The sequence below is a fragment of the Cucumis melo genome, chromosome 2 (genome assembly GCF_025177605.1).
Source record: "Cucumis melo cultivar AY chromosome 2, USDA_Cmelo_AY_1.0, whole genome shotgun sequence".
Classification (NCBI taxonomy): Eukaryota; Viridiplantae; Streptophyta; class Magnoliopsida; order Cucurbitales; family Cucurbitaceae; genus Cucumis; species Cucumis melo.
In genome coordinates this window covers 15,721,363-15,782,310 of record NC_066858.1, presented here as the reverse complement: position 1 = coordinate 15,782,310, position 60,948 = coordinate 15,721,363, and the positions used below count along the sequence as shown (strand labels likewise).

The window sequence follows — 60,948 nt, the reverse complement described above, 5'->3', positions numbered from 1 at the left end:
AACTTGAGTTGCCAATAGAACTTGCTCGAATACGTAATGTTTTTCATGTATCCATGTTAAGGAAATATATACCAGACCCATCACATGTGTTGCGAGAGCCACCAGTTAAATTGAAAAAAGATTTAAGTTATGATGAAGAACCAGTTCAGATTCTCGACAGAAAGGAACAAGTTTTGAGAAACAAGATGATTCCGCTCATCAAGGTTTTGTTGAGACATCACGGAGTTGAGGAGGCAACTTGGGAATCGAAAGAATAAATGAAGAAGTGATACCCAATACTTTTTAGTTAAGGACATCTAAATTTCGAGGACGAAATTTTCTAAGGGGAAGGTAAGTTGTAAATCCGATATTTTCTTGGTCTATTTTATTTTATTTTATTTTATTTTATTGTGAAATGAATAAAAGAAAAATCAAAATTAAGTGTATATATATATATATATATATATATATATATATATATATATATATATATATATATATATATATATATACACATATTATATATATATTTAATGGTTTTTATTAAGTAAAATAAACATAAAAGAAAATAAAGGATAAAAAGGAAGAAACAAGAAGAAGAAAAATTCCATTTTTCTTTTCTTCTTCTCTTTCCCTCCACTACCAAATTTCCCTCATCCATTTCCACCTCTTTCTTCACCATTTCTGCACCAAATTTCATAGGGACTTCAAAGGGAAGAAGGCTGGGAAAGAAAGAAGAAGAAGTTCAACAAGTGTTTGTCGAAGAAGACAAGGATTTTTGCAAGATCAACTTCTCTATAGTTCACTAAGCACATCTCTGGTTTTTTATTGATTCCGAGCTACACAAATAGAATCAAGAGGTAAGGTTTAAATTTACTGAAAGCTAATTCATTTTCTAATAAATTTTATGAAGAACGTTTGAGTAAATTCTAATGTTCATTAGGTGAATTTTGACAAAAAAAACAGGGCAGATTATTTTCACGCGAAATCAGAAGATCCCTGAGTTTTTTAGTATTTCATAGTGTACTGGTGGAGTTAGGATCTCTATTTGGTATGGTTGGAAAGCATATTCAATTTTCTACAACTTTTATGAATAAATTATGAAACAAAATCGACTAAAAGTAAGTTAAATTGTAGGGACAAGTTAAAGGGGTCGTGGTGTACATAATTGTGGAGTGGTTCTATTTCGAGGGATATCTAAGATTATACACAGGGAATCAGAATTTCATGTCTTCCGGTAAGTTTTAGAAAACCTCAAAAGGAAGATTTTGACATAAATAAATCTCATTTAGGATAATTATTGGAAGAGTTATGTTCATTTGAATGTTATGTTGCGGATCTAAAAAATTCTGAGAAATGTGTGGAATATGGTTTATTGTTTTTAAAGATAGACTTCTTTAGTATTATCCTCAGTGAGCCATGTCAAGCATAACATTTGAAGATCATAATATTTAGGTTTCTAATACTCGGTTTTGGTTGTTTGACAGGTCAAGAGGAAATAGGTCAGATTTACACATCGGCAAACTAGTCTTAGACTGTGAGTGACCAAAACCAGTTTTGAAAATATTTTTTTTCCTCCTAATTATTAATTATGATTAACTGATCTACACGTTTATTTACAAAGCTTTGAAAATCATTTAAATTCCATGATTATTTTCAAGTATCAGTTTCAAGACTAGATTTCTGAATGAAAATTTATGCTAGCACGTAATCATCAAATGTCTGGAAAGTATTTGAACCACTGTGTTTCAAACAAAGCATGAGTTACCAAGTTTTGTTTTAAGAACTATCGTTTTTCACGAACAATCTAAGTAAGCTTGAGCTTTACGAAAGATTAAGATATAGGCATGTTTTAATGTTTTCGAGCGATTTTTCTGATGTTTCCATTATCTACATGACTTAGGTGTTGAGCCCGAGGCTATATGGTACCGTGTGCACACAGGTTAGATTCCGTTGTTGACGATGAGTGTACTCCATAATAACGATGTTGTTGTGAGTGCTGGAAGGGTCCCACTACCACAAAGACGATGGGAGTGTTGGGCAGGCCTCACTACATCGTAGAGCTTGTAAACGTTTGTTGTACTGGGTGTGCCCTACACAACGTAGATTTGTCATGTTAGTTAAAATATTTTAATATACTTGATATGCCTTGCTAGATTTCAATGATGTATATACTGAGTATTTAAGGAAGCTATACTTACTATTATATGTATATGTTTACGACTTTTATAAACAGATTTATATGTGTAAGCTTTCACGTGCCCTTACCTTTATATTTTCTAGTTTTAAACTGAGTCACTCACTGAACTTTATAGCTTACCCTTCCAAAATGTTTTACCCACTTTCCAGGTAGAGGTCGAGTTCTCGGTGCCTGATAGACTGCCTTAGTCTAGTGAAGTTTCAATATCGATTGCTAGTACGTGGTTAGAGTTGTGCATAAAGTCTGTTGTGTTATGATGTATATATCTTTGTATGATATAGATACTCCACCAGTTTGTGTAAGCTTTAGGAGTTGTGGTTGTATAAACCTTCGTTGGTTATGTTTTAGTTAAGGTGTCTCAAGGTTTATTCGTGAAATCAGTTATTTTTGGGCTACACTTCATGTATGTATATAATTAGTCTGGGATCCGTTGTGTTATGTTGCATGTACAATAAATTATATACTAGATTAAAAAGTTGACCATGTTAAAGATTTCAGCAGAGTCGGCAGATACAGGTAGAGAAAAGCGTTGTCAGTCGGCTTCACGTCGTCTTCTGGTCTAAGCTAGCAGGTAGTCTAGGAGGGGGTATGACAGTTTGTCGACCTATCATTTGTGTAAATGTCTAACAGACCATGTTGAGAATGTAGACTAAAGTCTTTGGAGTTTAAATCCCTAAGCTGGAAATGCTTATGATAAAGACAAAATAAAGAAACTGTTGACATACCACTTTTGACCCCTAGGAAAAAAAATAAGTCCTGGGCATTTTCGTTGGCCTTTTTTTGGGACGAACACCAAGTGTTCCTCCACTTGGCCCATTTTCTTTGCTGGAAATGCATTTCAAATTGTTTTTTCATGCTCGACAGACTTTCACCACTTTTTGGAAACATTGTTCATCATTTCAACTATTTTCGGACGCACCTAAATTCTCCCTCCAACGACCACGTTTCCTGACCTCTAATTTGTGTAAATGTCTAACGGATCATGTCAGGAATGTAGACTAAAGTCCTTGAAGTTTAAATCCTTAGGCTCGATATGCTTATGACGAAGACAAAACAAAGAAATTGTTAACGGACCACTTTTGACTGCAAAAAAAAAACTGAGTCTTGGGCATTGTCTTTGGCCTTTTTTTTCGGACGAACACCAGGAGTTTATCCCCTTGGCCCATTTTTTTTTCTAGAAATGCTTTTGCAATAGTTTTTTCATGCTCGACAGACTTTCGCCACTTTTTGGAAGCATCGTCCATCTTTTCGACCATTTTCGGATGCACCTAAATCCTCCCTCCAACGACCGCGTTTCCCGACCTATAATTTCTTTAAATGTCTAACAGATCATGTTAGGAATGTAGACTAAAGTCCTTGGAGTTTAAATTCTTAGGCTCGATATGCTTATAACGAAGACAAAACAAAGAAACCATTGATGGACCAGTTTTGACCCCAAGAAAAAAATTGAGTCCTGGGCATTGTCTTTGGCCTTCTTTTGGGATGAACACAAGAAGTTCATCTACTTGGCCCATTTTCTTTGTTGTAAATGAATTTCCAATAATTTTTTCATGCTCGACAGACTTTCACCACTTTTTGGAAACATCGTCCATCTTTTCGACCGTTTTCAGATGCACCTAAATCCTCCCTCCATCGACCGTGTTTCCTGACCTATAATTTGTGTAAATGTCTTACGGATCATGTCAGGAATGTAGACTAAAGTCTTTGGAGTTCAAATTCGTAGGCTCGATATGCTTATGACGAAGACAAAAAAAAGAAACCGATGACTGACTACTTTTAACCACAAGAAACAAAACTGAGTCCTGGGCATTATCGTTGGTTTGTCTTCGAACGAACACTAAGAGTTAATCCCCTTGGCCCATTTTCTTTGCTGGAAATGCATTTCCAATAGTTTTTTCATGCTTGACAAACTTTCGCCACTTTTTGGAAACATCATCCATCTTTCCGACCATTATCGGATGCACCTAAATCCTCCCTCCAACAACCGCGTTTTCCAACCTATAATTTGTGTAAATATCTAACGAATCATGTCGGGAATGTAGACTAAAGTCCTTCGAGTTTAAATCCTTAGGCTCGAAATGCTTATGACGAAGACAAAAAAAAAAAGAAACCGTTGACGGACCATTTTTGACCCCAAGAAAAAAAAACTGAGTCCTGGGCATTGTCGTTGCCCTTTTTTTCGGATGAACACCAAGATTTCATCCACTTGGCCCATTTTCTTTGTTGGAAATTCATTTCCAATAGTTTTTTCATGCTCGACAGACTTTCGCCACTTTTTGGAAACATCGTCCATCTTTTCGACCGTTTTCAGATGCACCAAAATACTCCCTCCAACGACCGCGTTTCCCGACCAATAATTTGTGTAAATGCCTAACGGATCATATTGGAAATGTAGATTAAAGTCCTTGGAGTTTAAATTCTTAGGCTCGATATGCTTATGACGAAGACAAAACAAAAAAAACCGTTGACGGACCACTTTTGACACCAAAGAAAAAACTGAGTCCCGTGAATTGTTGTTGGTGTTTTTTTCTGACAAACACTAGGAGTTCATCCACTTGGCCCATTTTCTTTTCTCGACATGCATCTCCAATAGTTTTTTCATGCTCGACAGACTTTCACCAGTTTTTGGAAACATCGTCCATCTTTTCGACCCTTTTCGGATGTACCAAAATCCTCCCTCCAACGATTGCGTTTCCCGACCTATAATTTGTGTAAATGTCTAACGGATCATGTCGGAAATGTAGATTAAAGTCCTTGGAGTTTAAATTCTTAGGCTCAATATGCTTATGATGAAGACAAATAAAAGAAACCGCTAACGGACCACTTTTGACCGCAAAAAAAAAAACTGAGTCCTGGGCATTATAGTTGGCCTTTTTTGGGACGAACACCAGGATTTCATCCACTTGGCCTATTTTCTTTGCTGGATATGCATTTCAATTAGTTATTCATGCTCGAAAGACTTTCCACTTTTTGGAAACCACCTCCATCTTTTCGACCGTTTTCGGATGCACCTAAATCCACCCTCCATCGACCGTGTTTCCCGACCTATAATTTGTGGAAATATCAAACAGATCATGTGGGAAATGTGGACTAAAGTCCTTGGAGTTTAAATCCTTAAGCACGAAATGCTTATAACGAAGATAAAACAAAGAAACAATTGAGAGACCACTTTTAACTCCAAGAAAAAACTGAGTTTTGGGCATTGTCGTTGGCCTCTTTTTGGGACAAGCACCAGGAGTTTATCCAATTGGCCCATTTTCTTTGCTGTAAATGCATTTCCAATAGTTTTTTCATGCTCGACAGACTTTCGCCACTTTTTGGAAACATTGTCCATCTTTTCAACTGTTTTTGGATCCACCTAAATCCTCCCTCCAACGACCGTGTTTTCCGACCTATAATTTATTTAAATGTCTATTGGACCATGTCGGAAATGTAGACTAGAGTCCTTGGAGTTTAAATCCCTAAGGTGGAAATGCCTATGATGAAGACAAAACAAAGAAACCATTCAAGGATAACTTTTTACCCCAAGAAAAAACTGAGTCCTTAGCGTTGTCGTTTGCATTTTTATGGGACAAACACCAGGAGTTTATCCACTTGGCCCATTTTCTTTGCTGGAAATGCATTTTCAATAGTTTTTTCATCCTCGACAGACTTTCGACACTTTTTGGAAACATCGTCCATCTTTTCGATCGTTTTCAGATGGTTAGTGGGTTATGTGTTGTTGGCTTATGTGTGTGCATGCTTATGCAACCTTGCATGTGAATTCTAAATAAAATGGGCTATTGGGGCCTTAAGAAAAAGGCTTAGCATTTTTTCTAAAAAAAATTGGGATGCCCTTTTTCTGTTTGGTTTTATTAAAAATCAAAAATTAAATCTCAACCCTTTTTTCCATCTTATTTCTCTCTCCCGGTTTTCTTCCTCTAACGGGTCCCACAACCCGATTCTGAGTCCGGAGGATAGTAGGTCAACCCTATTGGTGGTTCAAGCTTCAATCGGAGCTTCGAACGTAAGTTTTTCTTAAAAACCCTATATTTAATCTTATTTCGGTTTAGGGTTTTTTTGTTAATTAGTTTCAATTAGGATAAAATTTCGGTCTTTCTTCTGCCCTGCTCGTTTAATCTCTATTATGTGGTATCAGAGCATGCATGTTTTTTACTCAATTGGATATGGTGGGTGTTACAATTTATTTGATAAATATTGAACTAAAATGGTAGTTTTTGGCTTTGGCCCTAAATTAAATGTCTTATTATTTTAATTAAATGTAATTAGCGTTGTTTATGGCTTATTTAATTTTGCAAAGGGTCTATAAATTTATTAGACTTATTAGAGTGGAAATTAGGTTGTAATTGCATCAACCCGGAGAAAGAAAAGCTAAAAAAATTGAAGAAAAGAAAATGACAGACCCAGAAATTTCTTTCAGACCCGAAGACCCACACGTGACCCGGTTTCTTCAGCGCGTGCCACATGTCCCTAAAAATCGACCAGCCTGCATGCGTGCACTCCGACCCGCGTTCAGCCCTCCTCGCGCGAAGACCACTGTCTCGGCCCAGTTTTGCGAATGTCAGGCCCAAGCTCATAGTCCTCGTCCGCTTTTCACGTACTCATGCCCCGACCCATTGTCATTGTCCTTTTTTGGGACGAACACCAGGAGTTCATCCACTTGGCCCATTTTCTTTACTAGAAATGCATTTCCAATAGTTTTTTCATGCTCGACAGACTTTCGCCACTTTTTGGAAACATCGTCCATCTATTTAACCATTTTTGAAAGCACCTAAATCCTCCCTCCAACGACCTCGTTTCCAAACCTATAATTTATGTAAATGTCTAACGGACCATGTCGGGAATGTAGACTAAAGTGCTTGGAGTTTAAATATCTAAGCTGGAAATGCTTATGTCCAAGACAAAACAAAGAAATCGTTCACGGACCACTTTTGACCCCAAGAAAAAAACTCAGTCCTGGGCATTGTCGTTGGCCTTTTTCTGGGACGAACATCAAGAGTTCATCACTTGGCCCATTTTCTTTGCTAGAAATGCATTTCGAATAGTTTTTTCATGCTCGACAAACTTTCTCCACTTTTTGGAAACATCTTCCATCTTTTCGATCGTTTTCGGATGCACCTAAATCCTCCCTCCAACAACCGTATTTTCCGCCCTATAATTTGTGTAAATGTCTAACAGACCATGTAGAAAGTGTAGACTAAAGTCCTTCGAGTTTAAATCCCTAAGCTGAAAATGCTTATGACAAAGACAAAACAAAGAAACCGTTAACGGATCACTTTTGACCCCAAGAAAAAACTGAGTCCTCGGCATTGTCATTGGCCATTTTTTGGGACGAACACCAAGTGTTCCTCCACTTGACCCATCTTCTTTGCTGGAAATTCATTTCCAATAGTTTTTTCATGCTCGACAGACTTTTGCCACTTTATGGAAACATCGCCCATCTTCTCAACCGTTTTCAGATGCACCTAAATCCTCCCTCCAACGACCACATTTCCTGACCTATAATATGTGTAAATGTCTAATTGACCATGGTGGGAATATAGACTAAAGTCCTTGGAGTTTAATTCCCTAAGCTAGAAATGCTTATGACGAAAACAAAACAAAGAAACCGTTGACGGACCACTTTTGACGCCTAGAAAAAAACTAAGTCCTGGGCAATTTCACTGGGTTTTTTGGGGACGAACACCAAGAATTAATGCACTTGGCCCATTTTCTTTGCTGGAAATGAAACTTCAATGCTTTATTCATGCTCGACAAACTTTCGCCACTTTTTGGAAACATCGTCCATCTTTTCGACCATTTTCGGATGTACCTAAATCCTCCCTCCAACAACCACGTTTCCCAACCTATAATTTGTGTAAATATCTAACAGACCATGTCAGAAATATAGACTAAAGTCCTTGGAGTTTAAATCCCTAAGCGGGAAATGCTAATGACGAAGACAAAACAAAGAAACCGTTGACGAACCACTTTTGACGCGTAGAAAAAAACTGAGTCCAAGGCATTGTCATTGGCCTTTTTTGGGACGAACACCAGGAGTTCATCCACTTGGTCCATTTTCTTTGCTGGAAATGCATTTTCAATTTTTTTTTCATGCTCGACAGACTTTCACCACTCTTTGGAAACATCGTCCATCTTTTCGATCGTTTTCGGATTCACCTAAATACTCCCTCCAACGACCGCGTTTCCCGACCTATAATTTATGTAAATGCCTAAGGGACCATGTCGGAAATGTAGACTAAAGTTCTTTGAGTTGAAATCCCTAAGCTTGAAATGCTTATGACAATGTCAAAACAAAGAAATCGTTGACAGACCACTTTTGACCCCAAGAGGTGAAAGTCAAAAATTAGCGAAAGTCTGTCGAGCATGAAAAGCAATTGGAAATTCATTTCCAGCAAAGAAAATTGACCAAGTGGATGAACTCCTGATGTTGGTCCCAAAAAGAGGCCAACGACAATGCCCATGACTTAGTTTTTTTCTAATGGTCAAAATTGCTCCGTCAACGTTTTCTTTGTTTTTTCTTCGTCATAAGCATTTAAAGCTTAGAGATTTAAACTCCAAAGTTTTTAATCTACATTCTCAGCATGGTCTGTTAGACATTTAAATAAATTATAGATCGAGAAATGCGCTAGTTGAAGGGAGGATTAAGGTGCATCCGAAAACGGTCAAAAAGATGGACGATGATTCCAAAAAGTGGCGCAAGTCTGTCGAGCATGAAAAACGATTGGAAACACAATTCCAGCAAAGAAAATGGGTCAACTGGATGAACTCCTGATGTTCATTTGAAAAAAAAAAGGCCAATAACAATACCCAGGACTCAGATTTTTTCTAGAGGTCAAAAGTGGTCCGTCAACGGTTTTTTTTGTTCTATCTTTGACATAAGCATTTTTAGCTTAGGGATTTAAATTCCAAAGACTTTAATCTACATTCCCGACGTGATCCATTAGACATTGACATAAACTATAGGACGGGAAATGCACTCGTTGGAGAGAGGATTAAGGTGCATCCTAAAATGGTCGAAAAGATGGACGATGTTCCCAAAGAGTGGCGAAAGTCTTTCGAGCATGAAAAAACAATTGGAAATGCATTTCCAATAAAGAAAATTGTCCAAGTGGATGAAGTCCTTGCATTCATCCCAAAAAAGGCCCAACGACAATGCCTAGGACTTAGTTTTTTTCTTGAGGTTAAAAGTGCTCCGTCAACGGTTTCTTTATTTTGTCTTCATCATAACCATTTCAAGCTTAGGGATTTAAAGTCCAAAGACTTTAGTCTACATTCTCGACATGGTCAGTTAGACATATACATAAATTATAGGTCGGGAAACGCACTCCTTGGAGGGAGGATTAAGGTGCATCCGAAAACGATCGAAAAGATGGACGATGTTTCCAAAAAGTGGCACGAGTCTGTCGAGCATGAAAAAACAATTGGAAATGCATTTCCAGCAAAGAAAATTGGCCAAGTGGATGAACTCCTGGTGTTCGTCCCAAATAAAGGCCAACGACAATGCCCAAGACTCAGTTTTTTCTAAGGGTCAAAAGTTCTCCATCAATGGTTTCTTTGTTTTGTTTTCGTCATAAGCATTTCAAGCTTAGGGATTTGTACTCCAAAGACTTTAGTCTACATTCTCGGTATGGTCTGTTAGACATTTACATAAATTATAGGTCGAAAAATGCACTTGTTGGAGGGAGGATTAAGGTGCATCCGAAAACGATCAAAATGATGGACGATGTTTCTAAAAGGTGGTGAAAGTCTGTGGAGCATGAAAAAAACAATTGGAAATGCATTTCCAGCAAAGAAAATGCATTAGCGCATTATCTCAATCCTATTCAAATTACCTTAACCTAGTTAATTGTTCAGCTTCAAATTGATTAGGAGTCAACACTGAAGCCACGGGGATTACCTAACCATGAATTGAACTTATCAATAAGTTTTATGGACAAGAACGGGAAAAAGAAAATATAAACAGCAGACGCTTAAATAATTGTTAGCTTCCAACACACGGGGATACAGAATTACATTTTTAATGGTTCACATACTAAAGTACTCGAACATTGAAAAGTTCAATAAACGATGCTAATTAATGAAAAATCCAAGTCAAGTCAAGATTAAATGAATGAGCTATGAAGCACCTTCAAGGGCCATTGTGAGCTAGATTTCCCACCTTCTCTCGATATACAGATACTAGTTCTAATAATGATCGTAAGTTTTAATAATGCAGAAGAAGAAGAAGAAGCAACGATGAAGAGGGGAGAGGGAAGTGAAAAATGATCATAAGTGAAGACAAACAAATTATGTAGGAGATTTGGTAGAAATGGGATGAATTACTAGATCTATTTTTTAGTACTAAAAAGAGTGATGAAGAGTAATCATAATATTGAAGATTTCTCAATCCATTAATACCTTTCAATCATCAGCTCAAAAATGAGAAGAACTTAAAGAGATTTGAGAAAGAAAAAAAACTTAGGAAACATTTTCAGCTTCATTGCCTAACCTCGAATCATTAGGCTATCGTGCACTGATGAAGAGATGAGATGAGATGAAGAAATCGTCGTCGTCGTCAATTGAACGCTGATGAAAAAGACTAACCTAGAAGCGAGCGTCGATGAGGAAAGACTAACCTCGAATTATTAACCTAGAAGCGGCGTCGTTGTCAATTGAACGGAACTCATGAGAGACCAGTCGATGAAGAGATGAGATGAGATGAAGAAATCAACTGAATAATGTGAGAGTTGAAGAAGTCGATTGAACTGTGGGGGCGGCTATCGCACAGAGAAAAGAAAATTGATGTGACGAAAAGAAAAATGTTTTGGGCTCAACGCGCGCGAAGGGTTTTATTAATTAATTAATATTTTTAATTTTATTTTTTTCGTTTCAATAGCTCAATTGAAAATGGGCTATCTCGAAGAACTATTAAAAGTCCAATATGTTTTAGTGGCTCGAAATTGGATTGATGCTATGAATGAAGAGAACCAATCCTTAATGATCAACAAGACAAGGCTACTTGTATCTTTAACCAAGGGTGCTAAAGTTATATCATGTAAATAGATCTACAAAATTAAAGAAAGTGTCCCAGGTACCCAATCTTCAAGATTTAAGGCTAGATTTGTAGTCAAAAGCTTTACACAAAGAGAAAGAATAGACTACATTGAGATTTTCTCCCCTGTAGTAAAATAAACCTCAATTCAAATGCTTTTTCTTTTTCATTGTAGTTTAATATGACATGGAACTAGATCAATGTGATGTAAAAACAATATTCCTACATGGAAACCTTGAAGAAGTTATCTATATGAAATGGGAAAGAAAGGTTGGTATGTCTACTTAAAAAGTTCATCTATAGAGTTAAGGAATCCCAAAGATGTTAGTACAAGTTTAATATCTCTATGACAAGGATTGTTTTCACTAGAAGTTCCTATGACTGTTGTGTTTACATAAAATCAAGATCTTATTCATCCATGTTTTCTTTCTTTTATATGTTGATGACATGCTTTTGAAAGGGAAAAATAAGTCGACTTAAAAGGGGTTAAAGCTTCTCTAAATAAAAGGATTTAATATGAAGGATCTATGAGAGTCTAAGAGGATTTTAGGAATTGAGATCAATTGAGTAAGGAACAAAGGGTCCCTAACTATCAGTCAAAGCAATTATTGCAGCAAAATTCTGAAAAAGTCTAACATGACAGATGCCTAACCAGTCTCAATATTGTAAACCCTAAACTTATTCTTCCTTTGAAATTTCTAAGTTGGAAAGAAAGCCAAGTTTAGTAAGAGTTGTTGTTGTAGTGGTTTCATTCTTACGTTGCTTTGTTAAAGAAGAGTTAAAAAGAAGATTTTGCCTAACTGTTGAGGATTTGAAGGGTAGACGGCCAAGTGAAGGGAAAAAAGGAAAATTAGGTTGATTTTTGGCTAAGTGTTGAAGGCTAGGATTTTTGACATGTCAGGCGACCAAAGGGGTGTCAAAATAACCTTCAAAGTCATGTCCTAAGCAGCTAAGACACACCAAGGCGAGAAGGCCATGGTGGTCAACTTTCTAGGCATTACCGCAAGACAAGTAAGGAGTCGTGCAAGATGGACCATGCGACGAGGGCAAGGCATTCTAGGTGGCGTTGCTTATAAAGGGTTCTTTAGAGCCAAGTTAAAGTGTTATGCAAGCAAGGTGACCCAGGCATTCAAGGAAGTCAGTAAAGTGAGAAACAAGTATCTAAAGCATGCATAGACTTAGAAAATGATAAGCATGAGGTGTCACTCTTAGTCATTTGCAAATATCACTATAAATAGGTCAGTTTGAAACGAAAAGTTCTCTTAAAATAACCATGCGTTTTCTCTCAAATTTGTCTCAAAAGAACCCTAAAGGGGTCTAGTTTAAGAGATAGGGTTGCTAGACAAAAAGTGTGGAAATTTATGTTCTAAAACTCGTAGTTTGTAGTTTAAATTATATTATATTCAATAAAGTGATTATTGAGGACTTAATAGTGAAAATTGAATGTTATAATCTTGAGTCCAATAAACTAAAGTTACAAGGCTATCTAGTATAGATTTGAATATTATGTAGAGACATCATATATCAAGTTCGAGTATATAGCCCAAATGGTTTATAGTGTATGAATAAGGTTGGACGCCTTATTCTGGGGGCACTACTAATTAGTACACTAAAGCTTAAAGTGCTTCTAACTGAGATGACTGAAAACCAAAGATATAGGCTCCTTTTATAGCCTATGACTTTCCTGAGTCTTTCCGGTATAGGACTAGCAGATAATTTTCTTAAATATTTTTAATATAGAACAAATTCATGACTTTCCTCAACGTTTTTATTTTGGACAACTCCACTTTTAATATTTTTCCAAAAAAACACAACACATGCTCCAACCAATTAAAAATATGTTGTCGATTTTAATTAGTGTGTAATTAAATAATCTTTCTTAATAAGGTAATAACATCACATTTGCTTAGTTGGAGGTGATTTGGATATTTATAAATTCATAATTATTTAATTTTTCATCGGTTTTGTCATTTTCACAAAAAAAAAATTGTTTTAATTTTTTAATTTTCTAAATGAAAAGTTAAAATTTGATACTCCTCTACTCAACCTAAAATTAATTAGATGTTCGTCAGAGAAGTTTTTTTAAACCCTATACCATCAATTTGTCTCTAAATAAATAGAAGAAAAGGTGGATGGTTTGGCTTAAACGTTAGGTCAATTCAAAATTTACAAAGTTGAAAGCACTAAGCCTATATTTATGTGATTCGCAATGAAATTTCGTATAATTATAATGAAATTTCATTGATAGATATTATAATAAACCACGCAATTGTAAATGTAAATGAATGACATTTGCTTGTGTTTACCCAAAACTACAGATTTTGTCAATTTTACTGTTACTGAACCTAAACCATAACGTTAACCGTAAATGTGCCGATTCATAACTTTTTCTCTAAATAAGTGTAACAACAATGATAATCATAATGAAAACTCAAACCATAACGGTAACGATAATTATATGGCGTTATTTTTTGATGCAGTCGATTTGACCAGCTTTTGCTGGTCAATAGTATTGCAACTTTTATTTATGGATTTGAATATGAACCTCATGTGTCAATAAAGATGCAGAATGCAAATAAACAATAACAAACATAATGTATGATTCACTATTTAAACTATCATCTATTCATTCATTTTTGTTAGATTTGGATAACATGGTCTATTTTTCAAAATATATTATAACAGTAAGAACAAACATCCCTTAAAACCTAATTGAAAAACTCATGTGGTGGCTTGTGCATTGATGATGTTTGCATAACATTGACTCAACTCAATATAATCTTAAAAGTTAAAACAATTCGTCAAAGTTAAATTACATTACAATCATTCGCTCTCTAGAGGGAAAAACATAAAACTTTTTATACAATAAATTGGAACCTCCAACTTCTAGAAGAGTACAGGTTAAATATCATTGAATTTTATGTATATGATCATAGAAGAATTCATATATGAAGTGGTCCTAGTGTTACTAATTATAATAATATTTTTCTTTTGTCAAATAAACATCTTTATTTCTACAATTTGAGAAATTTGTTATTTATGGGGACAAATTCCTCTTCTTCTTTTTTTTCTCTCTCTCTTTGGCCTATATATATGTCTAAAATGTCACTTTGTTTATCAACTTGCGTGTTTTGGAATTTATAAATCCAAAGTGACCAATTGGAAAGGTAGGTTATAAACAACCAATTATATCCTAGCCATTAAAATTTGTCACACGAAAACATGATTAATATGTTATTTGTCAATATTCTTTAATGCAAACAAATATTTTTAGTGTTGGAGATTGAACCTCTTGGTTTGAGACGAAAAGGTCATATAAATAATACTAAGTTAAACTCATTTTTAACAATTTAATATAAAATCAATATATGCATACATACATAAGAGATGTTTTCAAATATAGTACTAAAATAAACAAAATATTTATAAATATCACATAATTTTATTGTTTATCGGTGACATAGATAATATGTTTCATGTATTATTTAAATATATTTTTGTCGTCATCATTTAAAATAATTTTAGTGTATAACGTGTCTTATGTGACAATATAAATTATATTTACTAGATTAGTTATATGATAAGACTATTTTCTTTTTTTCTTTGAAAGAGGAATTTTATTAAAGATTCATTGACACTATATAACATAAGAAGTCATCTAGTGTTTAGGGTTCATGAAAGACATTTAGAAAATAGGATAATTTATAAAACATTCCAAAATACATCTTGTTTAGACTCACTCAAATCGAAGAACATTTAATTGAATACCAAATTTATCATACATTTAAAAACAAGTATTGTTGGTTCAAATTAATGCCCTCTTGTTCGAATTTAGTTCGAAAAATATTAACTAACACACGTATAATGGTTCCCTAATTAGTATATTAATTTAAACCTTTTTATTTAAATTATATGCATGTACACTCCTTCAAATATCATGTAAATAAAATGGAAGATTTGAATGTATTAATGTATATTTGTAATTAAGAAGATTGAAAATATTATATTATCTTATTTTATTTTGTATTATTTGTTACCTTTTTCTTCCATAGAACCTTGTATTTATACTCTCTTTTTCCTTGATGTAAATACACAAGACAATATTGATCCAAATAAAATCACATGGTATCATAGCCTTTTTAAACTAGGTTACTGTTCAAATCGCCGCCGCCGCAACCCATCTGACGCCCACGTTCGCCGTCGCCGACACCCGTCCTTCGCCCGGTCCTCTGTGTGCCTTCCAGATCTCCGAAGCCGCACCAGTTTGTGTGCGTGCAAGCCGGTCTCCGTGAAACCCCGACGAACCCGAAAGCCGAAACGTCAGTTTGTGTGCGTGCAAGCCGGTCTCCGTGAAACCCAGACGAACCCGAAAGTCGAAACGTCATCTCCGCCAGATCCGACGCCCGCGTTTGCTGCCGTCGACATTCGACGCCCGCGTCTTCTATGTGCCTTCTAGATCTCCGAAGCCGCGCCAGTTTGTGCGCGTGCGAGCCGGTCTCCGTGAAACCCAAACTAACCCGAATACCGAAAACGTCGTCTCCTCCAGATTCGACGTCGTCTCCTCACAGTCCCGACCTGAAACCACGAACTCGACGTTGTCTCTTCACAGATCCGCGCTTTTCCTTCTGACCCAAAGTCGACCCGAAACCATCTTGCCGATCCAAAACCATCTCACCGACCCGAAATTAAAATTAAAAAAAAATCAGCTCCATCTCCGTGAAACCCGACTCGTTTGAACCCGACCCGAATTCCCCTGATTGGATTTTGCCTGAAACTTGACCCGAAATTGCCCCATCTTTATTTAATTATTTATTTTCAATCGCTGACTTATTTTATTCTATTTTTTTGTGAGTAAATGGAGAAAAGTGAAATTGCTCGTCCAATTAGCACAATTCTTGATGGCTCTAATTATATTACATGGGCAAATCAAATGAAAAGCTTCTTAATTGGTCGAAAATTATGGCGCATTGTCACGGGAGATATTACCAAACTAACCAAACAAGACAAGGAAGATGATAGCAAATTTATAGAACGCCTTGAAGAATGGGACAGCAAAAATCATCAGATTATTACCTGGCTTAGTAACACGTCAATTCCTGTTATCCACACACAATTTGATGCTTTTGAAAACGCTAAGGAGTTATGGAATTTTTTGTCCACACGATTCAAGTCCGTTGGATTAACGCATTACTATCAGTTACACAATAGCCTTGTTAATCTTAATCAAGACGCTGGTCAATCAGTTAATGAGTATCTAGTCGTGCTTCAACCTATCTGGACTCAACTTGATCAAGCTACAATCAGTAAAGATCATCTTCGTCTTATTAAAGTCCTTATGGGACTACGTCCAGAATATGAATCTGTTAGAGCTGCCTTATTACACCGCAGCCCCCTGCCCTCATTGGATGCTGCTATCCAAGAAATATTATTTGAAGAAAGACGTCTTGGCATCAATCTCTCCAAACATTCTGATGATGTTCTTGCCAGCACTTATTCACCACCTGGAGCATCAAGCACTTTTTGTGAAAATTGTAAGCTCACTGGTCATAAGTTTATTAATTGTCCTAAAATAGAATGCAGGTACTGCCATAAGCCAGGTCACATCCTAGATAATTGTCCCATAAAACCACCTCGACCTCGAAACTATTCTACAAAAGCAAAGAACTTTACTAAACCCAGTATCTCCTCTGCTGCTGCTGTTGCTCCGGATAATTCCACCTTCGCACTGACAATGCCTTGGAGTATAAAGACTCCACTCTTCTATCTTTTCTCTCCCAACAGAGCACTTTTGTTCAGCGCTTCTGCCCTCACACTTCTCAACAAAATGGACGTGCTGAGCGCAAACATCGCCACATTCTTGACTCAGTTCGTGCCCTTCTTCTTTCTGCCTCATGTCCTCAGAAATTTTGGGGTGAAGCAGCTCTTACATCCGTCTATACTATCAATCGTCTCCCTTCCTCCGTCCTTCAAAACATCTCTCCATTCGAAAGACTATATGGTACTCCTCCTAACTATTCCAACCTTAAAGTCTTTGGTTGTGCTTGTTTTGTTCTCCTGCATCCTCATGAACACACTAAACTTGAACCCCGTGCCCGCCTCTGCTGTTTTCTTGGCTATGGCACAGAACATAAAGGTTTTCGTTGTTGGGATCCCCTTTCTAATAGACTTCGTATATCTTGCCATGTCATTTTTTGGGAGCACACTATGTTCTCTCGTTTATCCTCCTTCCACGCCTCCTTCTCTAGTCCTCCATCTTTCTTCACTGACACATCTATTGATCTTTTTCCTCTCTCTAAGTCCACTCCTGATAGTGAGCTTAATCACTATGTTCTCTCGTTTATCCTCCTTCCACGCCTCCTTCTCTAGTCCTCCATCTTTCTTCACTGACACATCTATTGATCTTTTTCCTCTCTCTGAGTCCACTCCTGATAATGAGCTTGATCAATCTGTACCTACTTCTGCAACCTCGGACCAGTCGTCCATCTCTGATGGGAATCCTGACCCTCCTCCAGACACCCCTCCTCGTCGTTCTACTCGGGTAAGGAAATCTCCTATTCATCTCCAAGATTATCGCTGTTTTTCTACTATTGTTTCCCTTATTGAACCTACCTCTTATCAAGAGGCTAGTACTGACCCTTTATGGCAGAAAGCGATGAATGATGAATTACAGGCTCTTGAAAGGACGCACGCTTGGGACTATGTTAATTTACCTCCTGGTAAAAGACCCATTGGCTGCAAGTGGATCTACAAAATCAAGACTCACTCTGATGGTACTATTGAGCGTTATAAGGCTCGTCTTGTAGCAAAAGGGTATTCCAAAGAATATGGTATTGACTATGAAGAAACATTTGCTCATGTGGCTCGGATGACGTCTGTACGTAGTTTACTGGTTGTTGTTGCTGCCAAGCAGTGGCCTCTTCTTCAAATGGATGTCAAAAATGCTTTCCTCAATGGGACTCTTTTTGAAGAAGTCTATATGAAGCCACCCCCTGGTACTTCTTCTCCTCCTCACAAGGTGTGCCTCTTGCGTCGCGCACTCTATGGTCTCAAACAGGCTCCACGAGCTTGGTTTGCCACGTTTAGCTCTACCATCACTCAACTTGGCTTTACTTCCAGTCCTCATGATACTGCACTCTTTACTCGTCACACACCCCAGGGTATTGTTCTTCTTCTTCTCTATGTTGATGACATGATTATCACTGGTAATGATCCATAGACCATATTCGATCTCCAACACTACCTTGGTCAACATTTTTAAATGAAAGACCTTAGGTCTCTCGGCGCTCGGACGGGTATCTATTGTCCCAAGCTAAATATGCCTCTGATCTCTTAACTCGCTCAGGAATTACTGACTCTAACACAGCTTCAACGTCGTTAAATCCCAATGTTCATTTGACTCCTTATGATGTGTTCCTCTTGAAGATGTCAGTCTGTATCGGCAACTCGCTGGCAGTCTCATCTATCTAACAGTGACTCGCCCAGACATTGCATATGCTGTTCACATTGTTAGCCAATTTATGGCTGCTCCTCGAACCATCCACTTTACTGTCGTACTACGTATCCTTCGCTATGTCAAGGAAACTTTGGGACATGGACTTCAGTTTTCTTCTCAATCCTCTCTTGTATTATCTGGCTATTCTGATGCAGATTGGGCTGGGGATCCCACTGATCGGCGTTCTACAACCGGTTACTGCTTCTACTTAGGCGATTCTCTCATTTCTCGGCGTAGTAAGAAACAAAGTGTTGTCTCTCGTTCTAGTACTGAATCAGAATATCGTGCTCTTGTTGATGCTACTGCTGAACTTCTATGGCTTCGTTGGCTTCTTGCTGATATGGGTGTTCCTCAGCAGGGTCCCACTCTCCTTCATTGTGACAATCGTAGTGCCATCCAAATTGCCCACAATGACGTTTTCCATGAGCGTACAAAGCACATAGAAAATGATTGTCACTTCATCCGTCATCATCTCTTGAGCCACACACTTCTTTTGCAATCTGTCTCCACCACTGAGCAACCAGTCGATATCTTCACCAAAGCCTTACCATCTACTCGCTTCAATCAGATACGTACCAAACTCAAGTTGACAGCTACTCTACCACCTTGAGTTTGAGGGAGGGTATTAATGTATATTTTGTAATTAAGAAGATTGAAGATATTATATTATCTTATTTTATTTTGTATTATTTGTTACCTTTTTCTTCCATAGAACCTTGTATTTATACTCTCTTTTTCCTTGATGTAAATACACAAGACAATATTGATCCAAATAAAATCACATAATGGATATATAAATAATTTTCAAATAACATCTTAATTGTGAATCTAAATTGATCTGCACATTTCATTAAGAGTTTTAATCGATAAAATTACACACCATGGTTATTCATATATCCATTGTGAGTTTTTCACACCATGGTTATTCACACCAAGATTAATAACATCTTAATTGTGAGTCTTTCACACCATGGTTATTCAAATAGAAAATGACTGAGGGTATAAGTTGATATACTTAAATAAAACTATTGTTTCACGGTTTAAATTGATATAACCCCAAAGTTTAATTTAAGGACAGAAATTGATATCTTTCCTCTTTAAAAAACTACTAATTGCTTAAGCCCATAGATGAGTGTGACCTTAAAAAGATTAAAATTACTATTGTGATGTTTAAAACCACATTCAATCATCTAAAATCAATCTAATGTTTAATTTTACACTTATAGGGTAGTTTTTGTTCTATTAAAATCGGTGTTGAATGATTAAATATTTTTGAATTGATTTTAAAAATGACAAAAGTAATTTATTCCAAATAATTAATACTTACATGCAACTATAATTGCACTTTATCTTCCTATATCTTTCTGATTGTAATAAAAGGAAAAAGAAAAAAGAATACATACATACATATATATATATGTATGTATATATATATAGATTTTTAATTACCACGTAACAACTTGACACATAATCTAGACGATCCTTAGATATTTTTCGAGGTGTAATACGGCATAAATATTAAGAAAATTGATTGCATTATCCATAAAGCAATCCAATCCATATGCAAGCAAATGTTTATATTGTTGGCATCCATCCAAACTATTGTTGTTTCCAAATTTATAAGGAAAAAATAAAAGCACTTTGGACCTTAATCCACTCTATTATAAGAATAGTATATATTTTTCTTAATTTTTAAATCCCCATATTCCATTCCATTAATAAAGTTTTGACAAAAACGTTTCCATTTAGAATTGAATATAATATAATTTGCAAACTAGAGGCCAATTAGCATTTAGGCAATGTGATTTTATTCCTTATTGTTGACTTTTATTGTTGGTAAGTCCTCAATTACGGAAACAATTAAAGTTGGCAATTTCCCATTAGAATTTAGAACGGCAAAAAGAGAGAGAAAGAGAAAGAAATCGTAGTGTGCAAAAAGGAAAGGCATTTTAGAAGAATTATCTCGCACGATTCAAAACCCATATTCTTTAGTTTCTTCCTTTCACGCAACGAATAACCCCTTCACTCATCATCCCCATCAAAATCCTAACATTTTGTTTGACAGATCTCCATCATCGTCATCACCCCAAGAAGAAGAAGAAGAATAAGAAGAAAGCAAGCTCGCAGTAAATTGGGAATATTTTGTATTACCCTTTCTTGGTTTCTTGTATTGCACAGGCTGCTCGGTTTTTTCTTCATTCAATACTAGAAATTACAAAACGAAGGAAATTGCATTGTGGGTATTGAAGCTTTAAGTTTAATCGTGGGTTATAGAGAATTTTGAAGCCTTTGTTTTTGTAGAGGGGTTGGAAAACAAAGAACCCCAGGTGGGGTTTGTAGCAAATATTCATTTCGAGGATCTTTGATTCTTTTCAGGGAGATTTACTCGATTGGAATTGGTACTTTTTCCATAGTCTTGTGTCAATCGATTCCTGAGTTCTTTGATTTGAAGTGACAGTTCTTCGGCTTTCAATTTTGGTACATTTGAATCTCGGAGGTCATAGGTAGAGTTAATCCGAGTGGTAATGGTGTAAAGTTATGTGGAGGATTGGAATTTGATCGATTTCGAGTTGGAAAAGCTGTTTTTTTTTTCCTTTTCTCTATGTCTTTTGCTTAGCTTTAATTTGTGTATCACTATGTCTGGGGGAACACCCGTGGCGGGTGGTTATATGAGGCAGAGGCATAGCCAGGGGTATGCTTCTAGTGGTGATGATATTGAGGATGATGCATGTTCGAGATTTCAAACTATGTCGTTTCATACTCCAAAGAGTCGGACGTGGATTGAAGTTGTAGAGAATGTCCTTTGGCTTGCTTCTGCTGCTTTCATTGTATACTATGGCGATAAGCATTCCAATATGATATATCTCTTGTGGCATGATGGCCGAATAAGAAGGTGAGCACTCAACCGTATGCACACTTCTGATTGCTGTTTCATCATTCCACTTAACTATTTCAATAATTTGTCAATGCACTATATCTAATTACTTACATTGCGGGATTGATTGTTGGTTATTTCGTTTACTTCTCAACTGTAACGTTGGTTTTCGATTACACAAAACCCTCTCCCCATGATTTCATAAACATGCACCGGGGAAGAGATGGCTTGGATTGCAAAATGTGAGATTTGTATGGTATAAGTTGATCACTTGACCAATTTGAAATAACATATTGAGAGTTGTTGACTGGACATGCCATAAGCTTAGCATACTTCCAAAACGGAATATAATATGATCTGAGTATAGGGAATCATATTTGGCATCAGGATAAGATTTTAGTTGTCTTGATTCATGTATTCTTGTTCCAAAGGTAGGTGAATGGGTGGTGCCAGATTTTTTTTCTCTAATTATTTATAGTGCTGGAGTGGTTCTAAGCTACGCATTAAATCTCTGGATGCTGTTTAGTGAGGATGCTTTTTGAGGCGTGTGCCTCAAAATCAAGAATTTTGGTTGCTTGCTAATTTTACGCATATTTTTATAAGGTTTTTATAGAAAATCTTCTTATCAATCTTTGGCATATTCATTATCAACGTTCTCAGAATAGTGCATGTTGCTTGATAGGCTCTTGTACAGAACATCTTAATCAGATTGCATTTACTCGGAGTTCTCTGTGTTTAAAGAAAAAAGAGAAAGAAGACACATTAAATAGCTACTATTTAAGACTGGTAATGCCTTCTAGATTGCATCTTTCTCTAGTATTTTTCCTAGAAATCGAGTGATGGTTCATATTGAGACTGCTTTGGTTGATTACAATCCTTAAATTTGGTTTGTAGAGCTTTTTTCAAGTTCTGGTGTGCCAATGTTTTTTACCAGAGACCAATTCTGGTCGCTCTATGTTTGAAGATGTTTTTCTTCACCTCTTTTTTCCAAACAAGGTGAATTTCATTGCCATTTGTGATTCTCGGTAGTTCATAGAATATCTAACTAGAAAGGAATCTGAGGATTTTAAGATGTCAGGGGGGTCTTGAGAGCTTGGAGTTTGGCTTCTAATGCCATTTGCTTGGGCTGTCAGGTCTTGTTTTTTGTTGCAATATTCTTTTATTGATTCTCAATAGTTGGGGTTCCTTCTTATAATGTTTGAATGCCTTCTCCTTGCTTGGGCCTATGTTGTTTATTTGACCCTTTTTTGTAATCTTTCATTATTATTACTGAAATTGGTTTCTTTTCATTAAAGAACATCAGTATTCTTGGATTCACTTACATCACTTGAATCTGATTCTCTTGAGCAGACTTCCATTATACCTCGGAATGGTGGGGATTGGTTTAAACATTGTCATCTTCATTTACACCAGTATGTCAGCCTGGAGCATTAGAAGGTTTGATGAAAAATGGGAATTAGCAAGCTTATCGGTTTTACCAATTGTAACACTTCTTGGGCTAATCTCATTTTGCTTGTAAGATAACCCCCCAACATTTTATGATATTGCAGTCAATTAACACTCATCATTCCTTTCTTCTCTAATATGTAAACTCTTCATTTTTTTCATTTATAGGTTGTCATTTGCTCTTTGGCCAATATGGGGTTTCCTGACTATTCCTCTTCTGGTACTTATCACATGCTTTTGGTTTTGGCATTTATCTATTACTAGACTTACAATATGGCATACAATGACTACTACTCCTATTTGGTGTTGCTGCAGTTCACTATGTTCATGGCATGCATGGTTGTATTTCCCAATATTATGATCGGGAAATTTAGGCCTCAGAGTGATTTTCTCCGTACAGATTAATGACCTTGATCAAATTGATGCATAGATGAAAAGATTGATTTTAAACCACAGATTGTTTGGACTGGCTTGAGATAAAAAGAGAAGGTTCTGATTTGGATTGCATAATTCATCCCTATCATAACTCTCCACAAGCCAATTGCCTTCTCCTTAATCGATTCAAATTCAGACATTGCCAGAATTCTGGCATTCGCTATTTTGGTATGACCACAACCGGAGCACTATTCTTATATCGTTACATCTTCCATTAGCGAAGTACAATTACTTTGTCATGTAGTTTAGCTGCCACATTTTTTTTCCATTGGAAAGTAGGCGTGTGGCGTGCCTTATTATTCTTGTAGGCGATTCATTTTATTTTAGCATCTTCTTTTGTGTTTTGTGCTTGTAAGCTAACATAACTTCACTGGCATTCTTAGCACAAGGAAAGGGAAAAAGTCTCATTAGACAATATGAAGTGGCTGAGTTTGGTAGGACTGTAAAGTTTTGGGAAAATTACTGTTTCAGTGAAGTTAGTTGAATGAATGATCTTTCGAGCATATTTTTTGCTACTTTTTTTTCTTTTTTTTTTTTTTTTTTTTTTTTTTTTTTTGCTTCTGCTATTGCTGATATTCATTTTGGGAGTCATTTGTTCTTTGTTACTCAGAAAACTGAATAAAGATCTTCTTAGTCGTTTTTGGTATTGGCAAAACTTCCATATCCAGCCGTTTCAAAGCATGTCTTTTCCCTTGATTGACATCCATTACTTTTTTGATCTGTATGGGTCACCAAATTTGATCAAATGAGTGTACTAGAAAAGCTAAAGCAAACCCCACTTCTTTCCACTTTTCTTGATCCTTATATGGCCTCAACCATGCGTTGTTCCCCTTGTTGAAAGCTTTATCTTTTAGTATCATACACTCCAAAAGGGAAAAGGCAAAGCAACCTTCATCTCCCATTTACTTCTTGCCTTGAATTTCTACTATTTTATTCGATATGTGAGCGCCCGAGTAGAGTTTCACTCCTTACATCAAGCTTATGATCAATGTTCCTAACCTAGGAAGGCATCACCAACCGCAAGCTAGCTTTTAAACTTTTCAATTCAAAACTTAAACTCGTCACACATCGAAGGATATCTTTGGTCCATGGAGTAGGAAGTTGAGGGAGCGGAGTTGTTAACTCCATTGTTTGTTTAACCCTAGGAGTTCTTAAACCAATTGTGGGCTCCATTACTAAACTACTCTCCAAACTAAACACCTCTACTCTTTGTCCCAAACCCTCCCTAAATGAAGAATATCCTTAAACATGCGACGAACAATCTCTACCCACTCTTAAATTCGAAAAGAATGCAAAACTCATCAATCCTATTTAGATGAGAACAGGAACACGAATATTAATTAAAATAAGAGTGAATTTTTTGTTCGAGAAATTAGGAATGACATGTGCATATTTGAAACAATGTGTTGCTAGAGAAATGACAATGAGAAAGAAGTTGAGAGATTCAATCAACATTTCACCTAATTGTTGTATGGTTTATTGTTTTGATGTAGGATTTTTGACAAGGATGCAGATGACCTTATACGACCTTTGATATTCTCTCTTTGTTTATATATTTGGTAAAGGAATCATGAATAAGTTGGATTACTACCAGACAAAATTACTATAAAAATTTGTAATCTTTTCTAAAAATTTATTTGCTTATAAGCATTGTCTTGAAACCAACCAAAATAAAAAGGTGTATGATCTTACGTTATATGTCATGTTTTTTTTCCCTTCAAGAACATTAAACTTTGCTATGCAGGTCAGTCGAGCAAGCATTTGGTACTCATCGTCACACGGAAGTTTTCTTTAGCATGTTTGGTCTAGTTTCATTTCTTTTTCTTATAAAGATTTTGAGTTGATATTTGGGAAAAATTATTTCATGAATTGTATATGTGTTGAAGAAGTGGAGGATTTTTTTACACTCTGATACCAACCTTTTTAATAATGTTCTTATATGAACCTTTGTAATCCATAACTAGGACATAATAATTTTAAGCTTTGTAATCCATAATAATTTTTAATAATTTTTAATAATTTTAAGCTTATATGAACCTTTGTAATCCATAACTAGGACATAATAATTTTAAGCTTTTTTTTTAAAGCAAATAAATATATAGAATTTATTTGATAAATTCTCCCTTCTTGGTAACATTCTCTATGTTGTATTTCTCATTCTAAGAGAAACAAAGAAGTTATAAGCTAGTTTGCTGGTTTTTTACTAATAAAGCTTTGTTTATTTACCGCTTTTTGTTTTATCAATGATCAATGACTAAGATTTTTTTTTTTTTTTTTAATATTCTTTTAGCTAAGATATCAAAAGGGATTTAAAAATAGGAAACGATCTCTTTTTAAAAAGTATAAATAGAGGGAGGAAAACTTCAAAATTCATGTAAGACATTTCCAAACTAAAGTTTTATATACTCTACTCCAAAATCTTTATACCGAAGAAGAAACTATAAATAACTTTGACCAAAATTTAAGTAGCAATATGATAGGAATGTTCACGAGGTAAGATGAGGACACGGATATGACTTTTCCTTTTTCCACTTAATCTTCATCCCTACAAAGACCTTTCATAATGAGTAATTCTTAATATAAGTTCTCATAATAAAATGTAACAATAGGAAAGGAACGAAAATTTATTAAAGTGGAGATAAGTACAAGGAATGTATTATATCTTACCTCCCATTTAACTAAATGAGAAAAGTGTCCCTACACATTGTTTTCTCATAAGGTAACATAACATCATAGTAAGGTATTGGTGTATTTTTTTTTAAAAAAGTTGTATTTGAATTATCCCTCTAATGTGATGCTTTGATGAAAAAGAGAGATAAAGAATAAGGAGAAAATGGGCAATATGAGTTGGAAGAATTTACAAAAGGAGAGAAGAAGTAAGATGAGATAGGAGAAAAGAAAGAAAAGGAAAGAGGAGGGAAGAATTGAAATGAATTGATGATTGAAAGAGTTATATGAAACACATGGTTTGTTTCAACAACTTTTGTGGGACAATGATCTTCTTTCCACCCTTTCTTTCTACAACAACAAGATCAAGATGTGGACTTTCACCACCCCACAAACAAACTATATGCTAGGGACACTTATTTTTTTTCTTCCCTTGTGCTTTTGAAGTTGACCATCTAACTCTCCCTTTTCCAAATCTTATAAATCTATTCTTAATTTTTCTATATTTTATCCTTTCTTTTGGCGATCAAAATTGCTAATCACATTTTAATCTTAAGGTTTGTTTTCTGATATAGAAAATTGTTGCTAATACTGTCTATTAGTTATAAACACCAATAGACTACTATTATCTATCATGTTGTTATCTATTACTGATAGATAGTAAAATTTTGTTGTATTTGAAAATATTTTCAAACAGTGTAAGTAAAAAAATGTTACCTTTATTCTTATTTCCACTTATTGAAAACAGATTTTAAATAACTTTTGGTAGTAACGTAAAAGGGTAATTTTTTTAATTAAGAATATGAAAAATGCATGAAACTAGAAATGATAAATATTACAATCAACTTTTAAAATATTCAAAAATATCATTATCAAATGGACTTTTAAACAAAAACTATTCCCATATGGACCATGCCACTTTTTTCTTACAACACACCCCAAAAGAAAAACAAAACAAAAGAATGTAGACTTTGAATAGTTTTGTTATTAACTTATGATATAAATATAATGCAATGACACTCCATTTTCAAATAATCCACACCATTCATGACCCTTTTGTAATGAGGAATGAGAGGCTTGTCCCCTCAAATGACGAAAATACCCTTTGTGGAGTAGGAATTGGGAAAAGTTGTGATGTGTTGGTGGGTCAACTCGTAAAAAGTCTTCCTGTAATTTGAAAGCTGTGCTTGAGAGATTGTGGGGGCTATCAATTTCACTTTTTTTTTTTTTTTTTTTCCCTCTTTGGAGTGTCTCTCCTTTGAGTATTTGACCCGGCTGAAAATTTTCACATTTTTCCATACTTTTGCCCCTTTTGATCCATAGGCTTCTGTCTCAACTTCTTTGCAAGAATCAATCTTCCAAGAACTCACCCATTTGAGGTTTTTCTTCAGCATTTCTTCAATAGAACAACAAACCCAAGTTTCCAATCATTCATGGCCTCTACTTCTTCATCCCCTTTAATGGTTTAGGTTTGCTTTTTTCAGTCTCTCTCTTCTTGAACCCACTCTTATGCTTGGTAGGTTGTGCCGCTGAGGAGATGGGCCCTAAACTCCACTGAGGTTTAATGGCGACAGGGGTCTCTTTCTTCTCCTTCAGTGGCCTCTTTGCTCCCATTTTTCAGCTGTCTCGCATTTAATTTTTCCATGAGAGTGTTTTTTTGAGCTAGATAAGATTTGGGGTTTCTGATTTCTTGTCTGTAAACCTTGTGGGACGAGCTTTGCACGAGGTTTCTCTGTTAGATCTCTGATTTCTGAAATGGGTCTTTGAGATAATGCCCAAATTATTCTGGGTCTTTATCTTCTACTTTAATTTGCTGTGTTTCTGATGGGCTTTTTGTCTGCATTTTTTTCGCCTTCGTAATCCCTAGGATGATTTGTGAATGTGGAGGTGGATTTTGGGTGTGACAGGTGATGATCTCTTGAGTTCAATGATTAATTATGTTAAAGAAGGTTTTTTTTACTTGAAGCCTGAATTGTGGATTTGCCAAAGTGGGATATAGAAGTTTGAAGAGTCAACCTGCTGTGACTAATTTGTATCAGACTATTTGTGATGCATTTCTTGTTTTGGAATGGTTCTTGTACTATTAGATAAATGTAAGGTTGGCTAGTGGTTGGAAAATTGATCTGGTGCTGCAATTCCCCCAAGGAAAGAGATGGAGAGAATGATCCAACCTCCACTGGTAAGTTTTTCTGTAATTGGCTCAATTGGTTGATTTTGCTGCTTTCTTGTTACACTTTTGTGCTCGTTTCTTTTGATCCTTATGTATTTGCAATAGATGTGTTAATGTAGTATGATCCTGTCTGCAGTGAAATTTTCGAGAATGTTCATGATTTGATTTCTTAATCTCCTATTTTGCTTTTTACTATATTTGCTGGTTGATCCCGAATTCTTCAGCAGTTATCAGTCAATAGCTTTCATGTTAGCATAGTAGAATTATCCAAGGATTAATGGTGTTTTTCTTTGGAAATTGCAAGCTCTCTTTGTTACCGATTACAATAATGGTCCTAGTATTTCTTTCTTAGCCAGAAGATGTTTGAAGCAATTTGTACTTTGAGGAGTAGTTCAGTTCAGGTAGAATAAGTGGAAAAAATAACAAATCACATTCCGAAGTTTTTGTGTTTAACTGCTACAATCATCATATACATCAATCTTTTAGAATTATGGTTAAGGTTTTTGTCTTTTATTCATGTTATTGTGTTTCCTACATCTGTTAAGAGAGGAAGTTAGAAGAAAAGGATTAGACTCAAATCCAGCCGGAAAGACAGCTTACACAAAAAGCCGAAATTGATTAGGTGTAGATTATCTCAAAACTTTACCAATTTACTCCTATTTGAGAATTTTTGAGAAAGGGGATTATGAAAGAAGGAAATGTACTTAAGAGCTCATGTTTGCAAATCCACTCCAAGGTTATGAAAGTTGATATGTTCCAAATTAACTTTCATGAACATATGAGGACTTCTTCATATATAGACCTACTTCTTTCTAGCTATTTCTTTAATTCTAAATAATGGTTGTCACTCTGATTCTCAAAGACTTCTACTCTTTCCTTCAAACTGATTTCAACACAAAAGTTGGTATACTTTAAAGTCTAGCCTAACCAGGGAGCAATTGGAAGGATTTATTTCACATTATCAAAAGAGAAAAAATCAATCATCTTTGTCTACCAAGTCACTTTTATCTTGGGTGTCAGATATACTTTATAAGGAAGATTTTCATTATATAATGAATATATGAAAGATTACAGAAGGCAACAGATAAAGCGATTCCCTTGAAAGTTCGGACGCAAGTTACAGCCTGCAATTTTCTGGGATTGACGGAAGAGTTTTTGTAGCCTGAGTTATTACATCTCTATGTCAATTTATTGTATTTTTATGAATTTACTTTTTCAAACTGTCACTAGTTATATGGATTTCTGACGCTTCTTCATTTCAATATGGCATCTTCAGCTGCCTGTTTGATTATCCTTAGTCTTTATTCTCAATCAATTGGAAGAGCTGTTCTTGTAATTTTCTCCTCTTTTTGCAATTTTGTTTGTCTATACGGCTTGTTTGTGTAGTCCCTCCTTTTCATACAATGATTTTTGTTAAAATTTAGTATATTTCAATCATTGTCACCAATATGTTTTCACAAAATACTTACAGTTTCTTTCTTGAAAACGTTCTGAAAAATCTTTTTGTGATTGGATCTAGATTGATCAAAATGCTTGAAGGTTGGATTGGAATCCTTTGAAAAATCTATTAAGATGAATAACCATAAGTTTTGTCAGAAATGGAAGCTGTAAGTTATGTGTTTGTTCCATATAATCAATATAATGCTCGTAATACATTTTGGAAACCATGCTATCTGATAAGTGATAAATAAGATTCATTAAGATGAAGACTAGAAAAGTTAAAAGTTCATGCAAAATTAGGCATTCTGGTTAATACTGGTATTGGTGAAGCTGCAAAATGCTGCTCTTAATTGTTCACATGGATTCCAGTACTATATGTGCTACTATCTTTTGTAGGATTAAAAAGCACAATTATTTACTTTCACTTGTTGATGGTTTCAGGTTGATACAACAGCTTGTTTATGTAGAGTAGATGCAGGCCTCAAGACCGTTGCTGGGGCTAAAAAGTTTGTACCTGGCTCAAAGCTTTGTCTACAACCTAGCATCAAACCATCAATTCACCCAACTAGACCAAAGCCGGCTCGCAGTGACAGGAGCAGGAACCAATCCCCCCTGCTTCCTGGACTACCTGACGATCTTGCAATAGCTTGCCTAATCCGTGTCCCTAGGGTTGAACACCGTAAACTTCGATTAGTTTGCAAAAGGTGGTATCGTCTTTTGGCTGGAAACTTTTTTTACTCGCTCCGTAAGAGTCTAGGAGTTGCAGAAGAATGGATTTATGTCATTAAGAGAGACCGAGATAATAAGATCTCATGGCATGCCTTTGACCCCGTATATCAGCTTTGGCAACCCCTTCCTCCTGTCCCAAAAGAATATTCTGAAGCTCTTGGGTTTGGCTGTGCGGTTCTTAGTGGTTGCCACCTCTATTTGTTTGGTGGCAGAGACCCAATAAAAGGAACAATGAGGCGAGTCATTTTTTACAGTGCCAGAACAAATAAATGGCACCGAGCCCCTGACATGCTTCGTAGGCGACATGTCTTTGGCTCATGTGTGATAAACAACTGTTTGTATGTTGCAGGTGGGGAAAATGAAGGTGGCCACCGATCTTTGAAATCTGCTGAAGTATATGACCCAAATAAGAATAGATGGACATTCATTTCTGATATGAGCACACCCATGGTGCCCATAATTGGAGTTGTTTATGAGGGCAAATGGTATTTGAAGGGTTTTGGGGCTCAACGTCAGGTTCTAAGCGATGTTTACCAGCCCGAAACAGACAGTTGGTGTCCTGTTTATGATGGAATGGTTGCAGGTTGGAGGAACCCCAGTGTCTCCTTAAATGGACATCTTTATTCTGTTGACTGCAAGGATGGCTGCAAACTTAGAGTCTATGACGAAGTATCCAACTCCTGGAACAAGAGTATAGATAGCAAGCTGCATCTGGGCAATTCTAAGGCGTTGGAGGCAGCTGCTCTTGTTCCACTCAATGGAAAGTTGTGCATTATTCGCAATAATATGAGCATTTCTCTTGTTGATGTTTCAAAGTGCGAAGATGCCGATGGTGCTCCTGGTGAACATTTATGGGAAACCTTAGCAGGAAAAGGGCAACTTATAACTTTAGTCACAAATCTGTGGTCCAGTCTTTCGGGTCGAAGTCGCCTTAAAAGCCACATTGTTCACTGCCAGGTGCTTCAAGCCTGAAAATTTTCTTTCATAGGCTTCTGGTGTTTATATGTTCTATTTTTTGGTTTTCCTTTTTACATATCTTATAATCATGCTTAGATGTCAGACATGGAGAATCAATGCTAGTAATCAATCAATACTACTTCAAATAGTTTTGTCACATGGACAATTTTATCCTCTCTCGTCTTAATTCTTTTTTTCTTGTCATTTTTGAGAAAGAAAAGGGTAACAAAATTGTCCATTCACTATAAAATTATTTGTAGTAGTATTGAACTTGTTAGAGAATACTACTATAGAACTTGAAATATTTCTGCAATACAGTATCAAGTGATTCAGATTGCGACAGGCAATGAGCCTTTTGATAAATGTAGTTACATAGTATCTTGAATTTAATATGAATCATTGTCGGAAATCTGGTCTTGAGAGTTCCCAACTTCTCTGGAGATTCTGCTCTTGTAAACTGCTGTTACTTGAATTTAATATGAATCATTGTGGGCAATCTGGTCTCCATTTTATATCATGTATAGATTACAGATATAGATTGAAAGGATGAGATTATAGTCAATAGGTCACAACACATAATCACATTTCATCTCTAATGTATGTGATGATTCCATTTGCTCTGTCCTCGATGTTTTTCATAATGATATGGGCTCATTTTTGTCGACAAGAGGTTTTTTTTTAGTTTGTGTCAAACTCTTTGTTTAGTGTTTATCTTGTGTTCTTTTGGTTTTTCAATGAAAGTTAGGTTTCTTAGATAAAAGTACATTCATATTTGAACGGTAGTGTATAATAGTTGAAGAGGGGCATCAAAATATACCTAGAAGACTTCAAGATGAGTTCGAATTTATTCTTATTTTTATAGATAAGCTGGGTTGTTCATGTAATGAACTAGCTAGGATGGGGTAGAGAGAGTTGAGTTCCACTCCCAACCCTCAGCAGCCGTCCTTGGAGATGTATTACGTTGAAATAAGTTTTGGTTATAAACAATTATTTGGCTTTTAAATTATTGTTGAACATATATTTAAACATGAAAAACTTAAAATACTTTTATTTGTTTGATCTGTTTCCAAATTAATTATTTTAATTTTTAGTTCAAATTGACATTGACAGCAAATGAGTAGAAACCAACCATATTCTTTATAATTTTTTAAAGAATTTGTCAATTTGGATTTTTTAAAAATCCGATCGATCTGACTCAATTTTTCCATCTAGCTCCATAATTTGACCAACAATTACATTTATAGTTTCATCCTGCGTAGGAACTGGACATAGTAAAGAACTTCAAAATGAATTTGTTTGCTACGGTGTTTTAATTTAATTGTTACTTAAACAAATAATAAGTGTTTTAATTTAATTGTTACTTGAACAAATAAAAGCCATCGACACCTGAAAACCAATCCAATCGAAATCGACCGAATAGACAAGCAATGGTCGATGGTTAGTTTAATTAAAAGGTTTGACCATTGTTAACAAAACAGACCACCAAATCTAGTAAATATATATATACATGTAATATAAATATGATTTAATATTTAATATTATTACTTAACAAATCATATTAAATATAATATTTAACCTACCGAGTTGAACCAAGAAAACCAAATCGAACAATATGGATGGTCGATTTCGGCTTCCCTTAGCATATAAACCGATTATTGGTTTTGTACAAAACTACCTGACTGTCTTGGTCTCATGAGAACAAAACCTCCCTTACCTTTTGCTTTCTACTTGGCTTACTCTTTGAAGCAAAGAACAATTGAAAATCCATACCCACTCAAAAAATTACTGACACTATTTAGTCTTTCGACAATTATTCTTAAAACGATTCTGTCTTGAAGTGGTCAAGAATTGTCACATATTCAATTTCTTGAAGTTAATGTTCAAATTTTTTACTTTTAATAAAAGAGCCATGATTACGTGCAACCTCTTTCCTTTACTCATAAAAAGAGTGAAAATATATAAATATATTTAATAGAGTCGAGCAAATTGAACACCAACACGAGATAGTTCCAACTTAGATTACTTAAAGTATTTTCAAAAGGTTTGATGTTGGATATTTTGTAGAGTTAATTAAATATAAAAAAATTAAATATAAATCAAGAATGAAACTGAAAAATTTGTCTAATAGATCTGAAATTTAAAAATAGTTTAAAAAATATAAAATTGAAAGCCACAATGAATTAAAATGGTAGGAAGAATCTCGAGATTAGTAAGTTGCGCCTAAACTGGCCTGAACTGACCAATATAAAAAAAAATATAATATAGAATTGAAAAATAAAATGATTAAGAAAATCTCCAGAAATTATATATATATATATAGTCAGCAAGTAAATAATATTTTTCGAATAATAATTAAAAAAAAACATTGATGCGTACACAAATAGCTTAGCTTTACCAAAATTGAAGCCTTTTCTTCATTTGCACTCCTCATTTCCAAAGTCGCACTTACAGAGAGTGAGTTTTAGGGTTAGGGTTTTAGGTTTCACTAAAAGCTCAATGGAAGAGATAACCGAGGGTGTCAACTCTATCACATTAACAGCTGATTCCCAGAAGAAGAATCGAATTCAAGTCTCCAACACCAAGAAACCCTTATTCTTCTATGTTAATCTCGCCAAGGTTCATTTTCTTTTTCTTTCTCTCCTCTTCCAATTCACTTTCCCTCCTCTGCTTTTTTTCTAATTTTGGTTTAGGTTCTTAACCCTTCCGTTTAAGTTTCTGTTTGGTTTTGCTTTTCTGGTTACCGATTTTGTTTATATTTTTTTTTCCCCCAATTTGTAGAGGTATATGCAGCAGTACAATGAGGTTGAGCTTTCTGCCCTTGGAATGGGTAAGTTTTCTTTTTTTTTTGGCTTAATATGAAGGAGGTTTTCTTTCAGTGGATTTGCTTCCTAATGTTTGTTCTCTTTTGTTTAGTATTGTTAGTAGTGAGTGTTAGTAGTGAGTGCAGTGGTTTTAAATTTGTTCTAATTTGTTCTATTGGTAGTGAGTGGCGTTTAATGTCTGTGCAGTGGTGTTTAATTTGTTCTATTGGTAGTGAGTGCAGTGATGTTTAATTTGTTCTATTGGTAGTGAGTGCAGTGGTGTTTAATTTGTTCTATTGGTAGTGAGTGCAGGTGTTTAATTTGTTCTATTGGTAGACATTGGATTATAATTTATGCTAGGTATACTTGAATTTTGCCTCGTTTCTGGTATTTTCTTTATTTGGGTTTTTGCCTTGTCTTTATGATATGAAACAGTTTGTGCCTTCCCAGTTTCTTTAATTTCTCCTCGTGTTTAGTTGTGGTTTATTAATGTATTTGGGATGCATTTATTTACGTTTGGTTCATGAGTAATAGAATTGAATTTATTAGTTCGTTTCATCAACTTTTAGAACCAAATATTCGAATTCTTCTATGATGTCAATGTGATATTTGACGAAAAGTATTGGCTACTCTAACTTATGAATGCTTGTGAAGAATATTCAGTTTAAGAGCCTGGATTAGTGAATTTTTTCATGTGACATGCTTCATAGCCTTATATGTCTGTTCAAGTTTGCTGAGGCACTTGAATTACTCTGCATTAATGAAAGCTGGCTTTTCTAATTTTCTCATGTGGAAACTCAACCTCATTGTTTTTTATGCAACTAATCGGACATTTTCCTATTTTCATTTCAGTGCATTCTATTGATCCTTTGCCATGGTGATTTGGGTTACTAACATGTTAAAAGTTTATGTCTACCTTTGCAGCCATTGCAACTGTTGTTACGGTTGCGGAAATTCTGAAAAACAATGGACTGGCTTTAGAAAAGAGTAAATATCGTTTCCTTCCTCTCTAAGAAAATGTCATTGGGGCTATTTCGAAGCACTCACAAAATTTCTTTATATTCTGTAGAGATTATGACTTCTACTGTTGATATCAAGGATGATTCTCGGGGGAGACCAGTTCAAAAGGCTAAGGTATACGTCGTACTGCTTTCTTGCTTTGTTTCTTTGGAGAAACAGTTTCACATTTATTTTGGTATAAAAGTATACTTTTGTGACTTCCATCTCAATGTATCACATTCATTGACTCTTATATTTGGACCCTAGAAATTGAATAGCCCTTTATTCACTGAGCATGGATAATTGAAAGTGTGCCAAATTTCTTGTGTTTTCATTTGACTAACAAGTCTAACATTTTTCATGACTGATTTCCACCTTCCAGATTGAGATTGTGCTGGGAAAAACCGAAAACTTTGATGAACTGATGGCTGCTGCTGCAGAGGAAAGGGAAAACGAAGATGGTGAAGAGCAGAGTTGAAAAGCCTTTTTTTTTTCTTTTTCTTTTCTGTTCTTATCCTCCTCGTGGATGAGGCTAGTTGTTTCCTTTATATCATATCTGGTCTCTCTGTTCTTAATTACTAAACAAGTGGTTCATTTAGTGATGTAGGCTTTTTAGTTGTGGGAACAGCCTTTTTAGTTACCATGGGACATCTTTATTTAAGAGAATGGAAACATAATCTGAATTACCCTTCAAAATTAAGTTGATAGTCCTTGATTTCATGCTTCAGTCTTTGGTAAATATGCATTTGCTTTTAAAACTACATAGAAGAATAGTCTCTTTACATCTATAACCATTGAGCCTAGTTCTCCATAACCACATAGGACCAACAGCATGTGTTCATATCACGAGTCTAATTTAGTCATGTAAGATCTCTGATACATACTGGACGTCCAGTCCAGTACAACAGCTTATTTCTTCACAGTTCTCGGTGTGGAGTGAAATTGTTAATTGTGAAACCCAAACTGTAAGAATGTGATATAAATTTGACTTTTTCTAGTTGTTGCGAATGCAATTTGCATTGTGTTGTCTCAAACTGATTAGAAATTTTTCATAATTAGGTTTCAGCATGACAAAAAATTTAGAAAAAAAAGCAGTTCACTATTTTTTTTAGATTGTAAATATGATAAATATAATAATTAATTAGATATATTGTAGGGTTATAGTTTATCTGCTTTTAAATTATTTTTATTATTTAAAAAATATAGTGATATGAGCTCAGTTATCAATTTTTTTTTTTTTTTGCTATTTTGTAACCTCTTTTATATATATATATTAACCTTTTTATTCTTCATCAATCAATTCAGTTTAACTGTAAAGCCTTGGCTTTTTACTCTTGTGTGTGAGAAACTCTCTATTCAATTGTGTTGGTATTCTTTTAATCTATTGAATTTGCGAACAAGGAGTGGTAATAGCTTCGAAGTAATAGCTGCCGAGCTTTCATACAGGTGCTTTCCCGATGGTAAGGGGACCAGGTTAGGCCCAGTAATCTTTAGATCTTCATAGTCATATTACAGTCATTCTCATAGTCATATTACAGTCATTCTCAGGAGCTGAAACTAGGAATGAATAAAAGGACTCTTTCCCTTCAGCCGACTCTCCCGATCGGTGCAGGTTAGATCCCGAATGACGAGGGAAAGGGAGGAATCAATCCTCAGTCTCCGACTAGACCAAGAGAGGAATGAGAGATTGAACGAGTTTACACACGGTCCTAAAGTAGGGTCCTTATCAGGTAAGTTCCGAGGAAAGGCGTCAGAATCTGGTGTATATATATATATATTAAAAATTGTAAACATAAGTGGAAGATGTTGGAAAAAAATGACTATAATGTTTTTCATTGCAATTTTGAAAATTAACATCCACACGTCAATTCATAAGAAAAATATAATTTTTAAACTCATATATTTAAAATTATCAAGAAAACTAGAATTCACATATCAATTCATAAGATTATATATTTTTTATGCTCATATAAAATTATATTAAAAGAATGCATTAAGATGAAGATATCAATTTATAGATAAAATATATTTTTTAAAGGTAAACTATTTACGGCCTGTGTAATAAAGCCCATAAAATTTTTGTCCTTCCATATTTCTTTCTTCCTCGATTCGTCTTCCTCCTCTATTTCGTCTTGTCCGTACTTCATTGCGATTTCGTATTTCTTCTTTCTTTTTTTTTCTACGATTTCTTTCCATTATCTTTCTTATTTTTTAATTCTTTGTTTACATCGTTTAATCTTTCTTATTTTTTAATTCTTTGTTTACGTCGTTTAATCTTTCAATTTTTTTTTCTTTTCCTCTTTTTTTTTCTCTTCGATTTCTTTCCTACTTTTCCTTTTTTTACGCGTTTGCATTTGGGTAACCAAATCTAAAGGACTTTGTATAAGACTGTGTAAAAAAAATAGCAAAATCTAATGTGTATAAGACTATGTAAAAAAAATTAGCAAAATCTAGAAGAGTGTGTATAAAGAATCTTGAAAAAAAAATCATTTAGATTGAAGTAGCCAAATGTAAATGATCCTGTAAAAGAAATAAAGATTGTGTGTAAAGATTTTGAAGAAAAAAAATTTAGATTAGAGTAGTGAAATGTAAACGATGTTTTGAAAAAAAAAGTAAATAAAAAATAAATAATCGTATATAAAAAATGTTGAAAAAATTAATTTGGATTGGAGTAGGCAAATGTAAACGATTGTGTAAAAAAAGGTAAACGATCGTGTAAAAAAATCTAAACGATAGGGTACCAAAATAATTAAAAAGATCGTATATCAAATTAAAAAAAAAAAATCATTTAAATCTAAACGATTGGTAACAAAATTAAACGATGCAATTGAAAAACCCATATCTAAACGATCGCGTATAAATTGTAGCATATCTAAACAATCGCGTATAAATTGTAATCATATCTAAACGATCGCGGTGTAGCCATATCTAAAGGATCGCGTATAAACTGTAGTCATATCTAAATGATCGCATATAAATTATAGCCATATGTAAATGATAGCATTGTAGCCAATATATTAGGCGCGCGTTGTTGACGGCGTGGTTGACAAGACATTTTTGATATTTTATACGGTGAGCGTCTGATCTTTTTCCATTTTTGGAATTGTTCCATGGATTGTAAATACCGCACATTTTTTTATATTTTTGAAAAGATCTTTTTTTAAATATATAAGATTATCACAAGACAAACCACGTCTTTATCTTTACTTAAAAATTTACTCAGCAGTTCTTTCATTTTTCAATTTTTGTATGCTTTCGTTCTCATGGCCTAGATAATTGTAGTTTATTTTATATATATCCTTTTCCCTACTTAAATGGCTTAGGAGGAGAATTTTAATCGTCAATGGTTTTAATTTCTTCAATCATTTTTAAAAAGTTTTTTCCAACGATTGAATGATTTTCAACGGATTGAATAAGAACTTTTTCACCGATCACAAGATATCTCATCATTTACCAAATTAATGACGAAAATATGAATAATTGAATTTGGGACTAATTAAAAGTTGTCGGGTGTCACAAATTAAAATTGAAGATAACTCCTGATAACACTGCGTGTTTTTATCATGACTATTGGATGAAGTTAACTATGTTGGTCTAATCAAATATTATTTATTTGGACTAAAGTTTAATGGATCCAGATTTTAGTCAAGGATCTAATCTATGGGCCAACCAAGCCCAATCCCATGAAACCCACTAGAAAATTCTATAAATAGAGGGTGGGGTTTAGAAATTTTTGCTTTAGAGAGCTAGAATTCTCCCAACAACAATACCAACTCAAATCTTCTGTAGGAGATCTCACACATTTAAAGAGTTGGCGAAGTAAAGCATGACAATAAAGATATGAAAAGCCAATGTAACATAGTGAAGAGCATAGAAGTCAGATCCCACTAAAGTTCTCCAAAAGGATGGGAATGAGATCTAAAAGGAAAGATGATGGAGGCGAAAGTGTCGCCTAACTTTGAAAGAAAGTCAAAAGTCTATCCATTTTCTGATTCCGACATAACATGCTAGAACAACTACTTATCCAAGGTCTTAAATGTAAAGGAACTAAACAAGTAGGAAGAAGAAAAGATGACTAAACTACTACAAGTACCATTAGATCATCAGCCACCCAATAGAAAAATGTTTCGAAGGAGCTAATACAAAGGGCCCGTTTGGGGTTAGGTTGGGACTGTGGGCTTAGGTTGCCCAACCCTAACCCCCGTTTGGGCCGAAGGTTAAGGAAAGGGTTTCCTTAACCCGTTTTCGTCTGCTACTTCCAACGCCGATTCGCGTCTTCCCCCGTTTTTGTTAATCTGGTTTCGTCGTTCCCCTCAATCCGTATTTCATTTCCGCGTTCAAACCATGTTCAATCTTCTCCTCAACCCTTCTTCATCGAAAATATTTTCGTTTTTCTCTTCTTTCTGTCTCTCTCTCAAGCAATCGACTTCGTGTTGTTTCGTTTCGTCTTCTCCCTCAACGAATTGAGGGTTTCTGTTCGTTGTTTGTTGTCCGATCCATATCGTTTTGTTTCGTCTTCATCCTTTAATCCATTCCTTCCTTTTGTATCGTCTTCTCCATTTGTTTCATCTCCCTCAAGGAATCGACTACGTGTTGTTTTCTTTCGTCTTCTCCCTCAACAAATCTAGGGTTTCTGTTCGTTCTGTGTTCTCCGCTCGATTTCATTTTGTTTCGTCTTCATCCTTTAATCCATTTCGTTCGTTATGTCGTCTTCTCCCTCAACCATCCTAACCCGCACTTTCTGTTTCATCTTCATCCTTTAATCCATTCCGCCGTTGCGTTTTCGCGATGAAACCCGATTTCGTTACGCCGAATCTCTCTCTGCATCTCTCTCATCCGTCTCTCTCACTCCCGAAAGGACTTCTGTGTTTGTTGAAGCCAACGATTTCGTTGGCTCCGAACACGATTTCCTTTTGGAATCGTGGGTTTTGGCTCCTTCTTTACTCCTTGCCGCTTGCGGTTCCATTATGCGGCTGGGTGTTTCGCTTGGCATTTGGTGATTCCTTCACTGATAAGACAGAAACTTCACTCTGCCATTGGATGCCGATGGAGCTTGGTAGGGAGGTATTGGAGGTTTGAATCCACTTTTTTTTAAAAGCCGATGATGAGTTCCAATTTTGTGTAAAACTGATTTCTTTTGTAATGTATGTAAAGTCGGGGTTGATCCAACGCAACCAAATTTCTAATATTATTAAAATATATATTATAATTTATAAATATTGAAATTCATATAATTGAAGTTTGTATTTAACATTTTAAATTAATAAAAAGTATAATTAAAGAAAAAATAAATAATTTGTATTTAACATTTTAAATTAATAAAAAGTATAATTAAAGAAAAAATAAATAATTTGTATTTAACATTTTAAATTAATAAAAAGTATAATTAAAGAAAAATAAATAATTTGTATTTAACATTTTAAATTAATAAAAAGTATAATTAAAGAAAAAATAAATAATTTGTATTTAACATTTTAAATTAATAAAAAGTATAATTAAAGAAAAAATAAATAATTTGTATTTAACATTTTAAATTAATAAAAAGTATAATTAAAGAAAAATAAATAATTTGTATTTAACATTTTAAATTAATTAAAAGTATAATTAAAGAAAAAATAAATAATTTGTATTTAACATTTTAAATTAATAAAAAGTATAATTAAAGAAAAATAAATAATTTGTATTTAACATTTTAAATTAATAAAAAGTATAATTAAAGAAAAAATAAATAATTTGTATTTAACATTTTAAATTAATAAAAAGTATAATTAAAGAAAAAATAAATAATTTGACAATACAACTTAATCCAAATTTTAAGAGTTAAATTGAATTGGGTTGAAGTTCGTATTTGTATAATTCGAGTGACCCAAAAAGAAAAAGAAATTCGAGTTATTCGAACGAACAAAATGTGTAAAACCGAACCCAAACCTATTTACATACTGTACAAAGTCATTGTCTCGGTTTTTCATTCCTATTCTCAGGACACTCAATTGGAACTTCTCCTGTTCATGCATCTCTTCTAGGATTCTTCAACCAATTTTCCATCGTCTCCTGCAGATCCATCGGTAAGCCCAACTCTAACTCATATTCTCCTCTGTTTTTCCATTTTGGTTCAATTGGTTTCTTCCATGTCTCGCAAATTATCTACATCTATTGAACTTAAATGGGAAATTGAATTGGTTATATGGGGTTGTTGTTAGATTCAACTTTATCAACTTCCTTCCTCTTTTCCTCACTAAAATCCCCAAATTGTTTTTGATAGAGGGTTTCCTGCGCTAATTGGGATGGATGGGAACAAGGATGATGGTTTGAAATGCTTGAGAATTGGAAAAGAGGCTCTGGAGGCTGGGAATCTGACCCGAGCCCTGAAATTTGTTAATAAAGCTCGTCGTCTTGATCCGACGCTTCACGTCGACGACCTTTTACCAAAACTTAAAAATGTTTCTGGTGATCAGTTGGGTGGTGATGCGTGTGAAGCTGGCAATGGGTCATCTGGGTCCTCTTCATCCAAGTCCCCTGAACAGCCTTCCGTTCGTCGTAGGGTTCCGGCATCTGGGTCTTCGGAATCTTCAACGTCGACTACTTATAATGAGGAACATGTAGAGATTGTAAGGCAGCTCAAGAAGAAGAAGGATTACTATGAGATTTTGGGATTGGAGAAGAGTTGTACAATTGAGGATGTTCGGAAGGCTTATAGAAAACTGTCTTTGAAGGTCCATCCCGATAAGAATAATGCTCCTGGTGCTGAGGAAGCGTTTAAAGCTGTGTCAAAGGCGTTTCAGTGTTTAAGTAACGAGGAGAGCAGAAAAAGGTATGATGTTGTTGGGTCTGAGGAACAAGTCTATGAGAGACGGACTGCAAGACATGGTGCACATGGATTTAATGGATTTTACGAAGGTGACGTTGATGCAGAGGAGATATTTAGAAACTTCTTCTTTGGTGGAATGCCACCGACAACTACTCATTTCCGTAGTTTCAATTTTGGCCCTGGAGTGGCACCTAGAACAGGTGATCATGGCTCTGGTGGCGGCCTTCGGACACTGATTCAATTGATTCCTGTGCTGGTGATATTGCTTTTGAACTTCATGCCATCCTCTGAACCTATCTACGCTCTTTCCCGTTCATATCCTTATGAACACCGATTTACAACTCAGAAGGGTGTCAATTATTATGTGAAATCAAAAAACTTTGAACAAGATTTTCCTCCCAGTAGTCGGGATCGTCTGGTACTTGAGCAAAAGGTGGATAGGGAATACTTCGATATTCTTGCACAGAATTGTAGACTTGAGGTGCAACGACGCCAGTGGGGATTCATTCGTGAAACTCCTCATTGTGATATGTTGGATAAGTTTCAATCTGCAGCTTAATGAATGAATAAAGGTCCATTTCAACTCTCCCTCTCTCTCTCTGTTATCATTTTGGTGGTTTTGCATTATGGGCAATTTGATTCCGCAGACAATATATCTTTAGACGAGTTCATCATAATGCATAGTTTAGCTGCATGATTAGGTGTATTAGTTCCCCCCAAATGTTTAGAAGGATAAACTTAAATTGTTTGTCTTCAAGAAGGACTTGTATGTTTCTTGTGTTTTGATGAATGAATAAAGGATAAAGGAAAATTTTGTTTCTTAATTTTTTAAAAGAAGAATGAATGGATGAAGGCCTATTTAATTCTCTCTGTGTATCATTTTGGCAAGGAGCAGTTCAGTTCTATGTTTTGCCCCCTCCCCAACCAAAGAAAGAAAAAAAGAAAAAACCACCACAAACGATATGCATAATGAAAGAAATCAGTTGGCCTTGAAAGGGCATATATGTTCCTTACACTTTAGTCTAACCTTTTTTACTCATTTCTGTACCAATACTGTAATTGCTGTGTGTTCAAACTATGCCCCTTACTGTTCATTTATTTTGCCAATACTTGGATCAAACAGATTATATTCCTAGAAGTTATTTAAAAGTCATTAGGTTTTTGTAAAATAAAAAAGATTATGGTTTAATAGGAACGAAGCATAATCTCTCTCTATGCACAGTGGCAAACTGGTGAATCACACTGGGTTGACATTTCAAACCAATGAAATTTTCTCCCCAGGTTGGTTTCACTTCCATCATTTATGGTGCTGAAACAATTGTTAGTGGGTCAGGTTGAGAGTATTACTCTGAGGGAAGTCCATCGAGAGCAGATCTTGCTTTTGTGAAGGAATGGTGCGGAAGAGTGAGAGATTATCAATACTCTCTAGTTTGCTGGAACTTTTTGCATGCCTTTGGAGCTCATTTGGCTTGGATATCAATATATTTTAAGTGAAATACCTTCTTAGGCCCCCAATTATTCATATATATAAAAGGAGCAAATCAGGGGAGGGCATGTTGGGAAATAAACAGAATACAGGTGGAGGAGAGTATCCTGGAGAGGCCCATTAGTGAGGAATAGGAATGTTTTTGGGGATTGGGGAGGTAGGTCATATTTTGGGAAAAGCTGCTGAGGGCTTTTTGGGAGAAGAATCCAGTCTTCTCGAAGGAGTTGGGAGACGAGTCTTTGTTTACTGCTTTCTTCTATCTATTCCTGTATTGCTGTTTACATTTTCGTATTGCTCTCTTGTTGCTTGTGAACTCTCTGGTATTTTCCATTAATATAAAGATAGCAGATTACTGTCTCTGTTTCTCCAATTGTTGTTGGGATTTTTTGACTTTCAGGAAGAGTCCTAACATACCTTTAGTGTGTCGGTTTGGGGGTTGGGGGGTGCGGGGATTTTTTATTGGTTGAGATCAAATATACAAAAAGCAGGAAAACTACCTACTTTGTTGCTATAAGAATGTCCTCCAAATGGAGACTAACAAAGAAGGAAGTAATTTGGGAATTGTTTTCGTTAGTGCTATAAGTTCGATTTATAGAAGTTGCAACTTTGGTTTATAGAAGTCAAAATGTCAGTGAATCTTTCTAGTTGTTTATGGTAAGTTTCCCAGAGTCTAGCTCCGAGTGCATTGAAATTATAGATTTTGTTCTTTTTACTATAAATCTCAAACCACACAGATAGCTGTTTGAGGCGTTGTGTGTGTTGCACTGAATATCCCAATTTGGGCTGGTAGACACTTAACGTTGCTAACTTGGGGCTTATCACGGAATGATTTCTTCGTGAAAAAGGGATGAAAGGAATCCTGGAATCCTTTTCTAGAAAGCCTCATTCCCTCTTGAAATTCTTTATCGTTCAGGTTTACATATAGAGAAGTTTCAGTTGCTTTGTTCATTGTCTAGGAAAGAAATTGAGTAAGCAAGCAGAGTGGCTATGGATGTCCATGATCCAAAACAGAAGACCTATCACCCATATAGGTCGAAGGGGACTGTAGACGTCAATGTTTCATAAATACCAGTCATCTGAGAAAGCGGTGGAGAAGGAGCCTGCAGTCTGACAAAGAATTAAAAGAATGAGACTGTAGACTGAGAATGAGCTAGATTTCTTGCTCCAATATTCATTACTTACCTTGGTTCTTGCTCCTTTCAAATGCAATTAGTTGTAGTTATACATGGTAAATATTTGTTCGTAGATTTTTATTTAGTAATTATAGCTTTCATGTGCAATGGAATGGCACGACATGACATTGTCTGTTTGGACTTAGTTCCTCTGATAATATGGAATTTCATATCATTGTTTTTCCTTTATTAACCAATAACTTTACTTGCTGGCATGCTATGCATTGATGCATTTACCTCTCTTCTATATCTGATAGAACTCTTACAACGAGCGTAGTATAATATTTGAGGTATAAACTAGATGTGGAAAATGTAACCCCCAAGTATAGGAACTCGGAACCTCCCAAATCTAAACCAACTAAATAATCGCTTACTTCATCACTTCTCACTCACTCTATTTAGTTTCAACAAACGCCGCAAACAACTTTTGTATCTAATTTCTAGTATACCTTCAGTAGCTAATAATTTTCCTAACTATTCTATTTACATTCCTATCACTGTTATCATCCTTGGTACTTCTTGCTTTTGCTCATTTAATTAGATTGCAACAACTCTCAGTTGAATGTAAAGAAAAAGATCGAATCATATGCTTGAAAACTGCCTATTTGTTAACCGAACAGCTTTGGAATTGTTTTGCAGGGTGTGTTTTCCTGTTTGAGGGAAGCATTTCATAGTATGTTCGGCCTGAGACGGAAATGGGAATCAATAGTTACCCCCAGGTCACACTTTATCTATTTTGAATGCTTCGCTTGTAAATCTAATATTACCGCCACCATCTAGGTAGGTTTTAACATATTTTTCCATTATCACTATAGATTTACTTTGTTGCTATAGATTACAGAGTAGATGCTGAATAATTTTAGAGCTTGAGTTTTTTAGATGTACTGATAAAATCCTTTTGCTTTATCTGGACAAATGAACCTTATTCGTTATTCAAATCTTTGCACTGTGCTCGGTATATGATTTATGTACTCATTTTGTTTAATTGGAAAGAGCGGCAAGATTTATAAGAGAAATCATTGAATCCAAGATTTGATCAAGTCAACTTAAGATGTAACATAAATGATCGAACTCTCAATTGATTTTTTCATTACCATGGTTTAGAAGTATCAGAATCGACCCCACTAAAATATTTTAGATTATTTACATTGTTATATATATATATACTTTTGCAATATTTGTATCATAAACACATTCACCCCAAAATTTTACAGGCAAGTTTGCATGAAATCGTAATGCCCCTTGCCACATTCAAAATGTGTCAGGTGTTTCCTCTCAACTCTCTCGTTTTGTTGAGGAGTTCCGAGTTCGTACATAGAACGTCTCGAACAGTTATCATTGTTGAAAAAGTAGCTATTCTTTGTGACCTCTGTTTTACTACTTATTAAATAAATCCACACACCTCGAAAAAAGTCTACGATGGTAAAAAAAAACTCCCCAAGATGAACGTGTCTTCTAAGGTTTCCACAAATTCACTCGAACCAATTCAAACGTGTGACTCTTTGTTTGCAAAACTACTTCTGGGTTGATTTGCATGGGGACACACGTTGCAAACTTTATCATTAAATTTTTTACTTGCACGACTCATTAGCGGAATCATTTTCAATACTTTTTTTTTTTGAAGGATGACCCATACGGTGATGCCACAAGTCAAACAAAGATTGACCATCCACAGTTAGCGCTTTTTATTCCATCTTTATGTCCGCCCACTCCGATCACCTTCCTCGTCGGTTGATCCTGTATAACACATAATTTGTTATTAAATTGCACATTACAGTTCAATTTGTCGATTAATGGTGTCACTGAAATTCAATTGCATGTCAACTTGTGGCACGTAAAGTTCATTCTCCAAGGTCAAAACCCTTGTCAATGTTGTTTTGTTCTCATTTTATTTTCTTTTGAAACTATCCAGCTTTCTCTCATCAGTTAAAATTGGCATTCTCACATTAGTTAAAATTGACAAATCACGAATGTGATGCACCATATCAACAAAATCCAACACAAATCAACATCATTACTAATCTGCTTTGTTGGTATTTCTTTTGCCTTCACCACCAGCCATCATAAAAGGAAAAGAAAATCAAGAATTGTTCAATTAAATACCCAATCCAAGTGGTGTATTTCACAAGTGAGACTACTTTGAATGCGATGCAATGGTTGATGGTATCAAATTTTAATCAAAGTCGTCAACCATCACTTCATCTGACAGCTACGGTTTTCCTCCCATTGCTCTGCTCTGATGCCATTCACAAATTAAAAATTTTCCACTAACATTTTCTTTCTTCCTTTCCTACAAACATATATATTACAACCAAAAATAAAAATAGCTTAAATATATCTATTTATACTGTATAAAAGGTCCTCTTCATTTACCCATTTTATCCGTTTGTTGCGAGGTTGTTTGATGTCATATCTAAATTATGAAACAAAATGAATTTCCATATCTTTTTAACCAATTTTTTTTTTCAAAAAAAATGTATTGAGGTTAAATTTAAAAAGATAAAATATTTTTCCAATACTTTCTGGCGTGTTAAATAATAGTAAACATTTTTTAGAAAAAAAAAATCACATTTTATCTTTTATATCTCATGCTATTAATATAATTTGAATTACAATTAAAGAAATGAGTCTTTTCAAAAATATAAAAAAGCGGTAAAGTATTTAACAATTCCGAAAATGGAAAAAGTCCAGAGGTCCGCTGGGTAAAATATAAAAAATGTCTCGTCAACAATGCGCTTAATATATTTGGTAATGCGATTTGGCACACGACCGTTGCAATTTGACTATAGTTTGATACACGATCATTTAGATTTGTTTTTTCAATTTTATCGTTTAATTTGGTTACACGATCGTTTAATTAATTTGTTTAGATTTGGCTACATGATCATTTAGATTTGACTACCCCAAATCTAAACGATTTTTTTTTCAAAATTTGGTATAAACGATTTTTTTCAATATTCTTTATACATAATCTTTTAGTTTTGGTTACCATAATTTAAAAACCTAACCAATTTTTTCAAGATTCTTTATACACCATCCTTTAGATTTGGTTACCTAATCTAAACGTAAAAAGAAAAGAAGAAAGACGATACGATGCATGCATTGAACGAAAAAAAAAAAGAAAAAGAATAAAAAAGAAGAAAGACATGCACGCACCTAAAAAAAGAGAGAGAAACAAGAAAGACGATAAAAAAAAAAAAGATGGAAGAAATCGCAGCTAAAAAAGAAGAGTACAGAGAAAGACGATTAAAAAAATCGCAGAGGAGAAAAAGATAGAAGAACAAACCTGGAATATTTAAAAAATGACTAACTTTATGGGTTTTGTTACACGGGCCGTAAATATTTCAGTAGTTTGTTATATTTAGGAAAGTTTCCCTTAAAGAAAACACAATCAACGCTACATTGAAAAAAAAAAGGGTATATTATCTAATGTATTTAAGGGAAAAGATATAATTTAGACTTTATTTTAAAAATACAAATATTTTAAAAAAGGAAAAAGAAAAAAGTAAAAAAAACAAGGAAAACTTTTGTTTGTAAATGTAACAAAACACCAAACTATTTACGATCAGTATAACAAAGCCCATAAAGTTAGCCATTTTTTAAATATTACAAGTTTGCCCTTCCAACTTTCATTTCTTTCTCGCCCTATTTCTTTCATCATCTTCCTTCTACGATTTCGTCTTTCTTTTTTTCTATTTTTTTCTACAATTTTTTTCGATCATCTTTCTTATTTTTCAATTCTTTATTTACGTCGTTTAATCTTTCCATCGTTTTTTTTTTCTTTTGCTCATCTTTTTTTCGTTTTTCCATTGTCTTTCTATTTTTCCTCTTTTTTTTTCGCTGCGATTTCTTTCCATTGTTTTTTTTACGTCGTGTACAGAAAATAGCAAAATCTAAAAGATCGTGTATAAAGAATCTTGAAAAAAAATCATTTAGACTGGAATAGCCAAATGTAAACTATCGTGTAAAAAAAGTAAACAATCGTGTAAAAAAATAGAAGATCGTGTATAAAGAATCTTGAAAAAAAAATCATTTAGATTGGGGTAGTCAAATGTAAACGATCGTGTAAAAAAAGTAAACGATTGTGTATAAAGAATTTTGAAAAAAAAAATCATTTAGATTGGAGTAGCCAAATGTAAACGATCGTTTAAAAAAATGTAAACGATCGTATAAAAAAATAAAAGATCGTGTATAAAAAATCTTGAAAAAAATCATTTAGATTAGAGTAGCCAAATGTAAATGATCGTGTAAAAAAAGTAAACGATCGTGTAAAAAAATGTAAACGATCGTGTAAAAAAAAAAGTAAATGATCGTGTAAAAAAAGTAAATGATCGTGTACCAAAAGAATTAAAAAAATCGTGTACCAAATTTTGAAAAAAAAAATTCCAAATCTAAATATGATCGTGTAACTAAATTAAACAATTATGTAATAAAATTAAATGATGGAATTGAAAAGATAAATTGTAGTCATATCTAAATGATCGTGTATCAAACAATAACTAAATCTAAACAATCGCAAATATATTACGCGCGCGTTGTTGACGGCATGATTGATGGGTCATTTTTTGTATTTTACACGGTGGGCCTCTGGGTTCTTTTCGTTTTTTGAATTGTTCTATAGAGTGTAAAAATTTTACCCTTTTTTTTATATTTTTGAAAAGACTCCAAAAAACGAAGGTCTTTTCAGAAGTAGAACAAAGCGCAAATATATTTACATCCTATAAAATAATTTTAAAAAAGAAAAAAGCTCACAGGTCTACAACATAAAATAACAAAAATACCTCGCAATTAATCGGTCACACAAACATGAAAAAATGGTTTTGTAAGTTTAAACGATCTCATACCCAGTCTAAACATTCTCTTAACAAGTCTAAACAATCTCGTAGCAAGCCTAAACGTTCTTGTACCCTTATACAAAGTCTAAACGATCTTGTACCCTTATACCTAGTTTAAACGATCTTGTACCTAACCTAAACGATTTTGTACCCTTGTACCTAGTCTCTAAATGATCTTATACCTAGTCTAAACGATCTTACATCAAATCTAAATGATTTCGTACCCAATCTAATCTATTTTGTACCAAATTTAAACGATCTATTAGTAGTCTATTTCTATCTATCTAAGATAGACAACTAACCATTTAGATATTTGTACACAATTGTTTAGATCATGTACCAATATCATTTAAATCTTGTACCAAGAAAAAAAAAAGAAGATGAGAAATGAAGAAGAAGGAAGAAATTCTAGAAGAAGAAAGGAATAAATCGATAAATATTTACTTGAATAATCATAATATTGTAAAAAGGAGAAGAAATTAATAATATGAAGAGAGATGAATAAATCGCAAAGAAGAAAGAAGTAAAAAAAGTGAAAAATCGTCCTCATTATTCAAGGCCAAACTCATAGTTTATGAAAATATCATGGTTTTTTTATTTCGTTAGACGAATTGTAAATATTCTTTTGGTGATTTGTATATTAAATTAACAAAAAAAACGTGATATTATGTAGGGGTCTTTTCAAAAATATAAAAAAACAGCAAAATATTTATATTCTATAGAACAATTCCAAAAACGGAAAAAGCCCAAAGGCCCACAGTATAAAATACCAAAAATGTCCGTCAACCACGCCGTCAATAACGCGCGCATAATATATTTTTGATCGTTTAGATTTGGTTATTGTTTGATACGCGATCGTTTAGATATGGTTCAATATATACGCGATCGTTTAGATATGGTTCAATATATACGCGATCGTTTAGATATGACTATAATTTATACGCGATCGTTTAGATATGACTACAATTTATCTTTTCAATTCCATCGTTTAATTTTGTTACACGATCGTGTAAATTTGGGGACCCAAATCTAAATGATTTTTTTTTTAATTTTGGTACACGATTTTTTTAATTCTTTTGGTACACGATCGTTTAGATTTCTTTACACGATCGTTTAGATTTATTTACACGATCGTTTACTTTTTTTTTTTTTACATTTTTTACACAATCGTTTACATTTGGCTACTTCAATTTAAATGATTTTTTTTTTCAAGATTCTTTATACATGATCTATTTTGCTATTTTGTTGTATACAGTCTTATACACAGTCGTTAGATTTGGTTACCCAAATGTGAACGCGTAAAAAAAAAAAGAAGAAAGACAATGGAAATAAATCTCACAGCGAAAGAAAGAAGATGAAAAGTAGAAAGACATGGAAAGAAATCGAAACGAAAAAAAAAACGAAGAGGAAAAGAAAAAAAAAAGATGAAAAGATTAAACGACATAAATAAAGAATTGAAAAATAAGAAAGATGATGGAAAGAAATCGCAGAAAAAGAAAAGAGAAAAGAAGAAAGACAAAATCGAAGACGAGAAAAACGAAATAACAGAGGAATACGAATCACAAGAAAGAAAGAAAGATTGAAGGACAAACCTGAAACATTTAAATTTATGGACTTTGTTATACGGATAATTTACCATTTTATTACATTATATAAGTTTCCCTTTTATATATATATATTTTCGTTTTAAAAAATAACAAACTTCATTTGTTGGAAAGCAAAAAATAAAATTTAAAAAGTTATTAATCTCTATGTAATTTTTCTCTATAAATACCAAGTTAAACCTCATTTTTTTATCAGGTAACTCATATTCTTCTTCACTCTCTTCCTTCTTTTTTCTTTAATAACTTTGCAGTGGCATGGTTCCCACATTCTTTCTTTAAAGTTTCATAAGTTCTAGTTTCGCTCCAAAATTCTTATTTTAAATATCTTTAGATTGAGATATTACGATTATTATTATTTTTTAAACATATAGGTTCTCAATTATTATTTAATATAATTCTTTTCTCTTAATCCAACTTCTTCTTTTATCTGTTTAAAATCTTTTTGCAAGCATATTGATGATAGTGATCCCCATATATTTAAGACGATGGAGAAAAGCAGGCCATGTTTCAAGCAATTTAGTGGCTTTTTATAATTCCTTTTTCACTTTGTTTATGTTGTCCAACCCAAAAAAAAATCTCCCAAGGAAAAACAAATAAAGTATCCAATTTCAAACCGATTTTTTTAACAAAAAAAAAAAAAACATTATACTATCTAAATCTAAAAACTACATACCCTATTTTTATTCATTATTCGGGCGCATTTTATTTTTCTTAAAAAACACACACACACTCTATTCTACTATTTTTCATCTATTCACTTAAAAAAAATAATATTTTTTCTCTATCTCAACATTTGATCTTCTTTTTGTTTTTAATAACTGGTTTAATAATTGGTTATGGGTTTAATTTTACATTTAAAGCATTAAATATTTTATTAAAAAAACTATATATTCACATTAGATGTAGCTAAAAGAAAAAAATCTTTTAACTACTTATTTTGACTTTCACATTAAATATAGAAAAAAAAATCTCCACTAATTAAATAATATTAAGAAAAACCTAGAATTCCGTCCATAGTAAAAAAAAAAATCTCTACTTTGGAAAAAAAATCTTATTATAAAATTGAAGAAAATTTTAGAAACAACCTTGATATATTCACGTAGATCAAAAGATATATGTATATATGTGTAAAAAATAATAAATTTTAGTACATTTAAAAATATATATTCACCAAAATGGAAAAAAAATTATATTTTTAAATAATCAACCAAGGAACAATTTTTTTTTCAAAAGAAAAGATATAGTAGTTCTCAAATTTCTCTTAAGAGGTCATAGATTTCTAAAGATTCCCAGATAAATGTACTCAGAAATTCTTATAGATAGCAAATCATTTAGGGTGTTTTAAAAATGTAACAAACCATAAATAATACCAAATATGCCTCCTCCTTAGTAACAAATTTTGGAATGAATCCACATCATTTACTAAAATAAATTAAAGAGGACCAATTGAGATAAAAAATAGGGGTAAGTATGATAAAGGTTGAGCCAAATTATGCGCAAGACCATAAAGTTCACTAGAGAATTCTATAAATAGAGGGGTTCTCTTTATTTGCTGAGTTGGAAATTTTTTATTTGTAGAAGTTGGAAATTTTTTACTCTACACGTCTAGAGAGAATTCTCCCAAGAAGCAGAAGACTTTCTAAGTACTCTTGAACATTCAACAAAGAGAGAATTAGAGGATCAAATTCTAGAGATCAAACCACATCGCATCAAATTAACACAAATTTAACTCCACGAATCAAATTTCTTCATAAATATCATGTGAACAATGCCCCATCAATACGTTATTAATTGACCAAAATCTTTTAGATTTGGTACATGATCATCTACCCAAATCTAAACGATTTTATACTGATATGCCAATGATGATCGTGTACTAATATCCCAATGATTTTTTTGTTTAAGATGTTATACCAAGATTTTTTATAATTGGTACACGATCTTGAACCAAATAACATCTTGAAAAAAAATAACAATACAAGATTTATGATTAATTGAAAACAAAGATCATGATTTCAAAAAAATATAAAAGAAAGAATGCAGAAGAAAGAAGATGGAAAGGAAAAGAAAAATTGCACAAGGGGAGAAGAAAGAAGATGGAAAGAAAGGGCAAACCTAGAATATTTTAAAAAATGGTCGGCTTCATGAGTTTTTTGATTTTGTTACACCAGCCGTAAATGTTTTGCTATTTTGTTATCATTAGAGATAGTTGTTGGAGCTTGAAGTTGAAGGTGATTGTTGAAGTTGATTATCAAAGATGATTTTTGCTAGAGTTTGTAATCATAAGCGGTTATCAGAGGCAAAAGTTAGTCACACGAATTGTTCTGGAAGTTGGTTGCGAGAGTTTATTTGTCGAAGCTTAGAATTGGTCATGCAAAGGTGGTCATCAAAGTTGATTTTCGTTTGAGTTTGCTGTAGAAGATGGCTATTGGAGCCTAAAGTTGTTTAATGAAGTTATTGGTTACACGAAGGTGGTTGTTGAAGTCTATCATTGGAGGGGGTTGTTGAAATTTTTCTTCATAGGTGGTTTCTGAAATCTATCGTTGGAGGAGAAGTGGTCCACAAAGTTGGTTCTTGGAGTGTGACAATGGTAATCATCGACGATGGCTGATAAGTGAACCCATTGAAAACATGAAAGAAGGGAGAGTTGGGGTGAATTGATATAAGGGGTTTTTTTAAACATAACAAAGCCATAAAATATTTACACCGTATAGAACAATTTGAAAAAAGGAAAACGTCCACAAGCCTACAACGTGAAATAACAAAAATACCCCTTAATCAGACATGCGTGAAAAAACAATTAGAAACAATTTTGTACCAAGTCTAAACGATTTTGTACCTATCTAGACGATCTTGTACCTATCTAAACGTTCTTGTACCTATCTAAATGATCTTGTATCCTCGTACTCAGTCTAAACGTTTTGTACCTAGTCTAAATGATCTTGTACCTAGTCTAAATGACCTTATACCTAATCTAAATGATCTTGTACCAAACTTAAATGATCTATTAGTGATAGTAGTCTATCTCTGCCTATCTGAGATAGACAACTAATTGTCTAGATATTGGTACACGATTGTTTAGATCCTTTACCAATATCGTTTAAATTTTGTACTAAGAAGAAGAAAAGAAGATGAGAGGTAAAGAAGAAGAAAGAAATTCTGGAAGAGGAAACGAAGTAATCACAAACAAGAAGAAATGGGAATATGAAGAAGTAATAATATGAAGTGGTGAAGAATAAATTGCAAAGAAGAAAAAGAAGTGAAGTGAATGGAATGGTCCTGTAATATTAAAAAACAACAAATGGCAAATCTGGAATTTATCAAAAGACAATAGTGGCTTCATTCACTTTTTTTTTACACGTGTCGTAAATATTTTTGGGTTTTGTTATATTTATGTAAATTAACCTTGATATAATATACCAACTCAACTCCACAAATATTAAAATTGGTGGACCAACAATGAGTCGATATATTATACTAACATAACTCATCTAATGTTGGTGTGCTAAATGTCACGAGCATGCTTGTCCAAGACGTTGTTTGCCTATGGCTGCATACCCAAATACCCCTAAATCACTTGTCTCTAGGTCCTGTATATAGTTTAGTCTATTGCTTTTCTTTTTGTGTCGTCGAGCTAGGGTGTGATGTTTCGACATTTTCATATGCAAGCTTAGGCTAAAAATGTTCAAAATGTACTATAGGGGAGACATAGTAGTTGAATCATTGATTAAACTTTATCGCACTCTTTCCAAGCTAAGTTTTTCTTTGCAATTGACAGTCTTCAATACTTTAATTTATGATCTTTTCAATGATTTCCTTTTTATGATCTTTTCAATGATTTCCTTTCTCTCTCACGTTTTATAAAACCATTTTCTCAAGAACGTGAAGGACGGCTACATCATACCGTGAGTTTATCTGTGGTTTTCGGATTTTATAAGGTTGGCCTGTTGACCAAGCAGAACAAGTACCACACAATCATGTTTGAAAGGCTACAATTGTGATAAGTGGTAACGGAGACAAGTTGGCTAATTGACAGTTAAGATACAAACATGTCCATGATGAATCAATCGGACAAGGCCCAGAAGAACCGACTAGTAGAGCTTGAAGAACAGATGCTCTACCTAATGTAAGTTCCTGACTCCATCTGCTTCTTGGAGTCGCATCTCAAATAAATTTCCAAGGAGTTGATACTATGTGTCGCGACATGATCACGACGCGGAGCGGCCGACATCCCCCAATCATTTAATCTTTAATATTTAAAAGATTTGGAGTCTCCACCAATCATATTAAGGTGTGATTGGTCACCACAAAAAAATTGATCTACGTAAATTCAGATTTAAGGTTCGGGAGTCAGTTGTGTGTAGGAAAGGTATTAGCACCCTACAACACTCATAAAAATGATTACCAAAATTTATCTTTTAAACTAAATTAACGAGGTTCACAAAACAAAGTTTTTTGTTTGATATTTTTTAAATGTCTCATGGTTATCAATTCATAACTAAAAAAAACTAAGTCTGAATTAATGATTATATGGGTGGCATGAGAGCCATTAGAAAAATAGAATTTAATTTTTATTTAAAAATATTTTTTATTTACCTCAAGAATATTAAAATATCAAACTTTGATATTTTGATCTCCATCATAGGCCTTTAATGGAAAATTTCATGTATATAAAGAATTAATGAATTCTAAAGAAAACACTTCTCGACTCATTCTAAAATATAAAATTGTTAGATATACTTTGTTTAAAAATAATTGTATTAACTTTTAAAAATTGAGAAATTTCATGTATTTATGGAATTTTAACCATAAATGAACATTACTCTTTCCCATAAATAATACAGTATAAAATAGTTGGCAAATATGACAAATAATATAGTATAAAATAGTTGGCAAATATGACAAATAATACAACCAACAATATATGTAGCCAAATAATAAAAGTTGGAGATAATATCTACATATTCAAAAATAAAATATTGGAAATAATATACTATATTAGAAATATATAATGTTTGAGAAATAATATTTGGAAAGTAAATAATATACAGTGTACTCTGTCATTCAACCAATCTAATCAATCAATATCAAACATGCTAAAACAACCAAATTAAACCCTACATTTAACAAATTTTAATCAAATTGCTTACTTTAAATCAAATTTAAAGCAGAAGGGATTTGATGTAGCACAAGCAGATTCGATGTGATAGTATCCCTAACAAAATTAAACACAGTGGAAAATTTGATGTAACATTATTCTATTGATATTCAATTGGTTTAACCTAAAGAGCCATAATTTAAAAAAAAAAAATTGAACACAGTACAGCCTAGGCAACATTTGATACACTAATATCCAATTGGTTTAACCCAACAAAATTAGAGTAGAAAACATAGGCTAATGAGAAATAGACTCAATTGGTCTAAACCTAACAAAATTAAACACCCTAAACCTAAAAAAAATTAAACATGCAAAATTTGATGCAAATTTAACCCAACAAAATTAGAATACAAAACAACGATATAGACTCAATTTGTCTAAACCTAACAAAATTAAAATACCCTAACCCTAAACCTAAAAAAAAATTAAACACAAAATTTGACGAAGGAATAAAATCAGAACGAATTAAAACAAATTAAATCTAAAGAATGGAAGAACAATAAAAAAAAACTTACCTTGGTTGAATAAATTTTTTTTGCTTTTCCCTTCTAACTGATCTCTCTTTTTAGTAATCAAGAAATCTCCCCCCTTCTCTCTTTTTTCTCTGTTTTTATAGGGCACTGAGATGGTAGCTTTTCTTTTTTAAAATTCCAAGATCATGAAGATCGTGTTTATGATAGTGGGAAAGTGGGAAGAGTCGTGAAGAAGGAGAATCGTGGAGGGGGATCGTGGAGAGGAAGAATCGTGGAGGGGGATCGTGGAGAGGAAGAATCGTGGAGAGGGAGAATCGTGAAGAGGGAGGGGGAAAATGGTAGGACTGGAAGTGGTTGAGAGAAAACAGAGAAAAGATATGAAATTTAATTACTGTTTTCTTTTCTTTTTTTTTTTTTAAATAAATTCAAACTCAAATCAACTTAATTTAATAAAAATAAATAAATAAAATATAAAATAATAAAATAAATGTAAAAAATAAATGGCCAAAATATGGTATCTACACTATGGATGCAATGACTAGTCATCTCAAAGGATTATCGATACAAGAGTTGTTGGCAAGAGTCAACACTTGAAAAGGAAAAGTTGGAAGAACTGGTAACCACGAATGTAGGGATAGTTCGACGGGCTCTTTTGCCCATATTGAGAAACGTGTCATTGAACTAGGTAGTTTTCAAAAGACACTTTTGGAGATGATAACGACATGCCAAAGGATTTTTAAGTTACTCTCGATGTTGTTAGAAATGAAATCACAGATGCAAACTCAAGATTGAATCTCACAATGCGAGCAATGGCAAACCAGCTCCAGCTGGAGGAGCAATTTTTGTTAGTAAAGTAAAGATTCCGGAACCCAAGCCATTCTGTGGGGCAAGGGATGCAAAGGTCTTAGAGAACTTCATCTTTGATCTTGAGCAGTACTTCAAGGCCACAAACACAGTCACCAAGAAAGCCAAAGTGACATTGGCGATGATGCATCTATTTTAGGATGTCAAATTGTGGTGGTAGTCTTCATACGTTGACATACAAGAAGGGCGTTGCACAATAGACCCTAGGGACACTTCAAAGAAAGAACTCGGCTTGCAGTTTTTTCCCGAGAATATGGAAATCCTGGCACAACAAAACTATGTGAACTGAAACACATCGGCAACACTCGAGAGTACGTAAAACAGTTTGGGGGTTGATGTTAGACATACACGATATGTCAAAGAAAGACAAAGTTTTCTGTTTTGTCAAAAGGCTGAAACCGTGGGCAAAGACCAAATTATACGAACAAAGGGTTTAAAACCTTACGTCAGCGTATGCAGCAGCTGAACGGTTGTTCGATTTATCCAATAACTCTTAATATGTGAAACATCACTAAAATTCCTCACCTGGAAGGAACAGGAATAGTCGCCCGAGTTCTCCCAAAGCTGTTGGGGGAGACAAACGTCTTAGTGGAGATTGTAGATCTTACCAATCACAGGGTATACATGGCGAAGACCCAATAATCAAGACTCACCCAATCGTCCCCTTAGTTGTTTCATATGTAAGGGACCACAATTGGCAAGAGATTGTCTGAATAGAATCACCTTCAATGCCTTTTGGCCTCTTTAACCCAGATTCAGATGATAAATTGAGTCAACCAGAAGGTAAAGTGGACCAGATAGAGGAAGATGAGAATCCTAGAATAGGGGCCTTAAAAATTTCTATTGTCTCTCCAGAAAAAAGGTAGGTGAGACAAATGTACCAGTGGAAAGGAGTCTAATGTATGTTGACACTTGGATCAACCATAAACCGACCAAGAGCACCATGGTTTATTTTGGTGCAACTCACAATTTTGTAACAGAGGCAGAAGCTAGATGATGAAGACTCCGTTAGGAGAAGGATTTAGGAAGAATGAAGGTCGTGAATTCCACTGTCCTACCTATCGTCAGACTAGTGAAACGAACGATGATGAAGTTGGGAGGATGGAACGACCCGTATATTTTGTGGTTGTAAAGATGGATGACTTTGATGTGGTATTGGAAATGGAATTCCTCCTTGAACATCAGGTCATATCAATGCCTTCAGCCAAATGTTTAGTGATCATTGGATCTTCCCCCACCATCGTGCAGGCAGACATTCATTAGCCTAACATGTTGAAAATGATCTCGATCATGCAATTGAAGAAGAACCTCACTTGAGACGAACCAACATCTGTGGTCATCCTGCTTAAAATGTTTGAAAACCCGAGGGAGACAATCCCCAAAGACACTATGTGTGTGATGTGCCTAATAGTTGGCCCAAATCTTTGTCACCGTGAAGGATGATTGACCATGAAATCGAATCGTTGCCAGAGGTAAAATCGCATGCAAAGGATACTTATTGTATGATGCCACTAGAGTTGACCGAACTTCAGAAACAGTTGGAGGAATTATTGAGTACAAGATTTATTAAACCTATAAAAGCTCCGTATGGAGCCTCAGTCCTTTCCCTGAAGAAGAAGGACAAAAGCTTACGATTGTGTATTGACTGTCGTACCCTGAACAAGCTCACAGTTCGCCACAATTATCCACTTTCCATAGTCACTGATCTGTTTGACCGTTAACATGAGACAAAGTATTTCTCGAAGCTAGACTTGTGGCTGGGATACTGTCGAGTAAGAATGGCCTAGAGAGAAGAGTCTGAGACGACTTGTGTCACAAGACATAGAGCGTTGGAGTTCCTCGTAGGGCCATTTGGTCTCACCAATAGCCATGTAACCTTTTGTATACCGATGAACCAGGTCTTCCATGAATACCTTGACAATTTGTCGTGGTCTACCTAGATGATATAGTGACCTATAGGTCCACAATGGTAGAATATATGGACCACCTTCAAAGAGATTTTCAGAAACTGTAGGAGAACCAATCAGATGTCAAGAGAGAAAAATGTTGCTTTGTGCAAAGACAATAAACTTGCTGGATCATGTGATGGGGTTTAACCAAATTGGTATGCAAAAAAGGAAGATTGTTACAATACGTAATTGGGCAATACTGAAATTACTCACGGAGTTACGCTCATGTCTCAGATTGGCTAATCACAACAGGCAATTCGTGAAAGGATCCTAAAAAAGAGCAAGATCGCTGACTAAGTCGTCAAGAAAAGACATTCAATGGGGTTGGAACCCTGAGTGTCAGGCCGCCTTCGATGGTCTGAAGGAAGCCATGATTAAGGGGCCATTTCTTGGGGTCATTGTTATGACAAAGCCTTTCAAAGTTGGGACTAAACGATTCGACTATATGCTCGGAGAATATCTGCGTCATTTTGTCGACGAAAAACAAAAGAATTGGGTTTAGCTGCTGAATGTAGTCCAATTCGGTTTCAATGCTCAAACAGATTCGCCAACCGAGAGAAGTCCGCTTGAGATTGCACGTAGTAAGCATTTTGTAATGTCGCCCCTTATTGATCACCCTTATGTAGAAAAAACCTCAGGTTCACAAATTTGTAAGGGAAGGGGAATAGATGACATATATTGCTCGAACGTGTCTAGAGAAAGCCTCGAGGCAAATGGAGAAGAGGGCGAATCAAAAGTGATGCCCCTCGGAGATTGGAGTGAGGGATTAAGTTCTCATCAAGCAGCGCAATAATGGTGTACAATCATCTATTGACCTGAAACAGAAAGAAGATTGAGAAGTTAAAGAAATCCTTGTTGACAGAGTAAGGAAGGGTGGAAGACCCCACGGGGAGAATACATGAATTCCTAGTGAAGTGGAAGAACATCCCCATGGAAGAAACAAGTTGAGAACGTGTTGAAGACTTTGCGTGAAAGCAGAATATCGAGGAGTTCTAGCTTTGCCAGTCGACAAGGACGCCAACTGTTTAGGTGGGGAAGAATGTCACGAGCATGCTTGTCCAAGGTGTTGTTTGCCTATGACTGCGTGCCAAATACCCCAAAATCACTTAGTCTTTATGTCTTGTACGTAGTTTAGTCTATTGCTTTCCTTTTTGTGTCGTCAAGCTAGGGTGTCATGTTTTCGCATTTTCATATGCAAGCCTGCCAAGGCTAAAAATGTTCAAAATGTACTATAGGGGAGGCACAGTAGTTGAATCCCTCATCCAAGCCTTGTCGCACTCTTTGCAAACTAAGTTTTTCTTTGCAATTGACAATCTTCAATGCTTTCATTTATGATGTTTTCAATGATTTCATTTTTTCACGTTTTATAAAACCA

General features: G+C 34.5%; 4 protein-coding genes and 1 long non-coding RNA gene across 7 annotated transcripts; all 5 read left to right on the top strand.

Annotated features, from left to right (window-relative positions):
• The first annotated feature begins 622 nt into the window (after positions 1-622).
• Positions 623-2,165, top strand: LOC107990665 (uncharacterized). 2 transcript variants are annotated; one of them, XR_001762359.2, is made up of 5 exons: positions 623-839; positions 946-1,030; positions 1,117-1,216; positions 1,467-1,516; positions 1,883-2,165. It is a non-coding gene; the product is annotated as an uncharacterized LOC107990665 (long non-coding RNA). The 2 variants fall into 2 exon arrangements; XR_007819095.1 differs by lacking the exon at positions 946-1,030.
• An 18,411-nt stretch (positions 2,166-20,576) lies between these two features.
• On the top strand, positions 20,577-23,964 carry LOC103487466 (uncharacterized). Its single transcript, XM_008445798.3, has 4 exons — positions 20,577-21,598; positions 22,931-23,095; positions 23,195-23,246; positions 23,342-23,964. The coding sequence occupies exons 1-4, from the start codon at positions 21,342-21,344 to the stop codon at positions 23,429-23,431; spliced, it is 564 nt and encodes a 187-aa protein (XP_008444020.1). The 5' UTR covers positions 20,577-21,341; the 3' UTR covers positions 23,432-23,964.
• Positions 23,965-27,342: 3,378 nt separating this feature from the next.
• Positions 27,343-31,581, top strand: LOC103487465 (F-box/kelch-repeat protein At1g55270-like). Its single transcript, XM_008445797.3, has 2 exons — positions 27,343-28,307; positions 30,180-31,581. The coding sequence occupies exons 1-2, from the start codon at positions 28,281-28,283 to the stop codon at positions 31,437-31,439; spliced, it is 1,287 nt and encodes a 428-aa protein (XP_008444019.1). The 5' UTR covers positions 27,343-28,280; the 3' UTR covers positions 31,440-31,581.
• A 2,142-nt stretch (positions 31,582-33,723) lies between these two features.
• Positions 33,724-35,924, top strand: LOC103487464 (uncharacterized protein At2g34160-like). Its single transcript, XM_008445795.3, has 5 exons — positions 33,724-34,040; positions 34,203-34,251; positions 35,150-35,212; positions 35,295-35,359; positions 35,607-35,924. Exons 1-5 carry the CDS (start codon positions 33,921-33,923, stop codon positions 35,700-35,702), a joined length of 393 nt encoding a protein of 130 aa, XP_008444017.1. The 5' UTR covers positions 33,724-33,920; the 3' UTR covers positions 35,703-35,924.
• Positions 35,925-41,129: 5,205 nt separating this feature from the next.
• LOC103487463 (chaperone protein dnaJ 49-like) lies at positions 41,130-45,628 on the top strand. 2 transcript variants are annotated; one of them, XM_008445794.3, is made up of 3 exons: positions 41,130-41,289; positions 41,487-42,604; positions 45,330-45,628. In XM_008445794.3, the coding sequence occupies exon 2, from the start codon at positions 41,509-41,511 to the stop codon at positions 42,589-42,591; it is 1,083 nt and encodes a 360-aa protein (XP_008444016.1). In that variant the 5' UTR covers positions 41,130-41,289; positions 41,487-41,508; the 3' UTR covers positions 42,592-42,604; positions 45,330-45,628. The 2 variants fall into 2 exon arrangements, with proteins under 2 accessions (XP_008444016.1, XP_016899821.1); XM_017044332.2 differs by lacking the exon at positions 45,330-45,628 and adding an exon at positions 44,475-44,865.
• Positions 45,629-60,948: the final 15,320 nt, after the last annotated feature.

Excerpts from the sequence above, each read along its gene's own strand:
- LOC103487466 (XM_008445798.3), top strand. The coding sequence starts at position 21,342 with ATGTCTGGGGGAACACCCGTGGCGGGTGGTTATATGAGGCAGAGGCAT. Across the intron at positions 23,096-23,194 it reads GGGCTAATCTCATTTTGCTT|GTTGTCATTTGCTCTTTGGC; the intron begins GTAAGATAACCC and ends TTTCATTTATAG. Across the intron at positions 23,247-23,341 it reads TCCTGACTATTCCTCTTCTG|TTCACTATGTTCATGGCATG; the intron begins GTACTTATCACA and ends GTGTTGCTGCAG.
- LOC103487465 (XM_008445797.3), top strand. The coding sequence starts at position 28,281 with ATGGAGAGAATGATCCAACCTCCACTG. Across the intron at positions 28,308-30,179 it reads GAATGATCCAACCTCCACTG|GTTGATACAACAGCTTGTTT; the intron begins GTAAGTTTTTCT and ends TGATGGTTTCAG.
- LOC103487464 (XM_008445795.3), top strand. The coding sequence starts at position 33,921 with ATGGAAGAGATAACCGAGGGTGTCAACTCTATCACATTAACAGCTGAT. Across the intron at positions 34,252-35,149 it reads GCTTTCTGCCCTTGGAATGG|CCATTGCAACTGTTGTTACG; the intron begins GTAAGTTTTCTT and ends CTACCTTTGCAG. Across the intron at positions 35,213-35,294 it reads TGGACTGGCTTTAGAAAAGA|AGATTATGACTTCTACTGTT; the intron begins GTAAATATCGTT and ends TATATTCTGTAG.
- LOC103487463 (XM_008445794.3), top strand. The coding sequence starts at position 41,509 with ATGGATGGGAACAAGGATGATGGTTTGAAATGCTTGAGAATTGGAAAA.